Source organism: Megalobrama amblycephala, linkage group LG1 (genome assembly GCF_018812025.1).
Source record: "Megalobrama amblycephala isolate DHTTF-2021 linkage group LG1, ASM1881202v1, whole genome shotgun sequence".
In the NCBI taxonomy this organism is placed as follows: domain Eukaryota; kingdom Metazoa; phylum Chordata; class Actinopteri; order Cypriniformes; family Xenocyprididae; genus Megalobrama; species Megalobrama amblycephala.
This window is the reverse complement of record NC_063044.1, coordinates 72417328-72489416: the sequence shown is the minus strand read 5'-3', so window position 1 is coordinate 72489416 and position 72089 is coordinate 72417328. Positions and strand designations below refer to the sequence as shown.

General features: G+C 38.6%; 2 protein-coding genes and 1 long non-coding RNA gene across 4 annotated transcripts; 2 read left to right on the top strand and 1 right to left on the bottom strand.

Annotated features, from left to right (window-relative positions):
* The first annotated feature begins 17869 nt into the window (after positions 1–17869).
* On the top strand, positions 17870–36792 carry LOC125248223 (galactose-specific lectin nattectin-like). 2 transcript variants are annotated; one of them, XM_048159955.1, is made up of 7 exons: positions 17870–17979; positions 18774–18859; positions 19234–19269; positions 20081–20160; positions 29593–29727; positions 30181–30289; positions 36637–36792. In XM_048159955.1, the coding sequence occupies exons 2-7, from the start codon at positions 18802–18804 to the stop codon at positions 36693–36695; spliced, it is 477 nt and encodes a 158-aa protein (XP_048015912.1). In that variant the 5' UTR covers positions 17870–17979; positions 18774–18801; the 3' UTR covers positions 36696–36792. The 2 variants fall into 2 exon arrangements, with proteins under 2 accessions (XP_048015912.1, XP_048015916.1); XM_048159959.1 differs by having other exon boundaries at positions 17879–17979; positions 18778–18859.
* A 13178-nt stretch (positions 36793–49970) lies between these two features.
* On the bottom strand, positions 49971–53466 carry LOC125278065 (trypsin Blo t 3-like). The gene is made up of 6 exons (XM_048206872.1): positions 53391–53466; positions 53328–53348; positions 53056–53221; positions 52709–52977; positions 51528–51670; positions 49971–50731 (listed from the first exon to the last, which is right to left on the bottom strand). Exons 1-6 carry the CDS (start codon positions 53464–53466, stop codon positions 50441–50443), a joined length of 966 nt encoding a protein of 321 aa, XP_048062829.1. The 3' UTR covers positions 49971–50440.
* A 14903-nt stretch (positions 53467–68369) lies between these two features.
* LOC125248959 lies at positions 68370–71346 on the top strand. The gene is made up of 3 exons (XR_007180454.1): positions 68370–68546; positions 68660–68793; positions 70749–71346. It is a non-coding gene; the product is annotated as an uncharacterized LOC125248959 (long non-coding RNA).
* Positions 71347–72089: the final 743 nt, after the last annotated feature.

Genomic DNA, 72089 nt, shown 5'->3' with positions numbered 1-72089 from the left:
ATTTTTATTTTTGGGTAAACATACCCTTTAAAGAGCATTAAATTGGATTTAATGATATTTGCAGAAACCCTGAACTAGAAAGAATGGTATTATGTGAATTGATATGTAATTTTTCCCACAGTCAAATCAGCAGCATTGAAGAACACTGGGAGGGACATCGCCAGCCATATCTCCTTGCCTCAGGAACTTACAAGTGGGCCATCAGCAATTACTACATTGTGATTGACAAGATGCTCATTCCATGTCAGGGAACCACGTCGTTGGCAGCATTTGAACTATTTAGCACACTTCATTTTCAATGTAAGCTTTGATGATGCTCTCAGCAACATGTACACATTCCTGCAGACAACAGTCTACAGTGATGTTGGACACCACTGAAGAAAGTCCAAAGGTGAAGGAACTGAGAGCCAAGCTCATGAACAGGAACTAAGAGTCAGTGAACAATGTTTAAGTGTTACGTTTGCTGAGTATTGCATAATGCACCTGTCATGTTATGTGAAGCTCTTTGATTTTTGATTGTTTTATGCTGATAGACTGTTTTATATTGTACCAAACGGCTGCATCATAGACTGCAAACAGCAGGTATGAGTTTTGTTTTATGAAGTTTAATGTTGAACAAGGTCATTTTACAGGGTATTTTGAGTGCCCTGTCCCTGGCTTAAATGAAATGTGAAGCCCTGTTAAAGGAAAAATAATAAAATGTATTCATTGCAGCACTTTATGGTCTGATTATTGGGATGGTAACTATAGTGTAAATCCTAGAGGTCTATGTAAATACTCAACGTTAATTTAGTTTAAAATTTGCTTGAACGTTGGTTAAGTGTTGACCAGGTCAACAAGTTAACTTTGAACACCGACTTTGGTGTTCTGATCATCCATTGTGGTGTTAAAATTTTACACTATAAGAGTTTGTTAGTTAACACTGTCAGAGTGTTAATAATGTTAACTCTTTTAAAAGTGTTAATTTAACACTTTGCCAGTGGTTCCCATATATACTCTGGGTGAGTGTTCATTTTAACTCTGAGGGAGTTAAATTCACTCTTTAAAATTTGCAGTGCAGTGTCCTGAGAGTGAGTTTTTTCACAGTGCACACAGACAGCTCCCTCGAGAGCTGCCTGGGTATGCTCATCTCCCATTCATCTGCTGTTTCTCGCCATAATACGTGTCTTTTTTATATATATAAATATATGGATTGGTGTGAGATACTCTTGTCCTCGGATGAAGAGATCGTGACTTGTTTATATGTAATAAGACAAACAACACCAAATAAGACACACGATAACACAGAGTGCTTGCTGAAGACAACAGAAGCTAGCATTCTTTGTTCTGGGTATGCTTTATAGTTTCCTGGTCCATGACGTCACCCGCCTCTGACATCTCGTCACATTATTGGTTAGACTGACTGCAAACATTAGATTCATCCACGGTGAGGAGTCGTGCCGATGCAAAACCAAAGTAAAGATGATAATTCCACAAATAACTGCAATTGCAGGTTTTAAACAGAGATGGCGACAAAGAGGCAAAACTTACAGACTGCAGCTTTAAATACAATTAATTCGAAATATTAAAAAAAAGCACCATAAAAACTTATTCACCCACATATCCCAGTCGCACCAATCTTCCCCGCCGAGTAAGTGCCTGGTGGCTCATGCCAGGTGTAATAATAATATAATAATAATATGTTTATTTTTTTATAGCGCCTTTCAAGAACCTTTCAAGAACTCTTCACAAAATTAATACAATAAATAGACAAATAATAGTAGGCTATACAGAAAGTTTCCTTATAGTTATTTTTAATTTTGTTTTTGCAACCATAAAATAATGTTCCCAGAACGTTGCAGGGTAGATATTTTAAATAACAAAAATAGCGTGTCGTGTAGATGATTTGGTTATTTTTAGGTTATTGTTTTTATAACCATGTAAACTAACTTTTCAATTAAAACGTTGCAGATGTTTTTGTATAATGACCTATACAGAGCTCTGTATTTAGTTTATGCAGCATTTAATAAAATTTAGCAATTAGAAAAAAGCACATTATAATGTTAATGTGAAACTCACAGAAATGATAAATTCTTGGGTTTGTTTCTAACTTCATGAACTGTGCTTCATTAGGCTTCATTTGCCTGTGCTTTCCCTTGTCTTAAACAGAAAGCCGCAAACTTGCGGAATTTAAAAATAAACATTTTGTTTTACTGGCTGACTGACTAACATTTGTTTAATAAATAATAGTTCACCCCACACATGACTGACAAATTAATGAAATTATTGTCTGTCTACATTATTAACAGTTTCACCCTTGATATCCAGTATCATATATATATGTCAAAGAGTTTGTTCTAGTCAGTTTGATGTTCATTCACACCATGAGGCTTCATGAAGTCAGAACAATGACTATGAACTTTAAAAAACACACATTCTTTACTAAATAAACTGAAATGATTACTCATTTCACCACAGCTTTACACAACCAGCAGAAAGAGAGCAGGCGGAATAAAGATAAGCGACGTGTAACGGTTTCACTGTTGCTGTCCATTGGTCACACCTTAATTTAGCAATTTCTAGTATTGCATTAGTATTGCGTCCTTCTCATGAGCATTTAATAAATTTTGACTTCTCAGTGTGAGTTGAATCTCTTTTTTTGGCCCATTTTATCTATAAAATTAAACCTTACAGCTTACAGCTTTCCTTAACAATTATATATCACTTATAAATGATTAAATACAAAATTAATATTAATATTAGTTATTAAGATTAATGTGGTTTGGAATTGGTAAAATGTGCATGTAAAAAAAAAAAAAATATGATGAAAATATAAACTTGCATAATTATTGTGCATGCACTGTAATACAGATGAACAAATTATAAAGTTGGGTTGCTGAATATACGATCCCTTTCTTCAAAAGCACTTATTGTAAATGATATGATTATAGATTGTAACCTAGATGTGCTGTGTTTGACAGAAACCTGGCCCAAACCAGACGATTACATTACTTTAAATGAGTCTAAACCCCAAGATTAGTGTTATACATGAGCCTCATCTGAAAGGCAAAGGTGGAGGTGTTGCTGTAATTTATAGTAATATCTTCAGTATTACTCAGAGGAGTTTCAAATATAATTCTTTTTAAGTGATGGTTCTTTATGTCACTGGGTCCTAACTGCATTCCTAGAGGCCCCCCAGTATGGCACATTTTGCATGTTTCCTTAATTAAACACACCAGGTAATCAGGTCATCAGCTCATTATAGTGACTCCAAGACCTAAAATGGGTGTGTCAGACAAAGGAGACTTGCAAAATGTGCACTGCTGGGGGGCCTCCAGGAACGTGGTTGGGAACCACTGCTTTATGTAGACACAGTTGCTCCTTTGCAGTTAAAGAAGATTAAAGAAAATAGTCCAACACTGTGGTACAACGAGCACACCTTGGCCCTCAAGAGAGCAGCCAGTGACTTTGTGACTTTTCAAAACAGCACAGCAGTAATGACTTTATGAACTTCTTTACTTGCAAGATTGATAATATTAGAGAGAAAATTATAACCATGTATCGCATCATCGCAGTATCGCATCAGACAGTGCATTGTAGTGTCCTACAATGAAATTGATCCTACAGAATTAGTCAATTACAGACCGATCTCACATCTACCTTTTTTGTCAAAGATACTAGAAAAGGAAGTATCCTCACAATGTTGCTCCTTTTTTTTTAGAAGAAGAAATTGTATCTGCAAGGATTTCCAGTCAGGATTTAGACCATATCATAGTACTGAAACAGATCTCATTAGAGTTACAAATGATTTGCTCTTATCGTCCGATTGTGGTTGTATCTCTCTGTTAGTGTTACTGGATCTTATGCTGCGTTCACACCAGACACGACTTGCGCGAATAAATCGCGCTATTCGCGCGTAGTTGGACGCTTGAACATTTTGAGTTTACTCGCTTCATTCGCGTGTGAAAATCCCTTCACAACAGACGCAAATTCGTCATGAGAGTGGCTCTCCCGCTCCTTTATGTGTCCCAGACTCTCCCACTGCTTTCTGCACACTTCCTCTGAATAAACACAACTTGTCAGTGGGGAAATAATTGTAAATTACAGCAAATAAGCTCAATTGGTCGTCTTTAGTTGGCTTGTAGTCTTAATATGTGTATATATATATATATATATAGCTCAAATTGAGTAATGACCATTCAAATCATACTTATCTGACCGTTATCAGTTTGTAGCAGTAAATGAAAAGGTGTTATATCGATCACAAGTCCAGTATTTAGTACCGCAGGTTTTTACAGTACATTAATGTTTTTGTACTTTTTACAATAAACTACTGGCAATAGTGTTGTGGTTATCAGTGTTTGCTTTAGTTGGGCTCTTGACCCTTGACATTTTAAAATCTTTTTTTCTTCTCTGGCTGCTTTAACTGTGTTTTTGCAAGCCACATTTATAGCAAAACAAACAAACAAACAAACTAACTAAAAATATATGATGCTGATCAGTGACTGCTGATTGTGATGTATTAATGATGACATAACCATCATTTAGTCTCTTGACTCACCGATCTCATCCTGTGTTCAATCCTTTATCAAAAGCATTACATTATTCAAACACTTGCATTTTACCTTACCACCACTGTGAAAAAACAGCAGTATTTATTATAACAGTGAATTTTTCACATTTCAATTTTTTTATGATTTTAATGTCCTTCAAAATAACTGATGAATGAAACATAGCTGGAAGAATGCTGTAGAATCACAGAACTACCATAGTAAACAAATATAAAATTAAAACACAGTGGATGAGATCAGTGGATCAGATGAGTCCATAATGATTATGGCATCATCACAACAGCCAAAAACAATAAATTGATAAATTTACTCTTGACTTTTTTTTGTTGTTGTTGTTTGGTCATAACAAATGTGCTGTATAAATACAGTTACAGCAATAAGAAAAACGACTCAGGTTAGGTATGTAACCATGGTTCCCTGAGAACAGGGAACAAGACTCTTAACCTGAGACGTTCCCTTTCGAAAGGGAACTCGCGCTGCGTTTGCAAAAACGCTATGGGGAGCGATATACCCACGCCGCCATGTTTGAGGAGAGTGCATGCCAAAAAATATGTCTGACAAACGTCGAGCAGTTTCGAAGGAAATGCTTAGCAACTCACCCTCGGGTCACACCAGGCTGTCAGTGACCGCATTCCCTATGGCCAACAGCCCAAGCTGAGCCTACAGAAGGCCTTCCTCTATAGAGAGAGAAGGCCTAATAAGGCCACTAGAGTATCTGAGACCAACTTTTCTGCAGACAAAGTGGTCTCTTCTAGGGAATGAGGCCAGGGAACCGAAGGGAACCCCGACCAGTCACTAGAGGGGAATGAAGTCACCCCCAATGCCACCAGGGAGGCCGACCATAACTGAACATAACTGAACTCCAACATGCTGCACGGGAGGCCCATAGGGCCTACCCTAATAAGCACGTGGCATCAGCTGGCATCAGCTAGTGGTGACCATAATGGTGACCATAATCATACCAACCATCAGGCCATGCATTCAAGATTTAGTTACTAAAAGGAAATGCATATTACACCACCTACTCCACGAGTGGGCTGCTTAAGGCCTACTCAACAGAGCTGGGGCGTGGCCGATGATGGTATTGGACTCCCAGGTATCCTGCCAACAGGTCGGCTAACAAAGGAGGCCCTGTGGGACCTACAATCTCAGCAACAAGTGGCGTTCAGCCTGTTTTCAGAAAAAAACACAGACTGTGCCAACATGTGAACTGAAGCCACGTGTCATTGGAATGGTAGGCCCCTACAGGCCTCCTTTCTAGCTTGTGAAATAATGCAACTATGTGAGCAACTATGACCAGCTAACAGCACGCTAACTAAAAGGAGGCTAATTAACCATAAGATCCTACAATCAAAGTTATATGCAATATAGCTGTTAGCAAGATCACAGAAAGGGAGCTAATAGAAACCATCTTTTCTCAAAAAGTGGTTCTATACTACCCTGAGTATGCAATCCAACAGGTGATGCACTCAGTAACACCAATAAACCTACAAATGGGAAATATTAGGTCACCAATGTCTCCAATAGCAGCTGCATGAAAAAGCCTGCTATTGGTCACATAACCATGGAGGCCAGAAAGGACCTACATCATGATTGTAATTCTATGTGGAGTAAGACTCACATAAGCCAGAGTACTTTGTCACAACAGTAAGACATTTAATGGTGGCCTGCGAAGGCCACCTTGAACACTTATCTCGCTGAAAGCAAGAAACATGACCTCAGTATACAGCAAATGAGACTGTGAGGTGTCCACATAACAGTCCACCTAACACAATCCAACAAGCAGTGTACTCAGTAAAAGGAACTCTTTTTAATCTTTAAAGCAAGAGGAGTACAACATACACCATCACGCACTAAGGAAGGCCCCAAAAGAAGGGCCTATGACCTCAGGAGACATGTGGCATCAGCTCGTGGCAGTGTTTTAAGCACCAGGAAGGACAAATAACCGAACCATAAGGAGGTTAAATTGAGACCTACCACCCATGATCAGCTTAGGGAGCTAAGCACTATTACACAAACAACCCTAGCAGGGAAGTACAAAGCTCGACCTAACAGGTAGACCATAATGTGGGCACATAACCATGGAGGCCAGAAAGGGCCTACTCATGCAAGTAGTACTATGTGGAGAAAGACTCACATAAGCTAGAATACTGTGTCATGACAGTACGGCATTCAATGGTGGCCTGCAAAAGCCACCTTGAACACCCATCTTGCTGGAAGCAAGAAACATGACTTCAGTATACAGCAAAATGAGACTGTGAAGTGCCCACATAACAGTCCACCAAACACAATCCAACAAGCAGTGTACTCAGTAAAAGGAACCCTTTTTACTCTTAAAAGCAAGAGGAGTACAACATACGCCATCACGCACTAAGGAAGGCCTCAAAGACGGGCCTATGACCTCAGCAGACACGTGGCGTCAGCTCGTGGCAGTGTTTCCAGCACCAGGAAGGATGATGGGCATATGGCCTAACAACTCCCTCGGGAGGAGGCCAAAACTAGGAACTATACAGCCTGACAAGGGATAGTATACATAGGGTTATAAGTAAATAACACACCTAACCTAGCTCTAGCCTGGCTGCTAAGCTATGGGCCTTCTTACAGGGCCACTAGCCTAGTGAAACAAGGGTTTCACCTCCACATCTCATGGATAAGAGAAAGAAAGTGAAGCTCACAAGCAAACAATGTCAGGCGGCCGATGAGGGCCAACCTAAACATACATATTAACTGAAGTGACGAGTGCTTACTCAAACTACTCTAGAAAACAGCAGATGAGAAGCTACTCTAAACAGATGGCTAAAAGGCGGCAATTTTGTGGCCTGCACAACATATACTCTAGCCAGTCTATCAACTTCAGTTTGCCCAAAAAAAACCTAACTTCTCTGACTACATGCTCAGAAAAACTAGACAGGAAAATAAGGCCTCATTTCAAACATAAAATATAGACCGTCCCGCCCCGAAGACTCCTAATGCTCCCTTTTTTACATGAAAGGATGGAATCTAAGGTTCTTTTAAGCCTAAAAGATCCTCTTACTATCAAACAGAAATAGCGGGCCAACAGAAATAATTACTATGGGCCCAGCCATCAGTCTGACCATAAGAAGCATCTGAGCATTATATATGCTTTTATATATATATATATATATATATATATATATATATATATATACAGGAGGTGGAAGAAAAAGAGGAGAGGGTAGATCAAATCACCTATGTAGCTGGGGAATCAATTAAAAACACAACGGTGTTTACAATCGATCACCCACCTCACTCTCGCTTCTTCCTCCCGTCTGTCTGGGTTCAGATACAAATCTGAACAGCTAGAGTTTTTTTTTCATGCCCTCCCGATCTCAAATGTGGAGATCAGAAAAGGAATGGAAAGCTTCCATGACCACCGCATTAATGGACAGAAAGGAACCGCTCGTTGAGCCGTCCGCACGCGGCCCCTTTCTTAACTCACTCTCATGGCAGCTGCAGCCCGCCGGGATGCGCATCCCAAACAGCAGCTCGCATGCACAAGCCAGAGGAGCGCTCGCGCTGGACGCGATGATGTCAAACATGAACGTCATCGTCATTGAGATGTCTTCTGTTTCTCCAGACGCTCCTTTTATACGTCCGGGTTGCGCCATATTACGTCATAGGCTGTCGCTGGCCAATAGGGAGTTATTGGATAGTTGCTTTCAGACACTTGGGTCACGTGACGTTCCCCATAGCATTTTTGCAAACGCAGAGCGAGTTCCCTTTCGAAAGCGAACTAATGTTATAAAATCAAGGGTATAGCAGATCACCATAATGGTAACTACAAATGTTATTATTTTCAGTAAAACATCTAAACCTGTTAATTCCCAGCAAGAACTTATGTACAGGTATGAAAGAAACATGTTTGTAAACTGGTTTCACACTCAGTGTGAAAGGGTCAAAAGGCTGTGGCTTTAAATCAGTTGTAGTTCTTATGTTTCAGTTATTCTGCTTGTTAAGAGCATGTGTTCATCAGTGTCTGGATTAACTCACTTCTTTTCATTCATTCTATCAAGTGGACTATATTAGTAAAATAATGTAGGGAATAGTGAATGAGGGTATAGAGTGTGATTTGGAACACAGCCTCAGTGTGTCAACTTTGAGCTCAATAAGTTAATTCACAGTTAATTCACAGTATATTCCTGGAGGCTAAGTCACATGATTTCAGCAGTTTAGCCGTTTGATAGGAGATACGAATCACTGATTCAAAACTCAGAAGCTTCATGAAGCAGTGTTTTGAAATCGGCCCATATAGATATAGTTGAAAAGTTGTTGTTTTTTTGGCACACAAAAAGTATCCTTGTCACTTTTTAATATTAACCACTGTATTCACATGAACTGTTTCAAATATGTTTAGTACCTTTATGGACCTTGAGAGTTTCAATGGCTTTGCTCTCAATAGAGGCCTCACTGAGCCATCAGATTTCATTAACAATATCTTAATTTGTGTTCCGAAGATAAACGAAGGTCTTAGGGGTGTGGAACCACATGAGGGTGAGTAATTAATGGCATTATTTTCATTTTTGGGTGAACTAACCCTTTAACCTAGTTAATTCTCAAGAAAAACTGTAGATGAATTACAGAAATAAAGTCCGTCTTTTCAGTTGATTTCATCTAAGGCCAGGGCCAGCCCACCACATTTTACTAATACTATTTAAAGCTGCTGTCTGTAACTTTTTTTGGGTTAAAAATGATCTAAAATCAATTTTGAGCAAGTACATAACCAGCCAGTTTTCAAAACTATCTCCTTATCTAAGCCTGATTCACAATGGTGAGCTTGTAATAATGTTTTATAATTAAATCAGTACAGGTGGGTTTCCACTGGAAATTCAAGCATTTAGCCGTTCGTCTTTGCGTCATTACGCCACGTCTGAAAACAGAAAGAGCGAGTCTCAGCTAGTAGGCTATTTGTGAGGATGCTGCTTGTAGCTTCTCATTTATAGCATTTTCTCTCAGCAGCTGAAATAATTAAACTTATCATTTTGATGGCGGATTGTAATCCTGAAAGGTCCAAATGACAATCATCAGTGACAACTGGAGATTCAACCCGTAGATATAAGCAAAAGACTTCGGACTGCGGACTGGCTTCAGAAATTGAAATCTACAGTTAATGCACACTAAATACACATAGTCACTCAATGCTGATGTTGTTAACATTAACAATTTGAGAACAAAGTATAACAGTAATAATAATTTGCATTGTTTGATGTGATCTGAGCTAAGCGATCATTAGATTTAATCACCATTGGCAGCGCGATTTATGTTTTTTTCTCTGCTGGTCAGAAAAAAAAAAGTGGCAGATTTGTTACACTCGTTCAGATACAATTTTCCGGTGAAAATTCATATTTTGGCCATACTTCCAAGATGTAGAATCTATGATTCTGAAGTACAGTATCCACACCGGTCTGGTGACTGACATTAGATTCATCCACGGTGAGGAGTCATGCCGATGCAAAACCCAAGTAAAGATGATAATACCACAAATAACTGCAATTGAAGGTTTCAAACAGAGATGGCGACAAAGAGACAAAACTTACGAACTGCAGCTTTAAATACAATTAATTCAGAATATTTAAAAAAGCACCATAAAAACGTAACATATTCACCCAAATATCCCAGTCGCACCAATCTTCCCTGCCAAGTAAGTGCCTGGCGGCTCGTGCCAGGTGTAATAATAATAATATAATAATAATAATATGTTTATTTTTTATAACGCCTTTCAAGAACCTTTCAAGATCTCTTCACAAAATTAATACAATAAATAGACAAACAATAAAAGGCTATACAGAACATTTCCTTATAGTTATTTTTAATTTTGTTTTTGCAACCATAAAATAATGTTCCCAGAATGTTGTAGGGTAGTTATTTTAAATAGCAAAAATAGCATATTGTACGGTTCCACCCACTAGCCCAACAACGGCATCTAGTGATCTGGTCGAAGGTATTTTGCGTGTAAGTCCTCTGGCACTTCTGTAAAAATCATCTTAATTTAATACAACTTTGATTTCTAATTCAATTCTGACTTCGTAAATAATTTAATCTGACTCCAATTATAAATGACTCTTAGTTTCACAATTTTCTGATGTAACAGCTGATCATAAGATTAGTTGTGCTTTAATTTAGATCTTTGATTAATCTGGATCTCATAATTTTCAATTATTCGTTCATTACAGACCCATCATCGCTTAGAGAATTTCGCATCGGCTGACTGCGTTCTCACGGACATAAATTTCGCGGGAAGTTCTGAATGCAGATTTTTCCTTGAGTGGTTTTTCAAATCCCTTTAAATAGCCAAGAGGACAGTACAAAACAAAAGGACAGTAAACTTTTAGCACCCAAATGTTTATGCAGCTTTTGTTGGACCCATTCTCGTGCCCCAAAGGTTCACATGCCTGGTTTTGGGGAGCAAACAAATGGTTAATAAAGATCTTTATTGGGGCATCTCCCACACCAGGAGAACAGTTTTGTTTTCTTTATTCTTGTCTGTTCTATTGATGTGGGAGTGAAACCATCTTACCAGTCGCACCAGAAGTATTTACATTGATGTCACTTAAAACAACTAAGATAGTAGATTTGTGAGGTTTGCATAGCCTGAGGGGAAGGATAGGGTGTGAGGAGTCAGGAACTCAGCATGGGGGGGAAGAGAGGAGATCGAACCAGCTGTTTTCCTGAGCTCTTTCTTGCAGATCCTCACTTGAGATTGGAGAGTTTAAAAATTAACATTTTGTTTTACTGGCTGACTGACTAACATTTGTTTAATAAATAATAGTTCACCCCACACATGACTGACAAATTAATGAAATTATTGTCTGTCTACATTATTAACAGTTTCACCCTTGATGTCCAGTATCATATATACATGTCAAAGAGTTTGTTCTAGTCAGTTTGATGTTCATTCACACCATGAGGCTTCATGAAGTCAGAACAATGACTATGAACTTTAAACAACACACATTCTTTACCAAATAAACTGAAATGATTACTCATTTCACCACAGCTTTACACAACCAGCAGAAAGAGAGCAGGTGGAAAAAAAGATAAGCGACGTGTAACAGTTTCACTGTTGCTGTCCATTGGTCACACCTTAATTTAGCAATTTCTAATATTGCATTAGTATTGCGTCCTTCTCATGAGCATTTAATAAATTTTGACTTCTCAGTGTGAGTTGAATCTCTTTTTTTGGCCCATTTTATCTATAAAATTAAACCTTACAGCTTACAGCTTTCCTTAACAATTATATATCACTTATAAATGATTAAATACAAAATTAATATTAATAGTAGTTATTAAGATTAATGTGGTTTGGAATTGGTAAAATGTGCATGTAAAAAAAAAAAACAAATATGATGAAAATATAAACTTGCATAATTATTGTGCATGCACTGTAATACAGATGAACAAATTATAAAGTTGGGTTGCTGAATATACGATCCCTTTCTTCAAAAGCACTTATTGTAAATGATATGATTATAGATTGTAACCTAGATGTGCTGTGTTTGACAGAAACCTGGCTCAAACCAGACGATTACATTACTTTAAATGAGTCTAAACCCCAAGATCACGAGCCTCATCTGAAAGGCAAAGGGGGAGGTGTTGCTGTAATTTATAGTAATATCTTTAGTATTACTCAGAGTGTTATGATACAGAGGGGTCGGACACAGATGTAAAACAGGTAAGTAGTCTTTATTGAAACCAGTGAGCAGATATGGCAGTGCAGGAGTGATAGAGATGAATGGTGATAGTTACAGTCCTTTTGTGATTGCAGGTTGAAGAGTCTTTGATATCGCTGGGGCTGGAGAACGTAGGAGATGTAGGAGCACTCACACGGAGACGAGGAACACACTGGGAGATCGGGAAGCACAGGAGACAGGTAAGTAGCGAGCGGGGAGTCCTTGAGGTAAGCATACATGTAAGTATACATGTATATATATACTTATATATACTTGTATATATACTTGACATTTGACTTGACATTTGATATTCAACAGTATTCTTGACATTTATTCAACAGTGCTTTGATCTGCCTGCATTGACACTATTCTTGAAGAGCTGCTGTGCAGCAAAAATTATGTACCAGTTATCAGTGTAAAGCTGCTTTGATACAATCTGCATTGTAAAAAGCGCTATATAAATAAAGGTGACTTGACTTGACTATAGCAAAACGAGACCGGACATTGAGTGCTGGGTGTGAGTGCTCTTTATGCTGGTGTTGATGGGAGTGATAATGATGTGCAGGTGGCGGTGATTAGTATTCTGGTGATTGCGTGCGTTGGGATTGGTGCATGGTGGAGCCTGACGTGTCTGTGACACAGAGGAGTTTCAAATATAATTATTTTTAAGTGATTGTTCTTTATGTCACTGGGTCCTAACTGCGTTCCTAGAGGCCCCCCAGTATGGCACATTTTGCATGTTTCCTTAATTAAACACACCAGGTCATCAGTTCATCAGCTCATTATAGTGACTCCAAGACCTAAAATGGGTGTGTCAGACAAAGGAGACTTGCAAAATGTGCACTGCTGGGGGGCCTCCAGGAACGTGGTTGGGAACCACTGCTTTATGTAGACACAGTTGCTCCTTTGCACTTAAAGAAGATTAAAGAAAATATTCCAACACTGTGGTACAACGAGCACACCTTGGCCCTCAAGAGAGCAGCCAGAAAAATGGAGCGCAGCTGGAAGAAAACAAAACTAGAGGTTTTTCATATTTCGTGGAAAGACAGCACTATTGCATACAGAAAGACCTTAGAAACTGCTTAATCTGCTTATTTTTCCACCCTTTTAAAAGAAAACAAACACAACCCTAGGTATTTATTTGATACAATGGCTAAATTTGTGACTTTTCAAAACAGCACAGCAGTAATGACTTTATGAACTTCTTTACTTGCAAGATTGATAATATTAGAGAGAAAATTATAACCATGTATCGCATCATCGCAGTATCGCATCAGACAGTGCATTGTAGTGTCCTACAATGAAATTGATCCTACAGAATTAGTCAATTACAGACCGATCTCACATCTACCTTTTTTGTCAAAGATACTAGAAAAGGCAGTATCCTCACAATGTTGTTCCTTTTTTTTAGAAGAAGAAGAAATTGTATCTACAAGGATTTCCAGTCAGGATTTAGACCATAACATAGCTCTCATTAGAGTTACAAATGATTTGCCCTTATCGTCCGATTGTGGTTGTATCTCTCTGTTAGTGTTACTGGATCTTAGTGCTGCATTTGATACTGTTGACCACAACATTCTTTTGAATAGACTCAAAAATTATGTTGGCATTAGTGGAATTGCATTGGCATGGTTCAAATCATACTTATCTGACCGTTATCAGTTTGTAGCAGTAAATGAAAAGGTGTTATATCGATCACAAGTCCAGTATTTAGTACCGCAAGGCTCAGGTCTAGGACCATTGCTTTTTAGCCTGTACATGCTACCCATGAGAGAAATTATTAGGAAGCATGGCATTAGCTCTCACTGTTACGCTGATGATTCACAGCTCTTTATTTTTTTTCCGGCCTAGATAAACTTACCAATTCACAATTTTAATGGAATAAGCTGTAAAGACCACCCTTCGGCCCAACGAAGGGAATCCAGCGGTCTGGGTGAAGGTATAATGCATGTGTGTCTTTTTAACGCTCCTGTGAAATTCACTTAATTTTTAGATTCAGTTTTACTTCACATTTAATCTGACTCGTTTCAAATGTTTATTACATTTAGATTGTGTTTCTATTTATGAATTAATCCTAACTATTGGTTATGTATTAATTTAGATATTTGATTATTCTGGGTATCCCATATTCTCAATTATTCATTCATTAGGGACCTGATATTGAATAGAGAATTCACATCAGCTGATTGTGTTCTCACAGACACAAACTCGTCAGTTTTGATTCTTAGTCAGAGGGTGCAGAGTTTACTAAAGCATTTGAGTCTAACCGTTCTATGCTTGTTCATACAAAAACACAGTTTTCTTAGTCACAATACTGCAACTTAAGTCAGTGATAGACAGAAATCAAAAAGTCCCACATGATGTGCTGCATGCTCCTTTCATTGCGCCTTCAGTTTGACCTATCCTGATGCAGATTTGCAGAAACACCAGAGTCCACTTAATCTACTAGTCATAATGATTTAAGAATAATACAGAATGAATCAAAAAGAACATTTTATTTGTCAGGCAAGAATGTATTATGCCAATTACATAGTTAGACAATTAGAAGCCAATTCAGAAATAATAAATACCCTTAAATACCCAGACCAGAACAAAAGGGTTGTAAATATTTACTATGCCAACACCTGGTTTCAGGGGAGAGGAGAGGGTTATCACATATCTTGAAGAGACACCACCCAAAAAGGAGAACAGAATGCTCATAAGTTTTCAATCTTTCTCATAATACAAGTGACTGATGTGAAATTGAGACCATTTTACCAATCACACTGAGACAATTAAAACATGAAAGTGAAAAAACAATAGATTCACAACATCATACGTAATATTTAAGCTTTCTTGGAGAACTTTCAGTGACTTGAGTCAGGGGGAAAGGAAGGAAGTGTGTGTGAGTGTGTGTGTGTGGGGGGGATTTCCTGGGGGGTTGTCTTAGTAGGAAAATCAAGTCTTTAATTAATTTCATTAATATGTGACTGCATGTCTGTAGGCGACTGCGCATGCGTGAAGCTGAGACTTAATGTCTCTTGTGCATGTTTGCAGCCAGATCCTAGTGGAATTAATTAGTTAATTAATTAATTCAATTTTGTGTGCTTTTGTGTGTTTGTGTGATTGTTTCATTGATTGGAGTCAAAGTTTGAGATCTGTGAGGGGAATTGATTGGAATCAATCTCAAGTGTTGCTGCTGCCATTTTATTTCTACTCTTTTGACATCTTTGACAGATCAAATCTGTTCGTTACTTTACATAGATTAAATATACTGAACAGATACTGCTAAATACATTGAGCGAGACTGTCCTCCAAAAAAAACGACCCTATAGGTCGTTTTTCAAGCACCTTATTACGACCTATATTTACGTTTTGAAGTCATGTGCCCTCTAGTGGGCGTAAAAATAATGACAGTGTCGTGTTATGTCTCTTGTCATGAAATGATGTATGACTGTCATTACCAATCAAAATGCGTGTTCATTTAAATGCAATGTGTGGACTTTTTACACCATTTCTCCTATTTCCATTTAGCAAAACTATTTTTTTATTAACAACTACACCCACCCCATCCCTAAACCTACCCTTAGTGATTTATAGTGCACTGCATACACACTTTATGAGCACATGTGTTCCCTGGGATCGAACCCACGATCACATGATCACATGATCACATGATTGCATATTGTTATTGCAATGCTCTACCAATTGAGCTACGTGCAACCCGAAATATGATGCAGATAAAAGGGAACAATGCATTAAAATGAAATTGTACTGTTGTCAAAAGGGGCACAATTTTAGCAAACGCTCCTATGGGTCGTATTTCATGAATTAAAATGAAAGTGTCCTGTTGTCCATAGGGGCGCCACTTTAGTAAACGCTCCTATGGGTCGTATTTCAGGGAAGTGACAAATGACCTATATGGTCGTATTGGTTGGAGAACATTTTGCATTGAGCCTATAATGAACCATGTGAGACTTTTAAAATCTATTCATAATAATATAGATATGAATACAGTTTGACACTAGAAACATGAAAGCTTTGGTGCTTTTAATGTTTTTAAAGTTTTATAATTATTGTCAGTTTCTGCACATATAAAAACTGCAACATGTTAATGATCAAATTACTTTATCACAGCGAATGTAGTCATTAGAAAATCAAACTATATTTAGATTCATATGGATATATTATGCTGCTGTAGTTATTTAGCTGTAGTGGTTGATGAAGATGAGTGGCATTATATTATCGATGTTTTATCCATGTCATATTGTGAGAAATAACAGTATTAAGGCCCGTTCACACTATGAACTATAAAGATAACAATTAAGATAGCGTTTTAAAAATCATTCTATTAAAGTATAGCAGAGTTCACACCACAACTATAATGATGAAGACACAAAGAAACAATATTGTCGGATTCACTTTCAGAACAATTTTTCTCTGGCTGATGAGTGTTTTTGATATTGATATATTGGTATTTACCTGTTGCAAAGAAAAGTGATTTGCTTGCTTTTAAGTTAAAGCCATATAAAGATGTTTTAATGCTGCTTAGAAAGTACCTGCAATCCTTAAAACAGTGTTAATGTAGAAACAAATGTATTTGACTTCCTCTTTTTTGTAGAACAGCATGAGATGAGCAAAAGTTGTGAAAGTTACTGAACGTAATGTTTTGTAACCAACAACAGAGCTTATCGAGAGGATACACGGGGTGAAACGTGTTGAAATCACCAACGGAGATGAGATAGACGAAGACTACAGTGAAGAAGAGCAAAGAGTGCTAGAAGAAGACAGAACATGGGTAAAAAAAATAATAACCCAACAAATTTTAGAGAGTTGAAGGTACATATTAGTGTGTAAATGGTGCTGCGGCTGCTTCATTGACAGCTTTTGTACCTTCTTCAGAGACCTCAGTTTGTCCTACTTTAAACCAAAAGCTTTAGTGTAGCTTCATCAGATGAGAAATACAGTTTAGATGAACTTTATGCATCAGCATTATTTCAGTGGCTGACATTCATGTGAACATTTACTTTATGGAACCACAGATGAATCTGAAATCTGATCATTTGCACCTCTTCTCTTGAACCTTTGTGCAGTTTTAATCTGATTCACTTTCCATTTATCATTTTACTAAAGTTTCAAGACTGTCCTCATGAAAACCCTCAAATGAAATTACTAGCAAGGGCATGTACCAAACAGGAAGTGGGGCTGTTTTATAGAAATACCTTTGCATATTGATATTGTGTCAATGCCACAAACTAACTAAGAATACCACAAAAGTTTAATAATCATGTTATCAAAATCTCCTGGAGGCGTTAAAAACTGCATGTGTTAATTACCACAATGGGTCAAAGATATGTATTTCAATTGTGGTTATGATTATGGTTGGCAACCCTACTAATATTATTTGACAATTAGTTAATAGTCATATGCCTCAACAAGTAAAATAATTACACAATGATACCTTTGCAAATCATTAGATAATGATTAAAACAGACAACTGAAAGATGAAATACATTGTGGTAATTACTTCTGTGGTCTTTTTTTCTAAGAGTCATGTGATTTAGAGAGATCAGAGATCTCAGTAACATGCAGATCCTTTCTGATTGGCTGACAGGCATCTTACGTAACATGAGTACACTTATTTAAACCCACAATGTAGTGGGAAAAAGAATACATCGAAAGAGTTCAAGAAAACAAGACACATCTCTGATATACTATCCAGCAGAAACACTCAGTTTGCTGTTCGGAGCACATTTCCTGAGGTACTTCTTTTCCTCTTTCCTCTTGTACTATTTTCTGTTTATTTTGATAAATAAAAGAATTAATTGTTATTCAGTAAATATATATATATATATATTAGCATTAAAAAAGGCCTATGTGATATATATTTTTATATATAAAATATAAAAATAGATTTTAGAAATACAGAAACAAAATTATTTTAAAAAGTAAAGATTCTGAAAGCATTGAAGGAGATCCCATAGCCTATTTAATATAGATTTACAGTAGTAACAATAAATGATATTTTATTATAATATGATTAATATATTTTAAAATATGATTGTTTCATTATAAATATGGGTATTATCTCTAAGATGGATACCCAATTTGATATTTGCTATGTGAATCTAACCATGTCATGTCAAGAAATGGAAAATTAAAATTTCCTAAATTTACTCATCCCCCACGTCATCCAACATGTTCATGTTATAGTTTTTGAGGAAAACATTCCAGTATTTTTCTCCATATAGTGGACTTGAAGGTCCAAACAGCAGTTTAAATGCAGTTTCAAAGGGCTCTACATAATCCCAGACGAGGAATAAGGGTCTTATCTAGAGAAACGATTGCTCATTTCCTAAAAAAAAATAAAAAAATAATAAAAAAAATAAAATAAATCTACTCTTTAACCACAAATGCTCGTGTTGCACTGGCTCTGTGATCCACCAAGTATAAACTATATAAAAACATTGTTTGTAAACATTGATCTACTGGTTCTTGTCACAAAAATGCAAATCTTTGTAATAATTATTTGTGTATAATTGTGTTTTAAATCTAGTCAGAGTTCCAGTGTTCTCTGAGAAACGATGGCGTTGTGGACTGTCTATCTGTCTCTCGGTCTTCTGGTCGCTTTGAATGCTTCAGGTAAAACTATTATTCCACGTCTCACATCAGAACTGTTATTTTAACATGAATTGAAGCACATCTGGGACTCTGTAATGACTGATCAGAAGCAGGAATGATCTAATACAGTATGTGCACCTGAGTTTGTCTCTGAATTATTATGATGATATTAAGACCTTAAAACAATTATATCATTATATGAGCCTAAGTTATTGATTCTTATGAATGTATTTATATTATTATTTTTGACAATAAAATACAACAACTTATTTGCCTGTGTGATCTATAGTATATAATTATTATTATCAGTCATCGTAGTAGTAGTAGTAGTGGCACTTCTACTGCTGCTGCTATAAGTTCTGTTTTAAAAATATAGTATTTCTTTATTTTTTAAGTGGAAACGCATCCTGTTGGAAATAAACTCTGTAGCGGTAAGGCTTCTCTTGTCTTCTACTCTTGTCAGTGTTTATGTATAGTACAGTTGATGATCATGTTCTCCAGCATGTTTTAAAAATGTTCTAAAGAGCATCTTAGAAGCAAAAATCTAACTTATGTGACTATAAAGAGTGCAAAATCTTAAATGTCTTTCTTTTCGCATCATGACGTTTCTTTGAAAATGTAAGAAGGCTTTTAGTGTAATTTAAAGGTACACTATGTAGCTTTTTATGTTCAAAATTATCAAAATTTAAATGAGTCAATACATTAGTCCTTCTTCCAAAACGCGTTTTTGTCGTATATATTTTAAACTTGCATATTTTAAATTGCATACATTCATCACTTGCCCGTGTGTGTCTCATCCTATCCATGTGTGGGGGGTGGGGGGGCAAAAAGAGAATGAGAATGAGGCAGAGCTCGTAATAAAACAAGAACCAACATTAGCTCGGCTTTAAAACGTAGGGATTGAAATGTTGTAAAAAAGCGATGATAATGTTTTTATTACTCGACCAGTGGGTAAGGTATTTTATTGAACAGATAAACTGCCATATGTAGCTCTCTAACAGAGTTAACTGTAAATCATTATCTATTGTCAAGGGTCACCTTTATCTACACAGTCGTGCAAAGCTGAAGCACAACCAAAGAAAAGTTGCATACCTTTTTGTTTTTTAACCGGTAAAGGGCCAAAAGTTAGATAGTGTAAAAGATAGTGTACCTTTAAATTAGAGTTATTAATTTAAATACATGAAAGGTCATTAATGGTCAAATAAATATAAATAAATAAATAAATAAACTTTAATTTAACAGTGTGTACGGAAGGATGGACTGCCTATGGATGCAGATGCTTCAAGTTTTTCAGTAACCTTCAAACGTGGACTAGAGCCGAGGTATGATACATTCAGCTTCTGATATGACATAAAAATATTCTTGGTTTAAGCTCTGTAAACATCTGTGACACCTGTCAGTTATCATAGGAAAGTCATTTCAACTTGTTCCTCAGTTTAAAAACCAAATATATATATATATATATATATATATATATATATATATATATATATATATATATATACAAATATTATAAAAGAATATATATGTTAACAGTAAAGAAATGACAGTGGAGCTCCAGGATGTGAACAAACATCACTGTGATAATACTAAAACATTATAATGATCTGAAAATACAGACACAACACATTTCATGTTATCATGAGAGGGTCACTTAAAAACTTTATCTATGTGAAGTTATATCTAATCTATATACAGTCTTTTGGGTTCTCTCAAAGATATTTGCATTCTCTCACTAAACCTGTTCTGACAAACACTTCCTGTTTAATTTCCCGCTGGCAGTGGTTCAGAAAGCTCTGTGTGGTTCATATTTTGAATTTGGACTCATATATAAAGAAATGCTTTTTAAATAGAGATTACTATTCTCCCTCCGTTCTGAAAACAAAACATTAGACAACTAAACAAAATAGAATGTAATTCACTTGACAAAATGTTCTATTTAATGTTTAAGTTAGTCTTTTTATAAATATTAATTTAAATTAATTTATGTTCAATAAATGAATTGTTTAAATTGATGAATCAAATACATTTTAATAGTTTCTGGACCCCACCTACTAGTGTAATAAAAGATTACATTGATCTAAGTGATATATATATAGATTGATCGTGGCAACATTAATGTTTACAGGCATTTATGATACATGTATTTCAAATACATATAAAATAGGATTTTGTAACTTGTATTTGATAGGGTTGATGAAAATGGCTTCCATATATATTTTGTATCGAAAAACTTTAGTGTTTTGTATTTCTGTCATTTTAAAATACTGTAAAATACTTTTTAAGAAGTCTACATGATGACGTCATAAAAATGCAGCCTCTGATTGGTGCTTGCTCAGTAGTTTGCCCAGACTTACTGAGATCAGAACAGAAAATTGATCCATATGGAAGGTGTTCAAGGTACAAAATAAAATTTTTGCAAAAATTGCTATAATTTTTAAGAGTTCATGTTAAGTTCTGGTATTTGTTTTAGTAGCCTAGGTTACATATGTTCTTGAAAACTATTATACTGAGCAGCAGTCCATCAGTTGTGCACTTAAACAATAATAATGATGCGTTCACGCCACAGTAGTGATTACCCTGGACCAAATGACAAAAAAAAAAAAAAGATTAATTACTTTGACCTTTGACCTTTTGACATATGAACTTGACCCCTCCCCTCCCCCACAGGACCACCCAAATATTATCCCATCCCTCGCATAGTTGACCGTTGTATGAACTCCATGACCTTGGGGTTATGGAATTTAAATGGCGATTGACCTTTGACATGAGTTATGAATATGTCCATTGATTCTCTGCATTTTGAAATATCTATGGTATTGACTTGCGGGTCATTTGGGTGGATGATGGACGATTTTGGAACTTTGATGCCATATTTGAAGTCCTGATGGTGATTTTTGAACTTTCGGGGTCACACATGAGCAGATGTGTGACAACATACGCATTCCGGCCCATAGGACAGTCTCATCTCATTCTCTCTGCGTAAGTGACAAAAATAAGATTTTAATGAAGAAACAGCCAGATCAAAATAACAAAAGAATAAACATGGTATATTTTATAAAATAGAATACACATACATACACACAAACGTACACACATGCATTTCAAAAACTGAAAAACATTCACATCTCCAAAAGATTTTAATACGCTGAATAATAAAAACAGTTACTAAATTTACTGAGACTGATTATTATAGTTAAATATAAATATAAAAACATGGAAAAATGTTTTCTTCCTGCAAAGATGTCTGAATGGGTTAGCAATTGCTTTTAGTTTGAAATATAAATTTTTAAAAATGTGTTCATATACGTAAAGAAATATTTATTTTAACAATGTCAATGCAAAAAGGTTCAGACATATAAGACATGGTTGCTTTTATACTGGATATTCTCTCCCCTATATTTTCAAAAATATCATTTAGTATAATTTAAAATGGTGTTTTTGCAAATGGGGGTACATTTTGGTAGTTAAAAAAAAAAAAATATATATATATATATATATATATATATATAACATTTTGCTTTTAGTTTATTGAAATCTAAAAATCTCTCACTGACTCTCTCTGTCTCTCTGTCTCTCTCTCTCTCTCTCTCTCTCACACACACACACACACACACACACACACACATTTCAAAAGTGAAAAACATTCTGTTCTTTGAATGAAGATGGTAATAAATAAAAGTATAACAATGTTATTAATAACACACAGTTACTAAGTCAATTATATACCAGTTATCACTGTAAAGCTACTTTGACACAATCTGCATTGTACAAAGCGCTATATAAATAAAGGTGACTTGACTAAATTTACTGAAACCAATTATTATAGTTTTACTTAAATGAAAATTTAAAATTTCTTACTTGTTGATGTCCTTTAACATGAAATGGCTTACAAACTATCTCACTGTCTCTCCAAGTGACTTGCAACAATGCATGATAGTCACAGAGACAGAAGGGGAGAACGGTGGATGAAAAAATATTTTGTTCAAGCTAACTTTTATTTTTAAAGCATAAATGTAAAAGTTTAAATTACATCTTTTAAAATTAAACATTTGTTCAAATGAAATCTTTTTAAATAAATCAAATATTTGACGTTTTATTTATCAGTGTATGTGTAAAAATGTATGGGTCTCACAAGCCATCTCTTACATTGTGTAACATTTTCAATAATTCACTATGAAAATCACCAAGAATTTTCACAGAGAAACAATGATTTCATTCAGACCCTGTGATGCCTCGGGTTAGTTCTATAAAATGAACTTATCTCTATTTTAAATTGAAATGATTCTAAATATAAATAATATATAAAAAAGTTACTAAAAATTATTTAAACAATTTAAATATAGGCTAAATTAATATATCAATTAAAAATAAATATAAGACAGCTAACTCATTCCAGAGTGAATGTTTTTGTGCTAAATTTATTTCAAAGCACAATCTTAAAAGTTTAAAAATAGTCTTTTAAAATTAAAATATTGTTTAAATTAAATCTTTAAAGATTTAATAAAAAATCAAATATTCTTCTTAGAGGTCTACAGTATCAGGATAACATCTGATGCCAATGGTAGAAATGATTTTGCTTAAATTTAACCTAAAGTAACAACATCTGTTCAAAAACCTGTACATAGTCATCTCAGATCTTATCTCTCAAAAGATTCAAGCAGAAGGGTTAGGGTTAAGTTTTTGAGGAAACAGCATGTTAACTATAAATAAATAAATAAATAAATATATATAAATCCAAACATGAAGGTGTCTGTGTGTTTGACAACTCACAGATGCAACTCGCACATCCCTGTCAAAATGACTTCTTTTTTTTTTTTTGCTCTTATTTAGCTTAAGTTGCATCTTTAAGAAAATCATTATGCATTTTCAGAGAGGGACCCTCTCATTAATGATGGCCTCAGGATATAGGCTGATGAGGTGATTTACAGATCAGTCACTTCTCTATGTTGCCACTTGACCCCCAACAATTTTGCATGGGTGTTAAACACCCTACAAGTAGTCATTTATTTCAACTGTGTTCATTTCAAAACAGCATTTTTCAATGGAGTGAATCTACACATCTGAGGTCTTTCAGAGACATGACTTCAGGATCAGTGGGGCTCTTGAGAATATTTAATTGTACTTAAAACCAAAGATCAGGCCAAATCCCCTACATGACAATGTCCACATCAGAGTCTGTACTTGAAAATATCTTTGCTGTTAAATGTGTTTAAAAAACCTCACATGTAAACGTACATTTTTTTTTAAGGTGGCGCATGTCTCATAGATCTATATGATTTACTTTTCTTATTTCTATACTTTCAGTTCCTAATAAATATAAAGTAAACCTAAAGAATACTGCTGACAAATATGTTTGCTGCAATATGTTTTTAACAATTAGATTACCTTACTCCAAACAGTTCCTCACACAATGAAACCATAAATGCTCATGACAATGACACATTACTATGTAAGATATGTACGATAGTTTTACCAAAAATCAAATACTGTATTACATTTATAAATAAATAAATAAATAAAAAAGTAACATTGTTTTAAAGTTTAAATAAAAAGTTAAAAGCAAGCGTATCTTCATATCATGTGTTCTGACACAATTTTTGCATTATAAAATTCATGGTTGTTATTTTTCCTAGGGTCATGCTAGCATTATCAGCCTCTTAAATATGAAGTTAATACATGATGAAACAAGAGAATCATGTTACCAGATTATTTTGACACAACTTTTCTAAGAAATATGTTTTTGTTTGTTTGTTTTTAAATACAACTAAACCAGATAACACAATGTTTTTCTTTTGACAGACTATTAGACAAAAATGATTTTCCCCAGTGGTGTTGGAACAGGACTTATTTAAAAGTTTTGGTCATTTTCAACATGCATTATACAATATTTGTACGTTAGTATCAAGGGTCCACACCATGATGATTTTAATAATGCTTCAGATCAGAATCCAGATTCCAGACCATTGTGTTGAAAGCTATGATTACATTCAGGTTGAGGTGGGTAATCAAAGTTACACACTGTAGTAAAGTTATAGATACATCTCAAACATGATCTTTGTACAATTTTGTACAAATTAAGTGAACACAATAAATTCGCAAATCTAAATTCAAGAGGCCTACAGTAGTAACTAAGAAAGCAGCAACATTATGTAAGAAAAGTGTCATACTGCATGCAGAAGTCCACTCTTGATTTATTGTGATAGGTGTTTTTTATAGGTGTTCATCACATGTGTGATGAACACAGACCATTCATTTAAGCATCTTTTAGATGAACTTTTGACAAAACCAATTCTTTTTAACAATTAATTTCTTTCAACATCCCAGCATGACGTTAAATAATACGTGTACATATTATAGTACACAGTTTTGTTAGAGTCTATGCCACGCTGTTGAAATGCAAGCTCATTTGAGAACTATAGCATTGCATACACTTTTAAAGAAGAAATTCAAACAATCATTATACAGGTATTATACAATTTAGCATGCGTGGATGACATATAAGATACATTTAGCTATAATGTAAACATAATACAGAAAAGCTCTCTTCTGATCTATTGCAAAAGATTGTAAATGCCATTTTTTTCCACTATCAGTCTATCACCCTACTTGCAATTTTGGTTAATTTATCATTTGTTAATTTTGTTAAAATACAGTTTTAGATGACGACTGCTCTCTGAGTTTGGTCAAACATACAGCTACTATATATGAAAATGAATGAAAACATGAGAGATGTAGTACTGATGTTCTTTTTGATGTTCTGATGTTGTCTTTCTGGTCTGTCTGCGGTCATAAGACACATAATGCGCTTTGAACAAGTCTTGCTGTTTTTCTGGTACGTTCTGTTACATACTATTACACTTAGTTACAGCTGTGAAAAAAATATTGCCTCTGTACTCTAAACAAGACTTCAATAAAAAGTAACTTGATTAGTTATTTTAAGTGAAAGGTTAGTTGATTCGGGCCCGTTTTATGATCAAAATTGTTTAACATCTCTTAATTTTTAGTATATGCTCCTGCTTAAATATTAATTGTTTTCATTTACAAAGAGGTCAGACAAAATATCTTATATATATTCATAAATAACTATGATAGTGTTACAGGTCCTAGGTACAGTCAGGTGTCTGTTGGAGAGAGAGCGAGAGATGATTAGGACTCTGTCGTTAATAAAAAGTTTCAGCGTCATTAAGACAAGCTCTGTAACTGTATTTGTAAATACATTGAAATAACTGTAACCATACAAATATCGGCTATGAATAACTAAAACAATGCCTAATAACATACACACATGACTCTAACACTTTCACAAACCAGACTGACCCCAGGTAAGGATACCTCAAATACCCAACTCGCAATAGTTAGAGATCTTGACTTTATCCACATGTTTAGGGTTCACTTCCATTCTTGTCCTCATAAATTTTATGTTTCTTAGATTTTATTTACATTTTTTTGAAACACAGTGTTTTAACATCTACATTCTTTTTTCGTCTGTAATTGTAATTTTGAGCGTATTTGTTTTCCATTACCGTTTTACCCATTACCGTTTCACCCATTTCATCTCATCCGAAAATCAATGTTTTCTACACATTTAGGTGTAATGCGATGTTGAAATTGCACTCTCGCTGTTCTCTGCATCTCTTTTTTCGTACCATTTAATTGATTTAATAAAATGGAGGTGTAACCATACACTTACTCATTTTATGTACTGTATTATATTTTACGGTATAGAATGCAGAGCAAAGATCTTTGAAACATTGTAGCCTGTAAAACATTTAAATGACTTCAAACGCCATATATAGACGGTTACCCTCCAGGGGTTAGAGACAGCGGGTGTTCACATTCTCTCTAGTTAAAGCCTACAGGCCCTACCTGCTGAATAAGCTTTAGGAAACTGTCTGCAATGCTAGAATGGCTACTCCACAAGCTCCTGAAACTTCTGTTGAAAGTTATATTAAAACGGAAGAAAATCTTCCTTACGCTCGGCAGAAAAAACACAGGATTAGTTTGACCAAGTTTCTTCATGAAGATGAAAATTTTGTGAAACAGGAATTTCTGATGGCCGATGTTTATGTGGGCAGTTTTGTTTTTAACAAAGTATCACGTACGGTTAAACTCTATGGAATTTTTTGAAGAAGAATTTACATCACAGACACCTTGTGTGCTTTTTTCTACAATCGTATCTGGACCGATCTGAATGGGATCGCTGGTAAAAGCTTTTACATGAACGAGTGGGATGGAGTGACCCCAAACGTGCGGTACAAGGTGATAAAGCCCAATGATGTCGTAACCATATCAACCTGCTGGAACAAGACGATTCATGACCAAAACCTCATTAAGTTGATGAAACCCCGTGATGGATATGAAATGGACTTTTGGTCTCAAGGCAGTGACGTTTCTGACGATGAGTGGGACAGAGACTGGCCGCTTCCAGAGGACGATCCCTTCGAATTCTGCATGTCTACAAACAGTCTATATTTTGAGTGGAGCGACGTACCTGCCTTACATACCGTCTTTTTAACAATAGGCAAGTTGTTTAATTCGAGCTGAATTCATTTGAAGCGCTGCTAAATGTTTAATCAGTCTTAATTAAAAAAAACATCATCAAAGTAGTCCATGTGACATCAGTGGGTTAGTTAGAATTTTTTTGAAGCATCTAAAATACATTTTGGTCCAAAAATAACAAAAACTACGACTTTATTCAGCATTGTATTCTCTTCTGGGTCCGTTGTCAGTCCGGGTTCACGACTCCGCAGTGACGCTGCTGATGTAAGACGCTGCTGACGTGTTATCTGGTGCGCCAGAGCTTCGTTTACAGTCTGAGGGAGACGCACGCTGTATTCAAGCTATTCTACATTGTTTGTATTTTGGTATTGCTATATTTTTTAAAATGGTGCGTAAGTGTGCATGTCGCGGATGTCCTAATCGCCAAAAACAATGACGTAAAAGTGCATTACCAACGCCAACAGATGAAAGGATTCAATGGAATCAATTCAATGGAAAGGATTCCGGAAGAAAAGACAATGCTGAATAAAGTCGTAGTTTTTGTTATTTTTGGACCAAAATGTATTTTCGATGCTTCAAAAAATTCTACCTAACCCACTGATGTCACATGGACTACTTTGATGATGATCGACTACCCTTTACCATTAAAAGCATGCAAATGGATCCCAGCCTGAGTGATGAATCATTACAGATATGTAATGGATTAATAAAAAAACAGATCATATAATTATACAAATCATATATAAATTATAAAATAATTCTAAGTAATTATCATTAAAACAAATTCAATGTTAAATTTTTGTTTTTATTCTATAATGACCTTTAATTTGGAGGAAGAGAAACTGGGGGAGTGAATTTATTGTGTTGGGTGTGTCAGTGTCACTTAGCTTAGGCCTACATCTGATTTCAGGTCCAATTTCGGTTTGAGATCTCTGACCCAGAACATAACCTGCCCCGGAGCATAAGTTACCATGGTGATGAACACAGATAAAAGTCAAGTTACGCTTAATGGTACCTAAAGCTCAGGATTGGCGCAAACTAATCTGAATCTTACCTGGAGAATACGGCTTCATGGTACAGGCCCCTGATCATTTGCTTCTTTTGTTTATTTATCTTATGATATTGCTAGTACTCTCCAACTGCTGCAGCATGAAAACATTGATCAAAAGATCAACTAAGAATATAAAAATGAGTACTTTAACAGCCATTTAGTGTTGTGTCATTTATGTTGCGGTCCTGACCTAGACCGGAGCCGTAACATAAATTGGGGGCTCATCTGGCCAGGTTGGCCATGTCAGATAGTCTAAATTAAGGGCTTGTTCATTCATTTTCAATCTAAATTGGGCGTTTGTCCATTGAGAATAACATACATTAGGGACTCGTTTAGTGCAGGTAATACATTTTGGAGGTTTATTTTTTCAGTGAAGGGTAAGATGAATTGGAGACTTGTTTATGACTTGTTGAAGTCACCATATGTCACGGATTCGTTCAGGACGTATCAATGAAGGTATGCGGCAGAATTAACCATGTGTTTGTTTGCCTGGTAATTTTCTTTTGGTGCGGGACGAGTTTACGGTCAAACATGGAATTTGATTTAACGTCGTTTATGTTATCTCCTACTACAGAGGAATTTAACAGGTGTCGTAAGGATGGGTAGCGCCGGAATGGGAGGAATGTTGACGAGTTGTTTATTCAGAGGAAGTGTGCAGAAAGAAGTGGAAGAGTCGGGGACACATACTTAAAAAGGAGAGGGAGAGCACCTTTCATGACACAAATTTGCATCTGTTGTGAAGTGAACTTCATGAGCGAATGAAGCAAGTAAACTGAAAATGTTCAAGCGTCCAACTATGTGCGAATAGCGCGATAGTTTCCAGTTCACGTGGACTTTAATGTATGGAGCTGTCTGAACCACTGCCAGAGGGAAATTAAACAGGAAGTGTTTGTTCAAACTTACAACAGGTTTTGCAAGAGAATGCAAATATCTTTGTGAGAGAAAGGAAAATCTTTGAGGGAACACAAAGTTTCTTGGGGGAACGCAAAAGTTTTGAAATATTTTTTTTCCTCCCATTCCATTTTTTTTTTTTTTCACCACATGTCTTTTTATTGGTTTCATAGATTTTAAACTTCACAGATAAAATAATAAAAAGTATTTAGATGGTAATTGAAGGCATGTCGCATATTTTGGAATATTAATAAAAAATACATAATTTTTTTATAAATAGTGTTCTTTGCTCATGTCTTTCCTTCTACAGAAAGCCTGTTTGGACTATGATGGGAACCTTGCTTCTGTACACAATCATTTGGAGTACATGTTTCTACAGAACCTGATTAGACACGCAACTCAGGGCGCACCGAAGACCTGGATCGGAGGCAGTGATGCTGCTGAGGTATGCAATTATTTTTTTGATCATGATTTTTGTGCTACTGGGCATTTACAGTAACATTCACATTAAAACTTAAAAACATTTTTCAAAATGCATGAGCATAATTGTGTTTTTATCATTTATTTTTGGTCCTCAGAACAGTTAGTTTATTGCATTGGCAGCCATGAGAGGCACCACTCACCATGATGATGTTATACTCCAGTGTCTGTATTGTGAAACTCAATGTGAAATAGTGTGGCTGATAGAGATAACTGAGTGATTTAACCCTTTCTTACATAGTTTTACATATTCTTTACTGATACCCTTTCTGTAAAATAATTTCTGTTTAGATTTCTGACATGTATAAAGTGGGGTTAGGGTTCATGAGAAATCAACTTTTAGATAAATAAAGATAAAATGAAGCCATGTAAAGCTGTGGACATAAACACAGTGCTGTTTTTTCTCTTCTGTTCACAGGAGGGAGTTTGGTTCTGGAGTGATGGAACCAAAATGAACTATCAAATATGGTCGCCTGGAGAACCCAATAACAATTACAATGAGGACTGCCTTGAGATGAATTTTGCCAGTAAGTAACTTCTGTTAATGCTCATGAAATAACATGATAAATGATCCATCAATCTGAATTGTGTAAGTCCATCCATCAGAAGATTAGCAGATACTGCTTCATGTCATACTGTATATCCAGAAACTAGAAAATAACTTTTTTCCAGTTTGTTGAATTCAGGAATATTCAACACAAAAAAAATGTTACTGACTACTTTTAGACATCAAATACTGATATGTCTGTGTCTACCATCCCAGCTATAAGAACGTTCTCTAAATATTCAGTGTTGGTTCTGGGAACATTAAAAATGTCCAGTTTTCTTGATGTTTCAGGAACGTTTTTATAAGTTATAATGTTCCTCAAACGTTCTTTCAACAGAATTTGATCTAAAATCCAACATTCAAGGAACCTTAATGTTAGTAGAATGTTATTTAAAGGATAGTAAGATGTTCCTGAAACCTTCTTTCAATCATTCAAACACCTTCTGTGAACAAACACTGAAAGAAAGAGAAATAAAAACACAAACTAACTTTCTTCAGCCACAGCCTTAGATGAACTGAAGATAAAATACATTAAATCTCTGAAGATCTGATTAAACAACTCCACAAACAGCATTACCAGCTTCACTTATTACTACCCAGACTGACTTTATTTCTGTCACACGTCTACAGAAGCTCTTACTGAGAATTAACAGAAGTTTAGATGTTTCGTTTGAGGTCACCATCATGGAGGTTGGTGGTTGCTTCAGTTGAGCTATTGAACCCTGACTGTTGCTTCTTTATCAGCAATCGCAGGTGTTTTATTTTAGAAAACATGTCTGCATTGATAAAGAAGATCAATGTGTCTATTTCAATAACAGACAAACAACTGCATTGAAATGGTTTAAACAACGGCTTTTTTCTGTAATTACTGATTTAAAAAATTCCAGTATCAAACTCAACCAATGTGAAAAATATCACTTGCAACACTGTCATTATTATCTTTCTGTTTAAAACATTGTTTTGTGTCATTTATACACTCATAGACATCAACATTCAGCATATGAAACACAACAGTGGTGACATGCTTAATGCCAGCATACAAAACACATCCATGGTTCCCAGCATGCATTGCGACATGAATAAATTATAAAGCTGTTTTTTTTTTTTTTTATTGTCACCATTGTTGAGGTTTGTATGATGAGTGCTGATCTCTAAGTGTGTCATTTTGAATAGTTTTGAACAATCCAATATAAATCAATTCAGTGTTAAAAAAAAAAAAAAAAAACATTTCTATCACATTTGAGTAGATTATTTCCTTCCACTTCAATACCAAAAGTAAAGAAAACAATAAAGCAGTTTATTAAACCACTTAAATGCAGTTGTTTGTCTGTTATTGGAACAGACATGCTGATCTTCTTTATCAATGCAGAAATGTTTTCTAAAATAAAAGACCTGCGATTGCTGATAAAGAAGCAAATCTATAACAGTCAGGGGTCAAGAGCTCAACTAAAGCAATCACCAACCTACAAGATGGTGACCTCAAACGAAACATCTAAACTTCTGTTGATTCTCAATAATAATAAGTTAGTAATAAGTGAAGCTGGTAATGCTGTTTGTGGAGTTGTTTAATCAGATCTTTAGAGATTTCATGTCTTTTATCTTCAGTTCATCTAAGGCTGTGGCTGAAGAAAGTTGTAGTTCCCTTATCAGTGCTAGTGGGCAAAGCGTACTCGGCAGCAGGTCAGGCTGCGGCGTGCTTGCATACTGTGTCCATCTTGCAAGCATATCAAGCTGACCTGCTAAAGGATTTGGGGAAAGTGATGAGGTGGGGGCAGATCTCATTCAGGAGTTGCGTCTTACTGCCGATCTCGCCCTCCGTGCCACTAAGGAGACGGCCAAGTCAGTGGGCCGTTCTATTGCAGCCCTAGTGGCCACGGAGCGGCATTTCTAGCTTAATCTCACTGAGATTAAGGACAAAGATAAGACATTCCTCCTGGATGCCCCACTAAATCCTTCCAACCTGTTCGGTGACGCTATTACATCAGTCACTGAAAGGTTCCAAGAGGCTAAGAAACAGTCTGCAGCCTTGCAGCAGTTTCTGCCTCGACGGGCCCTCTGCTGGGCGAGAGCAGCAGAAGCCGAGTACAAGCTCCTCGCACTACAGACAACAGCAGAAGCAGAGCGTTGCTATCCGTACTCCCCCTCCGAGGAGCTGGGATGCGGGGCAATGCTCTCAGGCGAAGCCTTCTAAGGGCAAGACGGATCTGAGGGTCGTCATTGCTGCTAAGAGGGCTTCGTCTAAGAAATCCTGATGCCAGAACAGTCAGGATCCTGAGGGTGGTCCCCTCCAGAGATAAATGGCGTTCACCTCTCTCTACGGTGCCCGCTTGTCTTTGGTGCCCTCAGGGGGGGCGCTCTGCCAACCCCGCCACAATGCCAGGGCGCAGTAGTTCCCCGTGTGTCACCCGAGGGTGGTGCACTCTCTCTGCAACCATGCCAGTTGTTCCCTGCCGGGGCTCCACTTCAGGGCACTGTGTTGGCTGCCCATATTCCACCAGAGGCCAGCCTCGAGCAGCTGGTTCCCTTAGTAGATTTTTTGTCAGAGTGGAAAAATCTGTCAAAAGTATCTCAATGGGTCCTGCGCACAATAGAAAAGGGGTATGCAATTCAGTTCAGATCACACCCACCCCGATTCAACGGGATTTTAACTACTGTGGTAGATCCCGAGCAGGCTCTGGTGTTGGCACAAGAAATACAGACACTCTTGCGAAAGGAGGCTATAGAGAGGGTCCCTCCTCCCAGCAGGGAGTCAGGCTTTTACAGCCGTTATTTCATTGTGCCAAAGAAAGACGAGGGATTGCGTCCAATTCTAGATCTACGTCAGTTAAATCGAACAGTAGCGAAGCTCAAGTTCAAGATGCTAACAATAAAGCATGTTCGGCCTAGCATTGTCACCCCGCACCTTCACCAAATGTGTAGACGTGGCTCTGACGCCCTTGCGTATGCAGGGCATCCACATTCTAAACTACATAGACGATTGGTTGATTCTGGCTCAATCAGACCAGATGGCGGTTCAACATCGAGATGTTGTTCTCGCTCACATGAAAAGGTTGGGGTTGAGACTAAATGCAAAGAAAAGTGTGCTTTCTCCAGCTCAGAGAACCACTTATCTAGGCGTGGTATGGGATTCGGTAATTATGCGCGCCGTTTATCTCCGGCTCGTATATCGTCGATCCTCACTACCGTCTCAAACATAAAGCTAGGCCAGTCACTCACTGTCAAACAGTTTCAGAGACTGTTAGGTCTTATGGCAGCAGCGTCCAACGTGAAACCCTTTGGCCTGCTGAACATGAGACCACTTCAGTGGTGGCTCAAAACCAAGGGGTTCTCACCGAGGGGGAATCTATTTCGTATTATCAGAGTCACGCGGCGATGCTTACGTGCTGTAGTCATATGGAAGCAACCTTGGTTTCTGTCCCAGGGACCTGTGCTGGGGGCTCTCAGTCGTCGCGTCACGCTAACGACAGATGCATCCCTCACGGGCTGGGGGGCGATCATGAGTGGTCGCTCAACTCGAGGTCTGTGGCAGGACCATCATCTTTCATGGCACATAAACTGCCTGGAGATGATGGCGGTATTTCTAGCATTGAAATACTTCCTCCCATATCTCAGGGGTCATCTTATGTTAGTCCGTTCAGACAACACATCGGTGATCTCATACATAAATCATCAGGGGGGGTCTGACGTCACGCCCCTTATACAAGCTGGCGAATAAGATCCTCCTTTGGTCCCAAGGGAAACTGCTCTCCCTCAGGGCAGTGTACATCCCAGGGTACCTGAATGTGGGAGCAGACATCCTGTCAAGGCAGGGGCCGAGGCCCGGGGAATGGAGACTTCACCCCGAGGTGGTGAAGCTTTTATGGGAGAACTACGGCGAAGCCCAAGTGGACCTGTTTGCGTCTCGAGAGACGACTCACTGTCCACTGTGGTTCCCGATGTCAAACCCAGCACCTCTTGGGCTGGATGCTATGGTACAGCCGTGGCTGAGGCTACCACTGTACGCATTTCCCCCCGATTGCTCTGCTCCCGGGAGTTCTGGAGAGAGTTTGCAGGGATGGGGTCTGTCTGTTATTAATAGCCCCGTTCTGGCCGGCCCGAGTTTGGTTCTCGGACCTGGTATCTCTCCTCGACGGGTCTCCGATGGAGATTACAATCAGGAAGGACCTTCTCTCTCAGGCGGGTGGTTCTAACCCCGGAGTTATGGAAGCTGTGGGCATGGCCTCTGAGGGGGCACAGCTCATAGATTCCGGTCTCTCGACTGAGGTTGTTGAGACCATACTCCAGTCCAGAGCTCCCTCCATGAGGAAACTCTATACCTTGAAGTGGAGATTATTCACTTCTTGGTGTGAAAATCACCAGTGGGATCCAGTTAACTGCCTGGTTAGCGCAGTGCTGGACTTCCTACAGAATAGATTTTCTTCAGGGTTATCCCCCTCCACGCTAAAGGTGTACGTGGCGGCCTTAGCTGCTTACCACGCTCCTTTCAGTGGGGTATCTTTGGAGAGACACCCACTCATTACTCGTTGCCTTCGTGGCACTTTGAGGCTTAGACCTGCAGCACGCACGAGAGTACCGGCTTGGGATTTGGCCATTGTTTTACAAGGCCTTTCTATGGTTCCCTTCGAACCCATCGAAGAGGTTCCAGAAAAATTCCTAACACTAAAGACAGTGTTTCTGATTACTATTAAGTCTCTCAAGAGAATTGGAGACATACAGGCCCTGTCAGTATTTCCATCGTGCCTTGAATTTGTGCCTGGAAATGTTAAGGCTTTCCTTTATCCCAGAGCAGGATATATACCCAAGGTCCTCACTAATCCTGTGTAACACAGTTCGTATATACGGGAATAAGGAGGCGGGAACCACCGAACATTCAACAAAACTTTAATACCAAAATAAACAAATACAAAATGAAAGTAATGCCGGCAGACCCTCGTGGACGTCTGCCGGCCACACAAACATAATAAAACATAAAATAAAGTCCAGGCCTGGTCCTCTCTCGTCCTTCACTGTTGTCGCTCCTCCTTTGATGCTCCCGGAGCTCCTCCGTGAGAGACTCAAGGCCGGTGCGCTCGTTAACTCTCGCGCCCTGGTCGCCACATCCTGTGAGACTGATTGCACTGCAAGCCTTCTGTCCTCCTCCTTTTGCGTCATCGGACCAGGAAAAGCTTAATCTGCTGTGTCCGGTTAGGGCACTGGATGTGTATGTCCACAGAGCTGCCATGTGGAGAAAAGCTGAACAGCTGTTTATATGTTTCGGAGCACCTAGGAAGGGTCTCCCGGCATCCAAGCAGAGAATGAGTAAGTGGGTGGTTGAGGCCATCTCACTTGCTTACGAGTCAGTTGGGCAGCCTTCACCTTTGGCTGTTAGGGCTCATTTGACCCGGAGTATGTATGCTGCCTCTAAGACTTTGATTTCAGGGGTTTCCCTAAATGACATTTGTGATGCGGCAGGCTGGTCCTCACCGCATACATTTGTGAGGTTCTATGAACTTGATCTCGGCTCCACTCCAGGGGCACAGGTGTTACTGTGAGTTGTGCGCTTCGGCCTCACACGAACGGTCACTTGCTCATATGGCAACGTGGGGATTATTGTTCCCGTAGCGACTACGCAGCGCGAGTTCCCTTGAAAGGGAACGTCTCGGTTATGTATATAACCTTAGTTCCCTGAATAGGGAACGAGACGCTGTGTCTCATTCAGTTTTCAGAAGCTGAATAAGAGTGTTTTCGGGCTGGCTTTATGGTTCCTGGTCGGTGACGTCACCTGCCTATAACATTCCGTCTCTTGATTGGACAGATTTCATACATGCTTCATGACGACATCACACAGAGGCGTTCCCATAGCGACTACGCAGCGTCTCGTTCCCTATTCAGGGAACTAAGGTTATATACATAACCGAGATGTTTGTGTTCTTATTTCTCTTTCTTTCAGTGTTTGTTCACAGCAGGTGTTTGAATGATTGGAAAGAATGTTTCAAGAACATCACACTAACCTTTAAATAACATTCTACTAACATTAAGAAAACTGGACATTTTCATGTTCTTGGAATGTTACAAATCAACATTCTAGAATGTTGAATTTTAAATCAAAATTAAGTTGAAAGAATGTTTGAGGAACATTATACGTTATAAAAACATTCCTGAAACGTCAAGAAAACTGGATGTTTTTAATGTTCCCAGAACCAACACTGAATATTTAGAGAACGTTCTTATAACAAAATTCTGTTAGCTGGGATACTAAATAAACTTTAAATAAACAGTTTTTGTTGTTGTTGTTGTTGTTTTTTTCATAATGATAAAAAGCAACTCTTTTTTTCTGTCTTTCAACAGATGGCAACTGGAATGATGAGAAATGTCATGAAAAGAGGCCCTTTATGTGTGTGAAATGAACCAGCATGTGAAAAATCAATGTAGAAGAAACAAGCTACTTTGACTACTTTCCATTAGAAATGTTTAATGGATGCTGATAAATATGTAAACGGTCAATTTTGTTTGTTTGTGTTTTTTGTGCACTCTAAAAACTTTTACTATTTACTAAATTTATTTGGAAATTATATATTTAAAATTTTAAAGCAGTGAAATCAATTATATACACCGTATGAACTGTGTAAATGTAAGCAAAAAAATTAAGTAGATCTAAGTAACTGCATTTGGTACATTAAAAAATAAAATTGAGTAAACTTAATTGGTGAAAAATATTTAAAAAAAAAACATTTATGGGCAATATTAACAGTTTTTTTATGAGTAATATTAATTTTTTAATTTCCTTTAAACCTTTGTAAAATACTCACACAACCAGGTATACATGACATTGGGATTTATTTTCGCTGAGTACAGCATATTGTATACAAATTTGCCTACAATTAAACTCACGTGTTACGACCCCCAAATTAGTCTAAGGGTACAGGGGTATAACATTTAAAACTGACATTAAAAAGAAACATACAAACAGTGTGCAGAACAGGGAACCATGAAGCCGAATGAATATAGTGCAATAAATGTATATATATATATATATATATATATATATATATATGGTATGGTACTTTGTTACAGTAGGCTACTTGAGTACTTTTTGAGAGAATCTGTATTTTACTTGAGTTTGAAGGAAGTTCTTTTTTTATCGGCACTGTAACACACATTTAGATTAGATTAGATTAGATTTAAATCATCAAGTTTTCAAAAATAGAGGCAAATAATGTGTGAAATTTGCTAGGATACTCGCCAAGACGGGCATGTTGGCATTATTTTTTGTATTAATTTGTCCGCTAAAGCTTGAAAGAGAACTCAGTATTTGCGCGCTGTCTGAAACAAGCGTGTGCGCGCTTCGGATGAGCGCACACACAAATCTTCTCACAGTGCACGCGAGTTCTCTTTTGCTTCTTAAATGTTTAAATCAGCAAGTCTTAAATGAGTTTAGTTTAAACACAGTTAGCAACGTGTGCTGTTCAGGTCTCACCTGCGCTCGCGCGCTATCAACAACATCCGGGTGATGGGCTATTGTCAATAATTCTAATCTGCGAGGCATTAACATTTTTGGAAAGGAATTTAAGATTAGCCAATTTGCAGATGATACTGCAATCTTTTTAAAAGACAAAGCTATGGTTGATTTTGCTCTAAAATTAATTAAAACCTTTTCTGATGCCTCTGGTTTGTCTCTCAATATTAAAAAATGTGTTTTGTTGCCTATCCATTCTTGCCCTGAGAAATGTTCAGAATGAGGTTAAATATTTGGGTTTAACTATATCTAAGGATGTTCGTAAGACTGAGGAGGTTAACTTTGGAAAACGTGTCGCTGATATGAAAAAAATCGCTAAGTCACTGTCTGATCAGAGATCTCACAGCGTTTGGAAGAGTTATCTTGTCTAAAGCTGAAGGTGTGTCGAAGTTAATATATCCATGTCACTCCTTGTTTATTTCGAACAGTAACATTAGAAAGGCCAACTCAGTCTTACTTCAATTTTTATGGAGGAATAAAACGAACTATTTAAAAAGAGCCCAGTTAGTTAAAGATTACAAAAATGGTGGTTTAAAAGCCTTGGATTTTGAAGCCTTGATAGGTTCATTCAGAATTAACTGGTTAAGAACTTTTTTTGCTTGCTCCAACTCTATGTGGTTTCACATACCTAGGGCGATTTTTGGAAAGCTTGGCGGTTTAGATTTTTTGTTAAGATGTGATTTCGACATTAATAAGATTCCACTTGCGTTGTCTAAATTTCATAGTCAAATACTATTGTTTTGGAAAATGATATTCACTCACAATTTTACCCCACACAGTTCGGTCCTGTGGAATAATAGAGCAATACTTGTAAACAGAAAATCACTATTCAAAGTTGATTGGTTTGACAAAGGAATTGTCTTTGTGTCTGACTTGATGGTTTGTAAAGGTGTTTTACTGACTCATAACAGTTTTGTGGAACGATATAATATAATCTGTACTCATAGAGAGTATCAAAGAATTTGTAAAGCTATTCCTTTAGCCTTGATCCAACTAATTCAAAATACTTTGACTTACTCTAATGTCTCTCCTGTATTGCCAAATTTATTAGTTGGTCGTTATAAATTACTTGATAAAAATTTTAATAATAAGGCTGCTACGGATGCTTTTAAATCCAAATTGTTCCATGATTATAATAAAAACTGTGTCTTTAGACCTTTCCGAACTGCTGGGAAAGGCATTTTCTAAGTATGTTAAATGGCCAATTCCACCTAAGGTCAAAGAAACACATTTTAAAATTTGTCACAAAATTTATCCAGTTTCCAATTTTCTTCATAAGCGATTTAAATTTGACAAGGCGGGTTGTGCTTTTTGTGATTTTTCCGATGAATCTCTAGAACACTTATTTTTTACCTGTTCCATCTCAAGCTGGTTCTGGAGTGATGTTAGAGGCTGGCTAACCTTAAAAATGTCAAACATCCCTGTATTTTGCATTAATCATATTCTGTTTTACGTTGAGGGTTTAAATAATTCAACATCAGACTGTGTGAATATTGTTTTCCTACTTGCTAAATACCATATTCATTGTTGTAAGTGGAGAAATTCTCACCCTTGCTTTGAACATTTTATGAGTGAATTCAAACTATTTTACTCCTCACTGAAATTACTGAAGAACTGTCGTGCTCTGAAAATATCATCGGCCATGTCCAAATTTATTGTGGGTGTAGGTTTATTGGCTGGAGACGGCTGGAAAAATGACTGTAGGTATACTGCAGTTCTGTGGATGTTTTACCTAGGCAAGGTTATTAGCCTATAGTTAACTAAAAAACTATTCAAAACATTTATGCTAATCGAAATAAACCTGAAATATAAGAAAATATAGCCTAAATATTAGTTGAAAATTATATTTTCAATATAATATCCCCGACACCCCCCCCCCCCCCCCCCTTTTTTTTTAATGTCCTTTCATTAACCGACAAGATTATGTTAAATTAGAATTAAAAGAAATTAGAATGAGGAAAAAAAAAACTCAGGGGTTTAGTTTTAGCCTAGGCCATATAGAAAACAAAACAAAACAAACAAACAAAAAAAAACATGAGGATTAATTGCATCAAATGCAGCGCTTCTGTGAACAGAGAAAAAATGAGATAAAATCGTATAAAAGGAATAAATAGCTTCTTCCTATATAGCTAGGCATACATGAAATATATTTCACCTACATAATGAACATATTAAGAAAATTAAAGAAAAAAACTGGACAAGTAGACTATTTATGCTGAGTTTCGATTCATTTTTGAGAAGTTCATGGAAAGGCATTGCTTGTCTTTATTTTTCAAGCAATGTTTTACTGTGTGAGTAAAAATTATAGTTACAATAATAGTTATACCTACACAGATTCGAATGGTGTTACTCTTATGACCATAAAATTCTGAGTATTTTAAGTTGTTTCCACTTTTATAAGAAAATTCAAGTGAACGCGCCGGTGCATCACGCGCACACACAACATAGGCTATCAGTTTTAGTAACTTGACATCGCAGCCTGTTTATTGTCAAAACAGAATACAATCAACCAAATACAGAAAAAGTTCCACTGCTCATTTTAAATAGTCTGTCTACAATCAGAGCATTTAAATAATAAATAGGCTATAGGCTATAGCATCCAAATACATAGTGCATATGGAAACATTTGGATTTATGCCAAATGGGTTTCTGTTTCAGTTTAGCTTTAAATTAATTCGTTTTGGCTTGACGTTTATATATTATATTTTTCATTATTGTTATGTTTTTCTGAATAACATTAAATTTAAAAGATTGGTAGCACTTTATTTTACAGTACGTGTACTTTCCTGGTACATACAGTACAGTCCAAAAGTTTGGAACCACTAAGATTTTTAATGTTTTTAAAAGAAGTTTCATCTGCTCACCAAGGCTACATTTATTTAATTAAAAATACAGTAAAAAAACAGTAATATTGTGAAATATTATTACAATTTAAAATAACTGTGTACTATTTAAATATATTTGACAAAGTAATTTATTCCTGTGATGCAAAGCTGAATTTTCAGCATCATTACTCCAGTCTTCAGTGTCACATGATCCTTCAGAAATCATTCTAATATGCTGATTTGCTGCTCAATAAACATTTATGATTATTTTCAATGTTGAAAACAGTTGTGTACTTTTTTTTTCAGGATTCCTTGATGAATAGAAAGTTCAAAAGAACAGCATTTATCTGAAATACAAAGCTTCTGTAGCATTATACACTACCGTTCAAAAGTTTGGGGTCAGTAAGAATTTTTATTTTTTTTTTTTTTTTTAAAGAAATTAAAGAAATGAATACTTTTATTCAGCAAGGATGCATTAAATCAATCAAAAGTGGCAGTAAAGACATTTACAATGTTACAAAAGATTAGATTTCAGATAAACACTGTTCTTTTGAACTTTCTATTCATCAAATAATCCTGAAAAAAAATATTGTACACAAATATTTTGTACAATTGTACACTGAAGGATCATGTGACACTGAAGACTGGAGTAATGATGCTGAAAATTCAGCTTTGATCACAGGAATAAATTACTTTGTGAAATATATTCAAATAGAAAACAGTTATTTTAAATTGTAATAATATTTCACAATATTACTGTTTTTACTGTATTTTTAATTGAATAAATGTAGCCTTGGTGAGCAGACGAAACTTCTTTTAAAAACATTAAAAATCTTAGTGGTTCCAAACTTTTGGACTGTACTGTATATAGTAATTATGTTGTACATACAGGTAAAAGAGTGGTAACACAAGGTACTTACCTGACATGTATATACATGGAAACTAATAAGAAACACTGCTGTACTTTCCAATGGTACATACATGGCAATTACTTTGTACCTATAGACAAGTGTTGGGTAATAACAGGTGCTTACTTATAGTGTCCGTATATGGTAACAGACACATTACTGTACTAACTAGTGGTATTTACATGGTAACTACGTAATACTTACGGACAATTGTGGGTAATAACAGACACTTATTTATGGTAACTTGTAAGACACATTACTTTACTTACTAATGGTATATACACAGTAACTCTGTAGTACTTACGGAGAATTATGGGTAATAACAGGAACCGTCACAGTCTTAACATAGAGGCTACGTTTATGCAACCAGCCACAGGTGTAACTTACACATTAACTATTTGGTATATTCACTAGTAGGTTCATAGTAAGTACATGGAAATAGGACTGTAAAATAAAGTGCACCCTTGTACATAAACATTACATAGGAATTACCAGCTTTTTAACCTTTGTAATAATAAGCTTAAGCATATTAACTAGTAAGGAATGTAAAATAAATGCACTGTTGTGGAGAGCAATTTAGCATTAACAGTGTATAAAGCACTAAATAAAGTACATACATAGTGCAGCAAAACAATTACTTTATTTCTTGAGAATTTTGTTTTTTTAAATGGCATCAGTAAGAAAACACTATTTGGTAAACCTCTGTTTTGTACTGTTGTTAACATGCACACACTGTAAGTAAGTGTCCGTTATGTGTGTCCACACTTGTCCGTGAGTACAACATAGTTACCATGTATATACCACTAGTAAGTACATCAATATGTCTTACTAGTTGCCACACATAAGTGCCTGTTATTACCCACACTTTTCCATAAGTACAACATAGTTAACATGTACATACCATTAGTAAGTACAGTAATGTGTCTGTTAGTTACCATATATGGACACTATAAGTAAGCACCTGTTATTACCCAACACTTGTCTATAGGTACAAAGTAGTTACCATGTATGTACCAGCAGTGTACAGCAGTACAGCAGTGTTTCTTATTAGTTTCCATGTACATACATGTCAGGTAAGTACCTTGTGTTCCCAATCTTTTACCTGTATGTACAGCATAATTGCTATATATGTACCAGGCAAGTACACATACTGTAAAATAAAGTGCTACCGAAAGGTTTGTAGTGTGAGGGGAACTAAAAAATGCTGGGGGGATTAAAATGCCCCTATGCCAACCTGAAGCCGGGATAGCCGGTAAAAATGAAATTTTTACAAAAAAATATACTAAACATGCATTTTAGGCACAACAAATCCTTTAAATTGTTCTATACAAAATATAAGTATTAAATAAACATAAATTATATTGGTATTCATTACCTACAAACAATATTTTAAAGCCTAAACTAAACTAAATTTTGTTATACATTCAAGCTAATTTTACTGCACAAAGGCAGAGTTTAAAAAAAAAAAAGTTTTTAAAAGATTACATGTATTGGAAAAAATATTAAAATATTAAAAAGAAAACATTAGCCACATGTTGCCAATCTAGATAAATACAGCCAAAAAATAGCCTAAAGTTTGTCAATATTCTTATTGAATATTAGCAGTTTTTTTTAGAATGATAAGAAATAAATTCAATAGGGATTGACTTGATATAGGCCTGTTGTAACGTAGCGGAACTGAGGCAGAGATCCATATGCAAGCTTTTATTTACAGTGAGCATAGTTGTACAGGCTGGGTCGATCAGGGGCAAACAGGAACAGTAAGGAACAGGCAGAAACGTAGTCAGGGTACAGGCAGTAGATCGAGGCAGGCGGATATCATTCACAGAACAGTATACAAGGCAAGAGTCAGGACAGGCAGCAACGGGTCAATAAACAGGAACAAACACAGGCAGACAGGAAACAAGGAAACGCTCAGAAATGACACACTGGGTAATCAAGACTTCGCAAACTGGTGGTGTGAGTGTGAGTCCTTTATAGTCCTGATAATGAGCTGCAGCTGGGTGTGGTGATCAGTGTGGTGTGCTAGGGTGGATGTGGCAACAGGTGATAGGTGGAGTGAGTGCATGTGATTGACAGGGGGGATGATGGGAAATGTAGTCCGGAACTGACGGGATTCGTGACACCTGTATTGTTTATTTATTAAATAAGCCTATATCGGCCTATAGCCTATATATTTTTTAAATCCCTCATTTGGGGCTGAGCCCCCCTAATATTGAAATAATCGGCCCTGTTCCAAACATGTTTTTGCACATTTGAAAAGTGCTGTTTTGGGACATGAAAGCATGAAAGCATTGTTTAACAACATAACAGGCGTAAATATATTTTAACGTCCAAGTGTTAATAAACAGTTGGATTTGTGCCGAATGAGAGCCCAACAGTTTTGATTTAAATATATTTTTTTAGGCTTTTAAATAAATATTGTTTGTAATGAATGCCATAATTTGTTTATGATTATTTTATAATTTTTATAACAATTTTCAGTCTTGTTTTGTATTGAATACCATTATGGATTTGTTGTGGAAATAGCCTAAAATACATGTTTAAAGCTTAATGCTTGTGTAATGTGTGACATAAAAGACCAAACTCAGTAAACCCCATACTAAACCATACTACTGTAGTTCCCAACAAAAGTATTGTTTAGTGTAAAACATGCTGAAGATTGGCAAACAGGCTGTCCATTAATTAAATGATTAGATATTTGCCCACAAAAGCTGTTTAATCAGCATAGTGAAGCCTCCCATCCATTGACATCCATTCAAAAAACAGCCTCTGGTCTCATTCCCAGCGTACCGCTGGGGGCTGAGCGTTAGCTTTAGCCGTTATGCTTTTTTGGCTAAAGTTTGCAGGCTTGCCTTCCAGTGGCTTTGCAGAAAGTGTCCGACTTCACGTCTCCAGTTTCAGCTCCTCCCTGCCTGCATGAAGATTAGGTTTAGGGAGTAAAGTGGGATGTGGTATGGGTGTAGTTTAGCAAGGGGATTATGAATGAATTCTCATCTGTATTGACCATATTTATTTTTTTGTGCCTATGAATTTGTGAATTGAAAATTAAGAATGGCATCCATTGAAGATTTTATTAAAGCTCCGTCGGAGGGATTATTAAATTTATTGGATAAAGGACAATTGTGGGAACAATATGAGATTAAAGAATCAGATAAAAGGAAAAGGAGAAAAAGGAAAAGGAGTTAAAATGGCTTTGAAAGCAAAGATGAGTGAGAGAAATATTTTGTCCATTTCGGATTTTGTAAAGACATCTCGAGTTCACACATACATATAATTAGCAAAATAATGCGTATTTGGCGTGCTGTCCAGGAATTTTGGCCAGAACCCAGAGTACTCCCCCCGGATGTGGTAATGATAGATAGAACTAGAAGTGAGGAGATGGGGTGGTGGAGGGATGCTGATAAACTGTCAACGAACAGAGATAGCCTAATGGTGCGTTCACACCGGACGCGAATGAAGCGGTAAGCGCGAGTGATTTACATGTTAAGTCAATGCAAAGACGCGAATTGACATCCTGCGGCGCGAATTGAGCGATTCGCGCAAATGACGCGATTCGCGCGAATCGCGCAAGTTGAAAAATCTGAACTTTGGCGAATTTCCGCGCCGCGTTAACCAATCAGGAGCTTGCTCTGGTAGTGACGTGACGTAGCGAGCTGAGGCAGAATTTCGAAACAACAATGGAGGACAAAATCATCGTCGCTGTACATCTTCATACATTTATAGAAACAGAAATAAAAAGGATCGTGTTTGAAAGAAAGTGAATGAGGAGGTCGGACAATCTGATAAGTTGTAAAAAACGGTCTTTACTCAATTAGAGCTATATATATATATATACATATTAAGACTACAAGCCAACTAAAGACGACCAATTGAGCTTATTCGCTGTAATTTACAATTATTTCCCCACTGACAAGTTGTGTTTATTCAGAGGAAGTGTGCAGAAAGCAGTGGGAGAGTCTGGGACACATAAAGGAGCGGGAGAGCCACTCTCATGACGAATTCGCGTCTGTTGTGAAGGGATTTTCACACGCGAATGAAGCGAATGTCACGCGCGAATGAAGCGAGTAAACTCAAAATGTTCAAGCGTCCAACTACGCGCGAATAGCGCGATTTATTCGCGCAAGTCGCGTCTGGTGTGAACACAGCATAAGTCTGCACAGTATACCGCTTGTCTAATTATCTGCACCTGCTCCTCCCGAATTTTGTTAATAAAACATAAAGGAATCAATGGACATTTTTTCAGGCTTATTGTTTGATCAAAAGAAAGATATTCTTGAAATGCAGCAAATGCATGATCGAGATATGGTTAAAGTAATTAAAGAATGTGTAGTAGAAGCTGATCCGTGCTCAGTTTGCAGTTAGTGCTCACACTGCATTCGAACCGTGCTCGAGCCCAACCGAACCGTGCTCTGGCCCACCTCTTCCAAGCGGGTCAGAGACGGCTAAACAAACCGCGCCCGGGCAACGGACGGAACGGTCACACTTGACAAACTTTGTATGTGCGCCAAGTGTTCTGTGTAGGTCCTTAATGGGTACTGGTGAACAACTGTCACTCTGCTTGAGACCTACAGATGACTTAACAGGACATCCTGTGCCTAAATCCAGGGTCCACACGTCAGCATCTTGTTGGATGGAGATATGCTTCTGAATATCTGTCCATGTGTGGAAAATTACTAATTTTGTCTATTTTTTTTTTTTTTTTTTAGCAAATCAGAATCATTTAACCTGAAGTAATGACGTAGTTAGTGGACTCCTTGAGAGACTTGAAGCTGGCTTCTGCTGATGAAACTGCAAACTATTCTTCAATAAAAAATTTCTTTTTTTTTAAAACTCTGACTCTGGGGCTTCATTCATCATATCTGGTCTTTTGGGTCTTTAACTGTAAAATTTCCCCACAGGATCTACCGCCTGTGGTTGGGTATTATCAGAATTTTTGAGATCGAAGCCATGCTGACAACAGTGAATTCTACATAATAGCGCACACACACATCACTCAGGTGTCTATTTCATGTTGTGATGTTCTCATCTGGAATACTTATTGAATATTTTCCTGTCAGATGTTAAATATTCATTTAGTAAGTGTCTTTAAGATGTATGGTTTATGTAAACCCCCTTACAGTATATACGTACGTGTGCTTATTGAAGCTCCCCTGTAAAATCACAACTATACTATACTGTACTGTCTATCATCGGTAACACTTTACTTGAAGGGGTGTGCATAAGACTGACATGACACCTTCATAATCTTGACATGACACGTGTCATGAATATGAAGGAGGTTTTATGCATGTTTATGACAACTGTCATTAAATGTCATTCGCTCAATTATGTCATTTTTAATGCAAAGATGACATTGTTTGAGATGTCTTTGTTACGACAACTTGACATAAACCAATACATCATAACCTGTCAGTGTCTTTGTCATGACAACTTGACATTAGCAAAACATCATAACCTGTCATAAACATGACATAGCAGATTAATTATCAAACTTAAAAAACTACTTAGCTTTATGGTTTAACATTACATTACATTATTTTGGTAACATTTCAGTATAGGGAACACATATATAAACGATTAACTATGACTTTTCCCTCAATAAACTCTTAATTTACTGCTTATTATAGTTAATTGTTAGGTTTAGGTATTGGGTAGGATTAAGAATGTAGAATAAGATCATGCAGAATAAGGCATTAATATGTGCTTTATAAGTACTAATAAATAGCCAATATTTTAGCCATATGAATGCTAATAGTAATAAGCAACTAGTTAAAAGACCCTAAAATAAAGTGTTACCATTATTTTATAACAGTGTCATCTTTTTTTATGAAATTTGAAATTGTCTATTATCTGACCTTCTGTTGGAGGAAACTTAAAAAAACAAAAAACAAAAACAAAAAAAACATGAAATGAAAAATAGTCATGACACTGTTATAAAATTATTTGTCAGAGTATTGTCACTTAATGACATTTTAATGACAAGTTCAATTTGTACCACTGTACTTGAGCTCAAGATATATATTCATGACACTATTATAATGGCCTCATGACAGCCAATGTCAAAACCAACCACATGACAGTTTAATGTAATGTTAACCCATAAAGCTAAACGATGTCAAGTTGTCATGACAAAGACACTGACAGGTTATGATGTATTGGTTTATGTCAAGTTGTCATAACTCGGACATCTCAAACAATGTCATCTTTGCATTAAAAATGACATAACTGAGCGAATGACACTTAATGACAGTTGTCATAAACATTCATAAAACCTCCTTCATATTCATGACACGTGTCATGTCATGATTATGAAGGTGTCATGTCAGTCTTATGCACACCCCTTCAAGTAAAGTGTTACCCTATCATCTTTACACATTCAACTATTCAACAGTTCACTCTACAGTAGTTCAACAAATGTGAATTTAACACAAAGAACCATGTTTACTCACGTTTAAAAACACCCACGTCACTTTTCTCCTCCGTGTTTGATTATGACTTATCCTCTCCCGTGGCCTCCTGAGAAGGCAAGGATTGAAAAGTATCCCTCGATGAACACTTCAGAATCTGGGCGGAAGCAGTAGGCCATCCAGGGATTTTCCGTCTACTGTTTTATGAATACTGAGGTTTGAACATACTATTTCATGTACTGTTTTCTCGTATATAGTAGGCAAGTCGGCATAATCAAATGCAACATTAGTGTCCCACTTTATATTAAGTGGCCTCAACTACTATGTACTTACATTTAAATTAATCATTTGATACAATGCAGTTATTGTGTACATACATGTTTCTACATCGTACTTCTATTTTAAAAACACCAGCATGTAATTACATCTGTAATTATTTTCTGTAATTACATGTATAATTACACTGTTGACCCATCCCTTACACCTTAACCTACCCTTAAACCTATCCATACCACCTAACCTGAACCTAACCTTACCCGTATCCCACCTCAATAGTAGCAAAAGTGTTTTGCAATTCAAATTGAACCCAATAAGTACATTGTACTTATTATTTTTGATGTAAGTACATAGTAGTTAAGGCAACTTAATATAAAGTGGGACCAACATTATTATACGCACATCCAAATCTCGTGGGAAATAATACAGCACCCATGTATTTCTCGCCTACTGTTTTATGAATACTGAGGAATCTGACATACTACTCATTCACCTACTGCTCTTTGCCTACTATATAGTAGGGAAATATGCGGTTTCGAATGCAGCCCATGAGAGGACATTTCTTCATATCTTTGTTTGATTTAGGATCATTGGAAATTATGGAAAAATTAAAACTAAATGTTATGAAAACATACTATTTTAGCCACAAACCATTTCAAACCCTTACAGTCTCTGAAAGTATTTCAATAAATTCTACTAAATGATAAACATTACTACATAATTAGAATACAATTTATTTGTAATTTCAATGACTGGAATTCATAATAAAAAAAAAAAAAAAAACTAATACATTTTTATAAATAATCACACTGAGATCTTATTCACATTTCTGCTGTCACAGAATATTCTTGTAATAGACTACTACTGTTCATGTGTGGATTCACTGATTCAAATATATCAATGTTATTTATATATTGGGAAGTTTTTAAGCACAAACACTCTCTCCTGCTAAAGTCTTTTGAGTTCCACCCTCTCTGAGCCACACACATACACACAAAATAATAATAATAACAAATTATATTTATACAATATGATATTATAGAAAATCACCTGTGCACAATATATACATTCCCTACATGTCCCCTCTGCCTGTCCGCAGGTCTCAAGGTGATTATTTTACAGGCCCCAACGAGCCGCTGCTTACATTCTCAACCAATCTCTTTCTCACTCAGAAACTGTTACTGCAAGAAATCATCCCTGTTGAAGAAGAACAAGTTTCCATATTTCATGTTGCCATAGCATTTAGAAAATACAGTTATTGATTTCTTTTAGATCATGAAAAAGTATTCGACAGGGTTGAACATCTTTACCTTTGGAATATGTTATAAAAATTTTATTGACATGACTAAAGTTTTGTACCGGCCAGGACATAGTCTGATTTCATCTGCTAAAGTAAATTGGGCAAAAAGTAAGGCAATAGGTTGTTTGCACATGATGCCACGGGGTGGTGTGAAATCCAGATCCAGAAATGATTTTCTATATAGGGAAGCACTAAGAAATTCTTGCTCTAATTGAAACTTCACCATTAGTGTCACACAGCACAAGCAGGTTCAATCATTACTCCAGTCTTCAGTGTCACATGATCCTTCAGAAATCACTCTAATATGATGAATTGATGCTCAAGAAACATTTATGATGATTATCAGTGTAGAACACAGTTCTGCTGCTTTGTATATTTGTGTGCACTGATTAAAACATTTCAGCAAGATTTCTGTATGTTTTTATTTTGAGGACATTAATACTTTTATTCAGCGAGGATGCATTAAATCGATCAAAACTGACAGTAAAGACAAAATATTTTTAAACTTGAATCTTGAAAAACTGTATCAGGGGTTACACAAAAATATTAAGACAGTATGATACATTTCCAAGGTCAGTTCCTTCTTTTGTGTTTATTCTGTCTAGACAGTGTGACTACAACATGGTAATACATTTAAGATAATTATACTTACAACAGCCAGTATCCATGATCACACTGCAGAGCTCCAGACCCTATATGAGTTATGCATATTGGTTGTCAGACATATAAGCTGTAATATAATCTGTATCATCATAAAGACAATCAATAGCTGTCTATCTCTACTATTTTGCAAACAACCTGAATCACAGATAGTAAAAAACAATAACAATAAAACTACTCATTTCTCACATTTCTCATATTGTGAGAGACTTCATCATTTCATCAAAAAACCCTAAGAGTTTCTGTTCAATCAATCTTTAGGAAGAGGGATAGAGGGAGAAGGTGAAAGGAATGATGGAGAACATGAGAGAAAGGGAAAATAGGAGGAGGTTGGGCATGCATCCGATGTTGGAGTCGGATGTTGGATTGAATTCAACAAATCCAGGTGGGCTGCTGCTCATGTAAGACTTGATCCAGTTCTGGTACTGAGAGACTCTGGCTAACACACTGGGATATTTGGGTTCAGCACATCCTGCACCAAAACTCACAATGCTGGACTGAATCCACAGAGAGTCTTTCTTACTGACCATTGGACCTCCAGAGTCTCCCTGTATTCACAAACATTCAGCATTTATATCTCTGACAATAGACAGTGAACAACTGTTATATAGACATAAGCATGTAATAGTTGAGACAGGTTGATAACATTTTGAAACTGTCTTGACTTAAGGCAAGCTCACACTACACGACTTTTAGCTGGATTTTGCTGTCGCAGACAGATTTCCAAGTTTTGTGACAAAAAGCCCAGATTGACAGATTGGTGCTCATTGCGTTAGGCGATGCTTGTTCAGTATGAGCAGGTCACTGATGTGATCTGAGCCTGATCTGAGCATTTTTCTTTTTTGTCTTTTTTTCCTGCACATGAATGTAAGAAAACATTTTTTCATTTGTTGATCTTGTAGATTTTGTAGTTTGTGCATCTTGTCAGTGTTGTGTTGTGTAGTATGAGCGCTGCTAAGACAAGACGAGAAAACTTTGTGTTGTGTGAGCACCTTGGCGAGTGTATAGTAGTCTTGTAGTCCTGTAGTGTGAGCTTGCCCTATATCTAGCAAGTGGTAATAAGTTTTACTTTTTGTATTCACATTAGACCTATGTTTTTAAGTAACTGACTTAACAGAAAAGTTATGAAAAGGCTTGCAGAAAGATATTAGATGACAGTTTATGCAACCGGCCACAGGTGTATTATCAAAAGCAGTCGAAGTGTACAAGTTCATGATCGGTGGATTAAACACTGGGCTTACATAACAACTGTAAAGTTGTAAAGTTTGCAGGTGACCAAAATTGGTAGTGTTTTGTAAATTGATTTGGATTAAAAAGTGTTAAAATGAAAAACTGGTGTCTTACCTGACATGAACCTTTTCCTCCCTGATTTAACAATCCAGCACAAATCATATTGCTTGTGATGCTGATCTCTTCATAAGCATTATCACAATCACTGTTGCTCACAATGGGTATCGTCACCTCCTGCAGTGTATCAGGAGACTGGCCTGTGACAGATCAGAGGACACATTTTATGGCATTCAGAAAAGATTTCTAGGTAAATTATTGAGGTTTACACACTGTAAAACCGATTAGTTACAGTAACTCAAACCATTTGAAGAGACAGCTTGCCTTAAACCATTTAAGCTTTAAAACTAATAAATATGAATACTGTAAACTGAATTTCGAGCATGCAGCAGTTCATCTTTGCGTCATTATGTCAAGTCTGTAAACAGAAAGGAAGGAGTTCCAGCAAGCTTGTATATCGAATCATTTATAGCCTGTTCTCACAGCAGCTGAAATAATTAAACTTATCATTTTGATGGTGATTTGTAATACAGAAAGATCCAAATGACAATCATCAGTGACAACTGGAGATTCACCCGTAGATATAAAAAAAAGACTTCAGACTGCGAGTCTCTACAGATATTGAAATTTATAGGTAATGCTAATACACAGTCATGCAATGATGATGTTTTTAACATTAACAATTTGAGAACAAACTATATCAATAATAATAATTTGCAAATTTTTTGACGTGTTTAGAGCTAAGTGATTGTTAGATTTAATCATCACTGGCAGCACAATCTATTGTAGGCCTAATGCTTTTTTCCTCAGCTGGTCAGAACAAAAGTGGCAGAAATGTTACTTACTTGTTCAGATTATATTTTCCAGTGAAAATTCTTATATTGGTCATACTTTCAAGACGTAGAATCTGTGATTTTGAAGTACGTACAGTATCCATACCGGTGCGGTGATTGACAGCAAACATTAGATTCATCCGCTGGCGAGGCACAAAGTACGTAACGATAACTATTCTGCATATGACTGCAATCGCAGGTTTCAAACAGAAATGCCGACAAAGAGGAAAAATGGCGGACTGCAGCTTTAAATGGTTTAAAGAAACCAGTTGCCTTAAATGGTTTAAGTTCATCAAACTCAAAGTAATAAAGTTACCTAAGACTAAGCAAAAACAAACATTGGTACAAAGCAAAGATGAAATAATTGTTTGTATTCAGTTAATTGCCAAGCAAATGTTTCCTCACCTCCAGACTGTAATGTGCCCCATCCAGTGACCCAGCTCTCTGTACCTGCAGAAAATACACTACCAGCCGCCGCCAGACAGACCGGCTTAATGTAATCAGAGAAGGTCACAGAAGAGTTGAGCTGGACCAGTGCTATGTCGTTGTCAAAAGTCTCATTGTCATAGTTAGGATGTCTGAAGATTCGACTCGCTCTCTTGGATGTCTCATGAGGGTTTGAGCCAGATTGGTTCAAACGCCCGAAGTACATCACAACTTTAAACACATCAATTCTGTAAATAGAGAAATTCTGCTTTAATCTCACTATTAACAATCTACAAACGTATTTTGACCTTTATTTAACTTCATACTCCTCGAAGCAGTGAGCTGCAGATAAAACCCAGTCTTTAGTGATCAGAGTCCCGCCACAGTTATGGCTTGTGCCTAAGACATAAATGCTGACTTGCCACAGCCAAGACCCTGCTGTCGCATTCTCTCCTCCAACAATTTTGCTGTTGAGAGGGGCTCGACCACACACTGATGAGAGAAAGAAGATATGAGAGTTCCTTGTTAACATGCCTCACAGACAGAGAAGACACATTGTGTGTGAAACAAGAGTTTTATAGTCATTATGACTACTTACCATCTAATTGCCCGAGGGAGCCTGTGTGGGTAGACAAAAAGACAAAGTAATTTAGAAATGTACTTTTCTGCATGAACGCACACAGTTTTAAAGTTCGGATATTCACCGTGACCCAGAGTGTGCAGTGTATGAAGCGCATGGTCTTAAAGGGGTGGTTCAATGCGATTTCACTTTTTTAACTTTAGTTAGTGTGTAATGTTGCTGCTTGAGCATAAACAGTATCTGCAAAATTACAGCGCTGAAAGTTCAATGCAAACTGAAATATTGTCTTTTAAAGTTATGGCAGTTTAATGCCTACAAAAACGACTGGTTTGGACTACAACGAGCTTCTTCCCGGGTTAGTGACATCATAAACCCTGCAAAACACGCCCCCGGGAACACGCAACAAAGTGGGCGAGGCCATGTGTCGCATCAAGTCAAGTCAAGTCAAATTTATTTATATAGCGCTTTTTACAATTGGTAATTGTTTCAAAGCAGCTTTACATATTAGGAGCACAGAAAAAAGAGAAATGGTTAAAAATAAGCTGTACAAGCAAGCGTGGTAATATGTAACATATACAAGATGGTGCTACATTAAGCCAATGTCGGCTGACTCCCAGGGGTGGAAAAAAACCCCTAGGAGAAAAACCCAGCGTGCTAGCACTGGGAAAAAAGTCCTAGGAGGGAAAAAACCCCTTGGAAGATATATATAATATATGTAAATGGATATGGAGATCAAAATCTGAATTATACATTTTTATTATAGAGATTAAAAATAGATTATATATAAATATATGTAAGCGGATACGGAGATTTAAAAATCTGAATTATAGATGCAGCCAGAACTGGATCTGTAGGCCCATTGTCTCCTGGGCTACGTTGTAGTCAGGTCCAGACACAGGTTCTCCATCTGATCTGGATACGGCCTGGATCCAGCACCCGGCAAACCTCAGGATAAGCAGAGAGACTGATATTAGCGTAGATGCCATTCTTATTCTGATGTACAGGTATATCTAGTGTTATAGGAAATGTTCTCGGTTCCGGCCGACCTAATTATTGCAGCGTAACAATCCTTTAACGGATTTGAAAAATGTTAATGTATTGATAATGTGTTATGTGTATGCAAGAGCAAAGAGATGTGTTTTTAGTCTAGATTTAAACTGACAGAGTGTGTCTGCTTCCCGAACAATGCTAGGAAGATTGTTCCAGAGTTTAGGTGCTAAATAGGAAAAGGATCTGCCGCCTTCAGTTGATTTTGATATTCTGGGTATTATCAACTGGCCTGAATTCTGAGATCGCAATAGACGTGAAGGACTATAATGCACCAAGAGCTCGCTTAGATATTGGGGAGCTAAACCATTTAGAGCTTTATAAGTAAGTAGCAAGATTTTAAAATCTATATGATGTTTAATAGGGAGCCAATGTAATGTTGACAGAACTGGGCTAATATGGTCATACTTTCTGGTTCTAGTAAGAACTCTAGCTGCCGCATTTTGGACCAACTGTAGTCTGTTTAAAAGCCGAGCAGAACAACCACCCAGTAGAGCGTTACAGTAATCTAGTCTTGAGGTCATGAATGCATGAACCAACTGTTCCGCATTTGTCATTGAGAGCATATGTCGTAATTTAGATATATTTTTTAGATGGAAGAAGGCGGTTTTACAGATACTAGAAACATGACTTTCAAATGAAAGATTGGTATCAAAGAGCACACCCAGGTTCCTAACTGAGGACGAAGATTTAATGGAGCACCCGTCAAGTGTTAGAGAGTATTCAAGGTTTTTTTCGTGAGGAAGTTTTTGGTCCAAAGATTAGGATATCAGTTTTTTCTGAATTTAATAATAGGAAATTTCTTGTCATCCAGTTTTTAATGTCAGCTATGCATTCTGTTAGTTTTGTGAATTTGTAGGTTTCGTCAGGGCGCAAGGAAATATAGAGCTGAGTATCGTCAGCGTAGCAGTGAAAACTAACACCATGCTTCCTAATTATCTCTCCTAAGGGCAGCATGTACAGAGTGAAAAGCAGCGGTCCTAGTACTGAGCCTTGTGGTACTCCATATTGAACTTGTGATCGATACGACATCTCTTCATTAACTACTACAGACTGGTAACGGTCAGATAAGTAAGATTTGAACCATGCCAAAGCAATTCCACTAATGCCAATATAGTTTTCAAGTCTTTTTAAAAGAATATTGTGATCGATAGTGTCAAAAGCAGCACTGAGATCTAATAACACTAATAGAGAAATACAGCCACGATCGGATGATAGGAGTAGATCGTTTGTAACTCTAACGAGAGCAGTCTCAGTACTATGGTATGGTCTAAATCCTGACTGGAAATCCTCACAGATTCCATTTCTTTCTAAAAAGGAGCACAGTTGTGTTGAAACTGCCTTTTCTAGTATCTTTGACAGAAAAGGTAGATTCGAGATTGGCCTGTAATTTACTAAATCTCTCAGATCTAGTTGAGGTTTTTTAATAAGAGGTTTAATAATAGCCTGCTTAAAAGTTTTTGGCACGTATCCTAGTGTTAACGATGAATTAATTATATCAAGAAGTGGACCTACGACCTCTGGAAGCATTTCTTTCAGTAGTTTAGTCGGCATTGGGTCTAACATACATGTTGTTGATTTTGATGATTTGATAAGTTTAGATAATTCTTCCTCTCCTATAGCGGCGAATGATTCTAGTTTTACCTCAGGGACACTACAGTGCACTGTCTGAAGCGAAACTGTAGACGGTTGCATGTTTATAATTTTCTCTCTAATATTGTCACTCTTGCAAGTAAAGAAGTTCATAAAGTCATTACTGCTGTGCTCTTTGGAAACGTCAGCAGTTGAATCTCTGTTTCTAGTTAATTTAGCCACTGTGTCAAATAAGTACCTAGGATTATGTTTGTTTTCTATTAAGAGATTTGAAAAATAAGTAGATCTAGCATTTCTTATAGCCGTTCTGTACTCAATCATTTTTTCTTTCCACGAAAGGCGAAAAACTTCTAGTTTTGTTTTCTTCCAACTACGTTCAGCTTTTCTCACAGCTCGTTTTAGAGCCTGAGTGTGCTCATCATACCACGGCGTTGGATTAGTTTCCTTAATCTTCTTTAGACGTAAAGGAGCGACTGCATCTAATGTGCTGGAAAAGAGAGAGCCAATAGTTTCTGTTGCAGCATCGAGTTCATCGAGCAGCATGTGGAAGAGTTGTGTACACCAGACGCGAGCGGCGTGACGGGTCAAAAGATAATAGAACCCATTATAATCTGTGATATATTCTACACTGGATGCGGCGCTGAAGAAGCTTCCAGAATCTACAAGTTTCCTTCGGTCTCCTCCCCCTTTTTAAAGTGCAAGTGATGTTTAAATAGTCCATTCATTCATTCACGCTGTAAAAATGCTTTTCTTACTGAGTATTTTTTGTCCTATTTCAAGTATAAATATCTAAAAATTCTTAAATCAAGATTGTGCATTTTACTTAAGTAAAATGATAAATATCTGCCAGTGTGGTAATAAAAATAATCTTAATGCAAACGGAAAACAAGATTATTCAGAGTGTCTATTACTAAGTGTTAATTTACAGTAGCTCCGCCCACTAATGTCACACAAAGTTAAAAACAACATTCACAACAATAAAACAACCTACATCTGACAATATTGACTCTGCTGTTGCTCCTCTTCATTCGTTCCAAGATAAATCTCCCAAAATTTCCCTTAATCTTCTGCAGTATTTCTTCTACCTGAATGATGGATTTACTCTTGATATTGAAAGAGTAAAATCTTCCTCCACATTCAGTCAACAGTTGCTCGAGATCAGCATGATCTTTCAGTTTTAGATGTTCATCAATGCCTCTTCCAGATCCTCCAGCTCATCTCCATGTGTGAACAGAATCATGATGTAAGAAATAATCACATGCATCTGTTTCTCTTTTTTTTACCATCACACATTTCAGACACATGCTCTTTAAACCTTGTTTCAACAAGTATAGAGCTTCCTTCTGATGAGCTTTTCCCAGAACCATGTCTTCCCATCAAAAGAATCCGGATCACTGATCTGGTCTCTGAAATGTCTGAAATAAAAACATGGAATATGACATTCAAGTTAAATTGTCATTCTTGTCATTGGAGATCAAGAGTAAGAAAAGAAAAATGTCTATTTTTCACAAACAAACATAAAATATTGTTTTGTTAAGTGTGTAAATGAGTCCTAACTGTAATCGTAAAAAAAAAAAAAAAAAACCTCTATATGAAGTTACAAGTGATCAAATATCAAATCAGCTGATCTATAACAATGATCAATCAATAACGGAATGAAATGTTTTAATGTTTGACCTGAGAGCTGGAGAGACAAGTCACTTCATTCAGAACATGTTTAAACACGCAATGATCACAAATATCAGACAATATGACAGAAACAAATGCCTGTTCACATTCAAACTGAAGTGAGTCTGAATTGCAGTTTCATTCCTCACTGAAAAACACAATCACAATCATCATGATTCACCTGCAGAAGATTCACTTCAACACAGAGTTTGATCTATTTGTAACGGTGGCTGTTTCAGAGGATGAGAGTATAATCCAAGCACAGTGAACATTTGTTGAAACAAACATAATACAAGTTATTGATGTGACTTTTAACACTGAAGCTTTTATCAAAAAAACTAAACATCTAATAGTGAAGCACTGTATAAGACCTTAGTTTTACTATAACCATGTGATCTGTGACATATGAAGCTTTGTTTTCTAGTGTGAAGTATTTTGATAATTACTTTACCGTTATTACATTTGATTTCTTTTTATTTGAGTAGTTTTGTTTTTAAATATCCAGAGGCAAGTTTTGTCAGAGACCCCAGCTCAGTCACTTTTAAATTCCACTAATTGCATAACCTGCAGTTCAGTGAGAAGTTAGAACTAACTTACCATTTAATTGAGGTGTAGGAAACACTGGGACATGCCATTATGTAATGCTATATGATTTTGATTAAAAATAAGCTACTTTGAGTGGTAGACATTTGAACTTGAAAATAGTGTCAAAGACTTTATATAGTCTTAAACGGACTTTGATAGTCTTCAAGCCATTGAACAAACGTCTCTTCCACCATGTATTTTCCCTTACTCTGTTGGTGATGCAGGGAGTCTTGTGATTGGTTGTCAAGCCAGCCAATCAGAATGTAGCAGTCTCATCTCTGATTGGCTGGAATTATGGCATATTGTAATGCTGGGCTGTGTTGAGCAAGTGAGCCCTCTGCGATTAGAGAATAGGGATGGGCATTTTTGGCAATTTTTCATTTCGATCATCAATAGGTTTGATGGAGACAATGAAAATATCTGAAGACTGTTAGGAAAATGAGTTTTAAAAATAAAAATATGACATGAAAACCTGTCTATGAAAACATAAAAACTTGATTAGAACAATGCTAGATTGATTATGATGCAGCAATGTTATTAATAACGAAGCATTTAAAAGGAATAGCTGCCTGATGTGAGTGACATTTTTACTAGTATCAATTAATTATTGATATCAAAAAAACAATTTTTACTAGTAAGAATTGTTTCTGATATGTGAAATTGGAATTTCAACTAGTAAGAAGTCAATTCTTGATATCAACAATTGAATTTGAATGGCAGCCTATGGTGACATTTCACTAGTGAAAATAAAGTTACAGATATCAAGAACTGGAATTGTTGATATCAATAAATAACATTGTTACTAGTTGAAATGTAATTCCTGATATCAAGAATTGAATTGTATTTATCAAGAATCCATATCCTGAGAATGAATAAAATTCAAAACAGCTTGCCATTTGTATTTCATACAGTAGCCTATGTGTGTTCTGCTCGTGTATGGGCACAATGAAAGGAGAGAAGCTAAACGAGTCTGACCCAAGCCAATCTTTTTTTTAAATCTTTTATCATGTCGTTTCAAACCCAAAATACTCAATGTCAAAAATACATTTTTAATGACATTTTAAATATTTATACTTTATATAGTGTATAGTTATACACTATCCTAGCCTGGATGCCAGCCGAACTTAGCCCCGCCCACAACATTTTGAGGTCGGGGAGTTCGGTCTGGACTTGATCCGTAGAGGAGTAATTATGCCCGAACAGAAACTGTTCGGACCAATCACATTTGTCAGGGCGATGATTGACAGATTATCACCAGAAACGTAATCAGCCACGTCATCAAAGAGCGCTTGGGTTGAATTAGTTTACAACAATAATGGCTGTTGTTGAAGAACTGAGATGTGTAGATTCCGCCATCGCGTCCGTTATAGAAGATATTGACAGCGCATTAATTGGCAAGTACTCCGTGTATACTTATTCTTTTTAAAACACCGGCAAAGTTTGTTTACGCTCATCTTCTACTAGTTCCAGCATGTGTGCAGTTGAGTTCTGTTGACAACTATGCGTCGCTCAACATACATCACTTACTCTGTAGCTCTGATTGGTTGTAGGTCTATCCAATTGAGCTCTTTCCTGGATCGGTTGAAATACGCCCCCATAATCAAAGCCCAATGGAGCAGTATCAGACTCATATTCGAACTAGAATTGAGTATGACCACGTCAGGCTAACACTATCCTTCAAACCACTAAGTTTTAATCATATAAAATTTAACTAAATGTAGTATGATGTCTTATTATTTTATATATTTTATTAAGTGCAGGTAAAAAATAACTGTCCTTTTTACATTAAATATATCTGTTACACTAAATGATGATGCAACATTAAATAATTTTGTTTTTTTAAAACAAAACTTGTTTGAAACATTAAAATACACTTGCATTTAACTGCTTTTCTATGTCAAATCAATTTTTTTTTACATTTAATTTGATGCAGACACTAGAATATGATATCTGGACTTTAACCCTATAAAAACAAATACAGTAACGAAATACAGTTACTCAAATTTAGTATTTTAAATACGTAATGTTGTTACATGTATTTTGTTACTCCCTAGCCCTGTGTGTGTGTGTGTGTGTGTGTGCATGTACTCGTTGCAAAACTTGCTCCATAACCAGTTCAATGCTGATATGTTTCAGCAAAAGAAGTGAAGCCGGAGGAACATCAGGTTACAGCGGATTACAAATACAGTAAATTATATTTTTGATTTTTGCAGATAATCTCCTCCCACACTGGAATTCATCATCAGTGAAGCTCCTCCCACAACAATCACATCATCAGTGAAGCTCCTCCCACAGCAGTCTAGCAATAAATGCAGGAATATTCCCATTAGAGGAGCATCAGAGCATCAGGAGACTGCGTTTATTAAAGAGGACAGTGAGAACATGAGTGATCCAGAACCCTGCAGAATGAAACACACTGAAGATACTGAAGAACAAAGAGGTTGGTGTTTATTCTTCATTCATTCATGATGCTGAACAACATTCATGATAGAAAGATTCAAGCACTTCTGCACATTTAGAGAAACAGTTGAATTATGAAATGAGACATAATGTTATTTTCTCACAAAAGCTCAGTAAAGGGAAGTTTGAGAAACTTTCATATTGATTGTCAACATCAGATCAAACTAAATATTTATTTTACATTATTTCAATATTTGCTTCACAGTTTGCAAGAGTGTTTCCAGAATTTAGGCATTTTCAATATAGTTTACAACATTGTTATTTTTTAGTGTGGAACATAGTAGTGTTCTGTAGCTTTAAATCTGAGCAGACTAAGATCCTAAAGCTTGCTTATACGCATGAGCGAGTTGGTACTACGGGGTTGTATATTGTTTTGTATATTGCGCATTGAACTCCTGCATGTCTCATAGTAAAGATATTGTTGTTAAAAAAGGATCTTTGCCTTGCCACTCGTCATTCAACAAAATTTCAATGGTTCACCCATTAATCATGAGAATTCACTGAGATCATCCTCCAGCAATGAATCATTGAACAAAATCTCTATGGGCTCCCATCAGTTCCCTTTCAGTCGGTCACGTTCGACGTACGTCAGTAGTGACCGACGAATTGGGATATCGCTTAGAGAGCCCTATCAGCTTCGTGTAAACTAAAACAAGCCAATGGAATTGGCGTGCGATATTTGCATAATGCGCACCGCCCCCGACAGGTGTATATAAATAGGAAGCAGATGCAATCGCACTCTGTCTTTCGCTTCGGAGCCATTCAGTGGTGTCCTGTTTAAGAAGACTGTTTGTGTGAACTAAACTGCCTCGAAGAGGATTCACAGCAAGCCGTGTGTGCCGGTGTAACGGTGCTACAGCGAGGTCGCGAGCTCCCGAGGATCCGAGCTATAGCTCTCAACTGCTGTTTTCACAGCACACGCCTAGAGTGAAAGTGTGTGTGTTGCGATTTGGGCCGGTTCCTCGGTGTGTCCAGGGAGTGGTGTACCTGGCACATCGCGTCACTCCCTGTGTGCTTCGGCACGAGCGAGTTGACTGTTTTCCCCTTCTAAAAGAGCTTTACAGACGAACCCTGACAGTATGTCATTTCGTCTGTGCGTTAATGGGTGCGGTCGTTCCCTGGTCCCTGCTGATGGGCACAATCGTTGCATCTCGTGTTTGGGCATTCAGCACGCTGAAGCAGCTTTTGTGAATGGTTCATGTTCCCATTGCGGGAACATGACTATCGCGGTGCTGAGGTCGAGACTCTCCTTCCTGAAGTCTCAGGAAGCGGGGGCCCCCTCCCCTGTGCCCCGTTCGACCGTCTTTTCCGGCCCGGGCCGGAATGACGGTTCGGCGGTGTATAGGAAGGGTGACCTGAGGATTATGGTCAGGGCTTCCCCGCCGAGCGGAAACGCTCCTCGGGCCCCTGCCGCCTCATCAGCACCGCAACCCATCGTGCCACCGTTGGTTTCCGCTGGGCCCTCTACGGACTGTCCAGCCGTTACCTTTGGTGTGCCGGCGGCGGATCGGATGTCGACCGCTGCATCGGAAGGTGAGCCTGAGTTCTCGGGGAGGAAGATCCGGACGCGCTGCCGCCCGGGACGGTAGCGTTGCCCGAGTCGGATCCCGAGCTCACGGCTGTGCTCTCCCGGGCCGCCTTGTGCGTCGGGCTTGAGTGGACCCTCCACCCTGTCCGGCCCATCTCGGTTGGACGATTGGTACTTGGGGGGGGGGTCGCGCTGGTCAAATCCAGCGTCCCGCCCCAATGCCTTTCTTCCCGGAAGTACACGATGAGGTGACCAGGTCTTGGCAAGCTCCGTATGGGACTCGTACAGGGCCTGGTCCCTCGTCCGCCTTCACCTCCCTGGACGGCGGGGAAGCCAGGGGATACGCGAAGATCCCGCCAGTCGAGCGGTCTGTTGCGATGCAGTTGTGTCCAACGGCCGCTGGCTGGCGCGGTGAGCCGCGTCTCCCGTCCCAGGCCTGTGAATTCTCAGCCGGTCTGACTGAGAAAGCTTACAGTGCCTGTGGGCAGGCTGCCTCTGCCCTGCACGCGATGGCCCTTTTGCAGGTCTATCAGGCAAAAGCGCTGTCGCAGATGCCCCAGGAAGGTCCTGACCAACAGCTGCTTGGGGAGCTGCGCGCTGCCACTGACCTTGCCCTCCGGGCAACGAAGGTGACAGCGCGTTCTGTTGGCCAGGCGATGTCTACTCTGGTAGTCCAGCAACGCCACCTCTGGCTGACCTTGGCAGACATGAGGGAGACCGACAAACATCGGTTCCTGGATTCCCCCGTGTCTCCGGTCGGCCTTTTCGGCGACGCGGTGGAGAGCTGTGCCCAACAGTTCTCCGCTGCACAGAAGCAGGCTGAGGCTATCAGACATGTCATGCCACGGCGGTCCGCTGCTGCCTCCACCCAGCCGCCCGTGGCTCAGCCTCAGCCCGCTCGTCGCCGAGGGCGCCCGCCTGCGTCTTCCTCCGCCCCTGCTAAGTCGGCAAAGCAGCAGCCTACACCAGCCAAACAGCAGGGTGCTGGTCGCGGACGTGGTGCCCAGCCCGTCTCTGCCAACCCAGGTGGCAAGCGGTCGGGGAAAACTCGGCCTGAGACGGGCGACCTGGAGCGGAAGGTTCCTGCCCTTTGGGAGAGTATTCCATCTGCTCTCCCACCCCCGGAGGAGGGCCGGGGGGATTTTGTGGCGGCTGTCCATCACTGGTAGTCCAGCAACGCCACCTCTGGCTGACCTTGGCAGACATGAGGGAGACCGACAAACATCGGTTCCTGGATTCCCCCGTGTCTCCGGTCGGCCTTTTCGGCGACGCGGTGGAGAGCTGTGCCCAACAGTTCTCCGCTGCACAGAAGCAGGCTGAGGCTATCAGACATGTCATGCCACGGCGGTCCGCTGCTGCCTCCACCCAGCCGCCCGTGGCTCAGCCTCAGCCCGCTCGTCGCCGAGGGCGCCCGCCTGCGTCTTCCTCCGCCCCTGCTAAGTCGGCAAAGCAGCAGCCTACACCAGCCAAACAGCAGGGTGCCGGTCGCGGACGTGGTGCCCAGCCCGTCTCTGCCAAGCCAGGTGGCAAGCGGTCGGGGAAAACTCGGCCCTGAGACGGGCGACCTGGAGCGGAAGGTTCCTGCCCTTCGGGAGAGTATTCCATCTGCTCTCCCACCCCCGGAGGAGGGCCGGGGGGATTTTGTGGCGTCTGTCTATCTACCGCCGCTGGCTCTCCGGAGTCCAGCGGTACCCACTTTGCCACAAAAAGAGCAGTTTCCTCAAGCTCCAGGTCACAACAAGGTGTGTCTGCCAGTGTGCCAGGCCCCGCCTCGCCGCTGGCAGCACCCTCCCCATTCGCCAGCAGGCGGCAGTGTGATGGCGCAGACCGCGTCCCGTGCGCCGTCTCCCTTGCACACTGCTGCCTCGCAGAGTCCGACCCCACTCGCGGCCGCTTCCAAGCCGCCCGAGTCGGGTCCCTCTCTGCCTTGCTGCCCCACCCCCGGTGCGTCTGTGGTGCCTTTGGTCCCGCTGGTTCGGAGTCTGGAGGCGTGGAGCACGCTTCCCAGCCCGTCCCGCTGGCTCATTCGCACTATCAGACTCGGCTATGCGATTCAGTTCGCCCGGCGTCCCCCGGTCTTCAGGGGTGTCCACTTCACTCAGGTGTCGTTGGACAGTGCCCCTGTTCTCCGGGCGGAGATTGCTGTCCTCCTGGCGAAGGATGCAATCGAGCCGGTCCCTCCAGCCGATATGAAGTCGGGGTTTTACAGCCCCTACTTCATTGTACCAAAAAAGGGCGGTGGGCTACGGCCAATCCTGGATCTGCGCGTCCTGAACCGGTATCTTCACAAGATGCCGTTCAAGATGCTCACGCAGAAACGCATTTTCGAATGCGTCCGTCCCCGGGATTGGTTTGCAGCAATAGACCTGAAGGACGCGTACTTTCATGTCTCGATTCTACCTCGACACAGACCCTTCCTCCGGTTTGCGTTCGAGGGTCGGGCATATCAGTACAAGGTCCTACCCTTCGGGCTGGCCCTGTCACCCCGCGTCTTTACGAAGGTTGCGGAGGCGGCCATTGTTCCCCTCAAGGAACAGGGCGTTCGTATTCTCAACTATCTCGACGACTGGCTGATCCTGGCCAGCTCGCGAGAGCAGTTGTGCGAACACAGGGACATGGTTTTAGCTCACCTCAGCCGGTTGGGTCTTCGGGTCAACTGGGACAAGAGCAAACTCGCCCCCGGGCAGAGGATCTCTTATCTCGGTCTCGAGCTAGACTCGGTTGCACGGACTGCGCGTCTCACCGAGGCGCGTGTCCAGTCGGTGTTGAACTGCCTGAGTTCGCTCAAGCGCAGGACAGCGGTTCCACTGAAAGTTTTTCAGAGGCTCCTGGGGCATATGGCATCTGCAGCCGCGGTCACGCCGCTCGGATTGCTTCATATGAGACCGCTTCAACACTGGCTCCGCGGCCGGGTCCCGAGATGGGCGTGGCAGTGCGGCACGCTCCGTGTCCCCGTGACACCGAGCTGCCGTCGCACCCTTGTCCGGTGGTCGGACCCTTCGTTCCTGCGGGCCGGAGTACCCCTCGAACAAGTGTCCAGGCACGCTGTGGTCTCCACAGATGCCTCTGCCACGGGATGGGGGGCCACGTACAACGGGCATGCAGTGGCAGGTCTTTGGACGGGGCCTCAGCTGCATTGGCATATCAATTGCCTCGAGTTGCTAGCGGTTCGTCTTGCGCTGGCCCGCTTCAAGAAGCTGTTGTCAGGCAAGCACGTTCTAGTCCGCTCAGACAGCACTGCGGCCGTTGCGTACATCAACCATCAGGGTGGTCTACGCTCCCGTCGCATGTCGCAACTCGCCCGCCATCTCTTGTTGTGGAGTCAGAAGTATCTGAGGTCCCTTCGGGCCACTCATGTCCCAGGTGTGCTCAACCGTGCAGCCGATGCGCTGTCACGGCAGCCTCCACTTGCGGGCGAGTGGCGGCTCCACCCCAGGCGGTCCAGCTGATTTGGCAGCGTTTCGGCGAGGCCCAGGTAGACCTGTTTGCCTCCCCGGAAACTGCCCACTGCCAGTGGTTTTATTCCCTGACCGGCGGCACGCTCGGCACGGATGCCCTGGCACACAGCTGGCCCCCGGGTCTGCGCAAACATGCGTCTCCCCCAGTGAGCCTTCTCGCACAGCTCCTGTGCAAGGTCAGGGAGGACGGGGAGCAGGTTCTGTTAGTGGCTCCGTATTGGCCCACTCGGACCTGGTTCTCAGACCTCATTCTCCTCGCGACAGCATCTCCCTGGCCGATTCCTCTGAGGAAGGACCTCCTGACTCAGAGACGGGGCACCCTGTGGCACCCGCGTCCCGATCTGTGGAACCTCCACGTGTGGTCCCTGGACGGGATGCGGAGGTTCTGAGTGATCTCCCGCAAGCGGTCGTAGACACCATCACTTCCGCTAGAGCTCCTTCCACTAGGAGTCTCTATGCGTTGAAGTGGAACCTGTTCGTCGAATGGTGCGCCTCTCGCCGAGAGGACCCCCGATCATGTTCGGTCGGATCCGTGCTTTCCTTCCTGCAAGAAGGGTTGGAGCGAAGGCTGTCTCCCTCCACCCTTAAGGTGTATGTTGCCGCTATCGCCGCACATCACCACGCAGTTGAGGGTAAGTCCCTGGGGAAACACGATCTGATCGTCAGATTCCTGAGGGGAGCGAGGAGATTAAATCCTCCTCGCCCTTCCTCCGTACCCTCTTGGGATTTGACCCTGGTTCTCACAGCTCTCCGGGGTCATCCCTTTGAGCCTTTGCAATCAGTCGATCTGAAACTAATGTCTCTTAAGACGGTTCTTCTGGTTGCATTGGCTTCCCTGAAGAGGGTAGGGGATCTGCATGCATTTTCGGTCGACGAAACGTGCCTAGAATTCGGGCCCGGTGATTCTCACGTTATTCTGAGACCCCAGCCTGGATACGTGCCCAAGGTTCCTACCACTCCCTTCAGAGATCAGGTAGTGAACCTGCAAGCGCTGCCCTCGGAGGAGGCAGACCCAGCCCTAGCTTTGCTCTGTCCCGTCCGCGCTCTGCGCGTTTACGTGGATAGAACGCGAAGCTTCAGGACCTCAGATCAGCTCTTCATCTGTTACGGAGGCCAGCAGAAGGGAAAGGCTGTCTCCAAGCAGAGGATGGCCCACTGGATAGTGGATGCCATCGCCTTGGCGTATGAATCCCAGGGCGTGCCTTGCCCGCTCGGGTTGAGAGCCCACTCCACCAGAGGGGTGGCCTCTTCCTGGGCGCTGGCTCATGGCGCCTCGCTGACAGATATTTGTAGAGCTGCGGGCTGGGCGACACCCAACACGTTCGCTAGGTTTTATAGCCTACGTGTAGAGCCGGTATCTTCACGTGTACTCGCATCCTCTAGTCGGTAGACGTGCTGTACCCACTCTAAGTGTCGGCTTGCAATGCCATTCCCGCCACTGGCCGGATACGTGCATACTTTTCTCCAGTCGTGTTCCCCGCTTGGCGAACCCTGTCGAGCTCCTCCGCCTCCCCCTTCGGCTCGGACATTGCGGAGTGTCTGATGCCAGGCCTACATCCGTCGCTGACGCTGTCTGTTGGCTGGGGCCCATATGTCGTGACCCCTCTACGTGAGCGGTCCCATATGTGTATTTTCCACGGTTTAAAACTCCCTACGGGCCGAGTCCGTGTCTTTCCCTTAGCAGAGCCAGCTCTGCTGTCACCTGTCAGATGAGTCTCCCCTAACCAGGTGGAGCCATCCCAGGGACTCCATATGCGTACTGCCCCCCGGGCCAGTCCATATGTGTATTCCCACGTAAACTCCTCCCCCATTGGGTAGGTAGTGGTCTCCGCAGCGTCCCTTCGGGTTCGCTTCCCCAGTGTGTCTAGTTTACTTAGTGGGTAGTGGTTAGACAGCAGTAGACTCTCTCGGTGTAAGCTCGCCCCCTTCACCGTCAGCCGGTGCTATGGGCGGCTGAGCTTGCGCTGGGCACTGGAAGGGGTTTCGTAACTGTGGCGTTTTAGTTGGGATCCCAATTCGTCGGTCACTACTGACGTACGTCGAACGTGACCGACTGAAAGGGAACGTCTCGGTTACGTATGTAACCCTCGTTCCCTGAAGGAGGGAACGGAGACGTACGTCCCGTCGCCACAGTTTCTGTACCCTCGCTGTAGTGCGGACACCAGTTGTCTCCTCAGCGAAAAACAGAGTGCGATTGCATCCGCTTCCTATTTATATACACCTGTCGGGGCGGTGCGCATTATGCAAATATCGCACGCCAATTCCATTGGCTTGTTTTAGTTTACACGAAGATGATAGGGCTCTCTAAGCGATATCCCAATTCGTCGGTCACTACTGACGTACGTCTCCGTTCCCTCCTTCAGGGAACGAGGGTTACATACGTAACCGAGACGTTTTTACTACAGTAAACTGTGGTGTATTGAACCCTATAGTTGTAAAAACTTAGTACAGTATTGGGTAAAGTAATTTGCTTATATTACTATAGTAGATTTACTAAATCCTCTATAGAATTACCACAACAAATTCGTTCAAGTTACTGTAGTAACTTTACCATATGTTTAAAAAACACTAGAGTATTTACTAAAAATAATTATATTATTTTTTTCGTGTGGGTTCTGTTAAATATTACTACTATTAGCTTGGTTTAAAGAGATTAAGCAACTAAAGAGTTCAAGATGTGTTCTTGTTAACTTGTTAATACACTCCGTACCAATAGAACTGTCAGTCTTAACATTTATACTGAAAACAAACTTGCTGAATAATGGCAAATTTAAACTTATTGAGGGTTTTTTTTTTTTATATGACAGCAGACACATCAAATAATGTCTGAAAGCCCAAGCCATTGGAGGATACATACAGATATCACTTCAGAAGACAGATGCATCAATGCTTTTAAAGGTTAGTTAAATGGTTTGATAGCTGTAAGTTAAAGTGAAATTAATTTGTTTAATAAAGCTTTCTCAGGTTGATGTTATTTACAGTGATGATTTTTCTTCTCTGTTGTTATGTAGGGAGAGGTGTTCAGCTGTACTGAGTTTGATAAAGGGGATTTTCTGCTGAGGAGACTCGAGCAGTGAAGAATATATCATCATGATGCCCTCAAAGTTATCATGTTTGAGTTTCATTACGATGGAAAACTCCTCTGGTATGTAAAAGTGTTTAATGTGTATGTAAGATTGTAATTATGACCCTGTTTACACATGATTTGGTCGATCCGATCACTGGGAGTTGGGAGACACATTGCCATTTGCACTTTTGTTCATTTTCATCCACTTCTGTCCTGATTTTGTATATAGTGTAAATATTCAATTAATGCTGGACAGTTTGAGCAAAAATCTGTATTACTTTTTTTCTTTCTTTTTTTCTTTTTAAAGATTATGGCGGTTTCATGATATTATATAAATATATATATATATATATATATATATATATATATATATATATATATATATATATATATATATAAAATTATATATATAAATATAATATTACAGGCGTTAAATTGGGATTTTTTTACGTGGGGGGGCTCTGGTTTCAGGGGTGCATGTGTATGCGAAGACTACAAAATCATATCAATTGACAAACTAAAGTATAATGAGTTGCAGTGAACACTAAAATGCTGATCAAAATCATTCTATAGATGCTGGTAGTGTGCAAATCTACATCTGATGACAATAAAATCTTTCTGTAGGCCTGTGCTTTGTGTCAGTATCAAATATAAGAGTGATGCTACCATTAAAGGAGAGAATCTAAATACAAAATACAGTGCTTGACATTAAGCCTTGTTTTATGCTTGTCCCTTGGACAACTAAAATGGTCATTTACTTGTCAGAGTAAAAAAGTAGCTTGCCTGGAAAAAAATAGGATTTTTTTTGTGTGTTGTAAATATAATTTATTCTGAAACAAGCAACATTCTCATCACTGTTTTATCAGCAGTGACATATTTAAATCTGCATATTTATGTTATTTACCCTGGGGGTATTTTATTAAGGGCATTCCCCCACAATCTAATTACATTTATGTTTAATCTTTTATTTCAAATTCTTACATTTGATAAATTAAAATAGTAAGACACTATAGGGCTGTTACCAAATTAAATAATTTACATTGAAAAAGTACAACTGAATTCAATAATGATATAAAATTCTTTAAATATTTTTGAATATGCAAATAAGAAATGTTGGTGGGAAATTTATACTTTTAAACATGAAATTAAACCACCAGTAGATGGCGGCAAGTGACCGTCTTAATGAGTGAGCCACTGATTCATTTATTCAAATGATTCATTCAAAAGGCTGAATCAATAATGAAGCAGTTGTATATGATTGGGACATTGAATCTTCACTCAACCGATTCGTTCAGAACGCTGAATCATTCAAAACGGCTGAGAGTAGCTGAGAGATGCGCTGGTTCTGCTTTGTTTGGAACTATTTTCGCCGCTACAATAGAACAAAAAACAGGCAATATTGCTCCCAAAATGTAAGTCATTAATATTATCTACTTGTTTATTGAACTGTTGTATAAAATTAGTGTCAATTTCAACCGAGGTGATATGTGATCATATGTCGTAAATAGCTATAAAAACCCCACATATGAAATTTTTATTGCAACATGATAACTGAGTTTCTTTGTGTGAGCAGAGCTCATTTGTTTTGAATTCTCCTCAAGAGGTTACGTGAGTCTCAACAGCGCAATATCACCGCCAATGTAACTTACATTACATATATTAATATCCACTCTCAATCGCCACTTAAGCTAAATAAATCATTCTCGCGTTATGGTTGTTTTTGACATTTTAATCAAGCTACTTATCTGGTCAGGCAAGTAAAATTATTTTTCACATCAAAAAATCCACTTGTCCCGCAGTCCCGGACAAGCGTATGACAAGCCCTAAGCCCATGTGCCGGGGCTCAGCCCCGGACGGCCCCGGCGCAATTTAACCCCTGTATATATATCATACAAACACCTTTGTAATAGAAAACAAGAACTAGTTTTAGGCTCAGCCTTGAGGAGTTTTGTTGTGTACATATATGGCAAATACCATTCCTCAATAATTGTAATGTTTTGTAAACTTGCGTTCTGTTTATTTCTCTCTTACAGGCTACATCAAAAATAAATTCAATGTTGAAGCAAATATAATTAAGCATTCTCCTAGCAATGCGCAGACGAATGCAAGTTGGCAAAAAGGCACCACAGTGATTGTGTCAGTGTGTGTAAACCAGACTGATTTCTGGAACATTGTATTTGAACATTAAACATTTTTGTTTGTTTGTTTTTGTCTGTAATGAAGCCTGTCATGAATATAATCTAGACAGTAAAAAAAGGTAATACATTCAATATAATTCAAGTTATGAAAGAAGACTAAATTAATTGAAATAAAAAATGAAAATAAAACATGAATTTGTTGATTTGTCTCATTTCAAATCACGTCTGACATTTATAATGTGACTGCAGGTTATGCAACAGGCATTGAACAATGAAAAGTGTCTACATTGAGGTGTTTAAGTAAACCGTAAAACACAATCAAAAACTACCATTGGTTAGTTAAGGATACAGAAGATTAAAAAATAAATAAATAAATACAAAATTACATATAGTCCTGAATAGGAATAGGGGCCCATTTGGATCCTATTAAAATCCTGTAGAAATTATCCTACAGGATATTTATTTATTGTCTTATAAGACAATTCCCACAGAATCCTATAGGAATCCATTAGGAATATTTTAGGACAAGACATAAATATCCTATAAGATAGTTCCTAATGGAATCCTATAGGATTGGTTCCAAAATATGATAGAAATTCTTATTGGAATCCTGTACAGATTTCTTATTGGAATCCTTTAGGATTTTTTGACAAGGGAATTGTTCCCTATACAACATTATAATTATCAGAAGACAAGAAAATGTTTCACAGGTCAAGTTACATCTACTAAATATAGCTTCAGTGGAAATATCTTCACGGTTTTGATATAATCTGGATAAAGATTAGAAAAGTGAAGTCGCAGATCCCGTATAATTCCTGACGCCATTTTATGTTCGTCAGTTTTTGTTGTTGTCAGTGAACAAGAGTGTGTCACGATCATATAAACACACAGAACAACATCATATAACAACATGACACGATATTAAATAAAGCTGATAACTGAACTTACCGTCAAACTCACTGATGTTCGTTCAGCACCGACACTTCAAGATCGGGTCAAAACGAAACCGAAACAAACATTATTTCTTCTTCTTCTTGTAGGATTCCGGCAGTGTAGACACTGCTAAGAGTATTACTGCCCTCCTCAGGTCAACATTTAAACTAAATTCTCACACACAGTCCTGTGTCATGAAGAACTGAAGAACTTCCTCAGTGATCAGTTTATGCTTATTACTGTGTCCAAACAAAGATAAAAACAGAAAAAGCCTCAACTCCAAGTCCTGCTAGTTTAACAAAT

Bases quoted from the DNA above. Each gene is read 5' to 3' on its own strand.
- LOC125248223 (XM_048159955.1), top strand. From the start codon at position 18,802: ATGGCGTTGTGGACTGTCTATCTGTCTCTCGGTCTTCTGGTCGCTTTG. The intron at 18,860-19,233 runs GTAAAACTATTA...TTATTTTTTAAG, and splicing joins GGTCGCTTTGAATGCTTCAG to TGGAAACGCATCCTGTTGGA. The intron at 29,728-30,180 runs GTATGCAATTAT...TTCTGTTCACAG, and splicing joins GAGGCAGTGATGCTGCTGAG to GAGGGAGTTTGGTTCTGGAG.
- LOC125278065 (XM_048206872.1), bottom strand. From the start codon at position 53,466: ATGCGCTTCATACACTGCACACTCTGGGTCACGGTGAATATCCGAACT. The intron at 53,222-53,327 runs GTAAGTAGTCAT...TTCTCTCATCAG, and splicing joins CTCCCTCGGGCAATTAGATG to TGTGTGGTCGAGCCCCTCTC. The intron at 50,732-51,527 runs GTAAGACACCAG...TTGTGAATACAG, and splicing joins GAGGAAAAGGTTCATGTCAG to GGAGACTCTGGAGGTCCAAT.